The sequence below is a fragment of the Mustela putorius genome, unplaced genomic scaffold (genome assembly GCF_011764305.1).
Source record: "Mustela putorius furo isolate JIRA1106 unplaced genomic scaffold, ASM1176430v1.1 tig00000270_pilon_pilon_pilon, whole genome shotgun sequence".
NCBI classification, from domain to species: Eukaryota; Metazoa; Chordata; class Mammalia; order Carnivora; family Mustelidae; genus Mustela; species Mustela putorius.
The window spans coordinates 88,769-160,857 of NW_025421338.1; the positions used below are offsets into that span (position 1 = coordinate 88,769).

At 42.4% G+C, this 72,089-nt stretch overlaps 1 long non-coding RNA gene across 2 annotated transcripts; it reads left to right on the top strand.

Moving 5' to 3' along the window:
- Nucleotides 1–41,008: 41,008 nt before the first annotated feature.
- On the top strand, nucleotides 41,009–52,171 carry LOC123391630. Of its 2 annotated transcripts, XR_006606316.1 has the most exons (4): nucleotides 41,009–41,117; nucleotides 45,161–45,216; nucleotides 49,271–49,315; nucleotides 51,000–52,171. It is a non-coding gene; the product is annotated as an uncharacterized LOC123391630 (long non-coding RNA). The 2 variants fall into 2 exon arrangements; XR_006606315.1 differs by lacking the exon at nucleotides 51,000–52,171 and having other exon boundaries at nucleotides 49,271–49,724.
- The last annotated feature ends 19,918 nt before the right edge of the window (nucleotides 52,172–72,089 follow it).

Here is a 72,089-nt window from a genome sequence, read left to right on the forward strand (position 1 = left end):
AGTGCTGACGATCATTCCCAAGCATATGGCCTACTGATAGACATGTAAAGGGTCTCACAAAAGGTATTACTACTAGTAGTGAATAACCTTTCCCCCACAAAATAGCTGGCCCCTGAAGGTCCTAGAAACCTTGCTTCCAAAATTCCTTAGAGAGTGACACCATGCCTAAAACCCTTCCCCACCTTACAAATATATAATAGACCACTCCTGAGAACCCCAGGGCAGCATCTCTTCCTGCCCACAGGTCCTTTCCCCATACATTAATAAAACACCATTTTGAACCAGAGAGGCCTCAGGAATCCTTTCTTGGTACTGAGCTCCAGACCTCACCCCACCAAACCTCAACTATGTTCTAGAATTTCATCATTTGGCATCCAGCAGGGGCTGTGAGTCTTTACATTTGGACTCTGAGCTTTGGTGCAAAGTTGGTGAGTCCGTTCTCGCTTCTTCCTTTACTCTCACTTCAGGGCTTTTCAAGGAGTATGGTCTTACTGGAACACTTTCATGTCAGTTGCTCAGGCTTTAATCCTCTAGCCCGTGGCTACTCCACAGGGAAGAAAACATCAGATTTTTGGCTGGAAGTTAGTACACTGGCCGGAATGGTAATAAGACCCAGAAACTTGATGTCCTCTCTTTATTCCTGTTCTTACATAAAGTTGTCTTTCTTGGGCACGGGGAAGCCACCTCAGACACCAGGAAGGACAGTTGCCAATCTTAAGACTCCATGTGAGGTTTCTTCCTGATTGATCTAATGTGATCTCTTCCACATGCCTGGCCTCACCACTTCCTGCCATGGGACTGCCACTGGGAGATGGCCAAATGCAGCCCCCGATTGAATTAAAATGCAACCGGGGATCGTTTCCTAGGGAAGTGGGTGGTAAGGACCCCATGTGTTGGAATGTCACATAGACCCATGATGGGTTTCAATATTTACTCTTTCACGTCATGTGTCTTCTTCAAAACTACATAAAGCTATGAAAGCTGGGAAATTGGGTAATTTCCCCATGCCAAACATTTTTTGTTTCCCATGGGTTAAAAATGGCAGGGCAGTCACACAACTTTTAGAGTATAGTATGGCACAATATCCTAGTCCATTCACCGGGCACCCATCTGTAGCCTAGGATGCAATGGGTAAGAAGAGGGGTGCTGGCACCCCTCCAGGGCCTTTTATGGCAGGAATGCCTTCCTGAGAAGGTAGAATGGTGATCAATAGCGAGGTCTTGAGGGACACCTTCTTGAGGGTGGCTTTTGACATATGGGCAGCTCTGACATATCCTGTGTGGGACGCCACTCAGGCATCAGGGGGAGATTAGGTAATGGACCTTCTTTCCTTTTCTGGGAGCATGGCCTCAGTAGGCTTCTTCAGTCCCAAGGACTCTGCCATGGGATGCTTTTGAACCCACTGGAAATAATTTGGATTGCAAAACTTAGGAGAGGACTGAGCTCCTGTAACACTGCATGGCCTCTGTGGGATCTATCAGTTAGATCTCCTGTGCAGGAAAAGGGGTGACTGAACCTAGGGTACCTTCATTGTTCATGCCTAGGCCATCATTGCTCTACACCAGGACACCGACCTAAGGGCATTTTGCAGAATGTGTTTGCCTGAACGAACGAGCTAGTCAACTCCCTCCTGACATATTGGGTGATAATTAGGTCAATAAGCCTTCTAGTAAACCCAGGTTGCTAGGCCACCCCTTAGGAAAGGGGACTCTGACTTTCCCTCTCTCTGTTTCTCCTCATAGATGGAGCGGGGGGTGCTTCTCCTTTACTCATTTCTGTGTTAATGTCTATAACTGGAGGCAACTGGGGTTAGTCTAACTCGAGATGGAGACTTTGAGGAATATTCCCAGGCAGCTGCCCAAACTCCCTTTGTTTCAGGGAAATTCCCTTTCTTCTTTGGCCTGACATTGACTGGTTTAACCCCTCCTTCCTGGCGGGGGAAAACATGGCTTCTGCTCCTCTGTTGGAGCTGTCCTTTTAACCATTGCTGCTTCTCTAAGGTTTGCTCTTCCAGACTAAGGAAACTTTATTCTTAAGAGGTCTGTGACTTAGAGCAATGAAAAAATATTTATTTGTAAATAAAGCCTTCAACTTTTCTTTCTATCTGAACCCTCTAAAACTCAAAAGGTCTCAGTAAGTATTTTCCTCCATGGCAATCAGTCATTTGAATAAGTTCAATAAGAATCTGTTCTCCTTGTAACAGAACACCATGGGAAACATGGGATATTTTGCCAAGGCTTTGACTAGAATGCCCTATTTGAGAAAGACAAAAAGAACAACTCAGATATGACCAGACAGCTTTAAGGAACTAAGGTTGCCTTTTTGAAAACTGGAGCCATAAAGCCCCTTGAAACTGTTGGCCCAATACCTGGCTTACAGTGTTCCCAGCAGCCTCACCAGGTGAGTAAAGAATGTCACTTTCTGGCAGGTGCTGGAACCTTGGGATACCCTGGGGGACCTCAAGAAGAGGAATTCACCCAAATCCACAGGTATTGCAGGCATGTCTGATGGCACGTACATGGCTTGGCTTCTGGCCTGGAGAGGCTATAAAAAGTTCAACCTAGAAATTCCTTACAAGAAGTTCCAGTAAAGCAGATTCTAAAAGATCTATATGATCGCTCACTGTTCTTGCTGAGCTTATGTAAATAATTAGGCCACATTTTTGTTAAAACTGGACTTGTTTTTCAAATAAACTAGTCCTGATTTGCCTATCTCTGGAAATGAGGGTTATTTTTTAGAGAGAAATTTACGTTTTAATAACACACCTTTATGAAGGTTACATTCTAGAATGAATTGTCTTTAAATGTTTGTTTACCTAACTAGAGAATTTGAGGTGCACTTCAGAAAAGTTGCACAATAGCTCATTCAGAGGATCTTCTTGAATTTTTATTCTATGGGGATAATAACAAGAGCCCATGGCACTTGGTTAAACCATTGAAAAATAAAATTGATTCACAAACAATTGTATAACTTAACTATCACCTTGACCATTGTACTTCTCTATAGAGCATAACTGTTCAGATGTTACTGATCTTGCTTACTGTATTTGGCCAGATTTAAGATGCCCCTGTTTAAAATAAAAATGATAGTTGGTTTACTGATGCCATGAGTTTTCATGAAAAGAGTAAGAAAATCTAGGTGTGCCATAGTGCCGACTAGCACTTTGTAATTGCCAAAGACTTAAAAAGTTAAATATTTCGTGCATTCAGCCTGGCATCCAAAATCTTCTGGAAATGTAGAAAAAACTAATCATACCTTAAAATGTCATATTACTAAGCTTATTCTATAAACCCAGGAAAATTGAATTACTCTCCTACCAATAGGACTTCTCACGATGAGAACTGCTCCAAAACAAGCTGTAGGACTCAGCCCTTTTGACTTATTACATAATAATATTATATAATAATGATTATTATAATTATTATTATATAGTAATGAGTTATTATATATATGTACATAAAATATCTCTTTCCATAGATCTGTTATTAGATGAAGATTATAATGCCTTATTAAATACTCACTAGAGGCTGGTTTAACTTATAAGATACTCAATGAAGATACTAATCATGTACTCCCCAAACCTGATTTAATTATAGCTGAAAACCCACCCCATGTAAATAAATCTCAGAGACATGGTTTATTTAAAAAAAAAAAAATTGGAAGACACATACAACAGAAAGCCTACATCCAAAATGGAAAGGTCCGTATCGGGTCATACTATGTACTCCCACTGCAGGAAAGCTAGAAAGACACTCTTCATGGGTGCGTATATCTAGAGTAAAACCCTAACCTCCTTCACAGAAACCGAGTGAGCAAAGGAATGTGCCTTCTTACTCCTCTGAGCCCATAGAAGACCTCAAACTTCTCTTCAAACCAAAAGGAAGGTTGTAATTCTCTTTATCTTCCTTTCACCTATCTTAACTGACCGTTCCTTTCTACCGTGGGCACAGCAGTATACTGAACTACATAATCAGTTTGTTGGATATGTGGAATTTTGCCCATGTCAAGTACATCCAGGTTACTCTGGTGTGTTATGACTTTACAGGGCACTGATTGGCATTCTCTGCAGGATTTTATTTCAGATATAATATATGGAGACAGTATGTACCAGGATAACATAGAGTTCACCAGGACTCCATGACCAAACTTTTTCATACTCTCAAACTATTAAAGTCTTAACTGACCTTACAAGCCTACAAATTAATACCCAACAACTAGGGCCTAAGCCTAAGAATCAAAACCCTCCTCATTGCTATACCAAGGATGGCATATATCAAATTTGGGATACATATTTGTGGGTCCTACCCACCATTGGACAGCTCAGTCAAAAGGCAGTTTTATGCCAGGAACAAAGAAATCATACATATGATACATGGGCAAAATGCACACGACATCTAGGACGGCTATCATTAGAAATATGTTCTGAAATAATAGTACTCCAGGCTACTGACTGGTTTGCTACTGATTGGGTAAGGTGTCCTGGCATTAGATGGACAGCTCCAGATGGAACCCACTGGATATGTGGAACTAACATGTGGCCCTGGCTTCCTCCAGGGTGGATAGGTTGCTGCACCTTAGGATTTGCCTGGATTCATGGGCGTGATACTAAAATCATCACTACTCCAGCTAATCTCCCAGTTTAAAGCAAAGATGGACACGATCTGTTTTTAAGTGCTATGATCACTTCACATTCATTTTTGCTCCATCTGTGGGACAAGAGGATGTCATCTGGCATGTAGAAGCCCTTATATACTGCAAAGGCACTCAGTGATTCACTAAATAGCATCTCCTTACTTAATATTGAAGTCTCACAGATGCGCAAGGCAGTCCTACCAAATAAGATGGCCTTAGATGTCCTGACAGCAGCATAGGGTGACACATGTGCAATTATCAAAGCAGAATGTTGTGTGTACATCCCAGAATATCACAGAAATGTCACAGGACTAGTAAAAGATAATATTACCCAGATTGAGACTCTTCAGGATCTCTCTCTCTCTCTCTCTCTCTCTCTCTCTCTCTCAGTGATTGGTTAAGTTCCTGGTTTAAAGGAGGACTGTGGCCAACAATTAAATATCTCCTTTTTGGCGTTCTCAACCTTATGGCCTTGATAATCTTAATGTGTTGCCTTGTTCAGTGTTTCTCTGCTTGGTGCCGAGCTCCATTTCTGCAATGACTTCATGACGACAGATGATACCACACACAGAGACACTTCCTCACTGTCAGCGCTGGATTCAGCTGCCTCCCTCTTTTGTAACTTCCTTACACATTCCTCAACTGATCAATGTTGACCCGAGTAGGTAGGGACCACTCTACTCCCCTATTCAGCAGGAAGAAGTTACAGAAGATGAGACCTTCCATCTTCAACTACTGTAAAGATTTAAGGGTCAACATAGTTCAGGGGGGAATGATGTGGGAAACAGAGGCAGAAGAAAAATTATTAAATTTTATTACCTACTGACAAGCCCTTAGAACAGGCAGAGTGACCCTCCTCTAGGGACTCAACTACCCCCACCTTAAGGCTTTGCTAAGGGCAAAGGGCAATCCTAGCCTGCCTGACCTCTACCCCCAACCAGGATCCTATAAATCTACTTTAACAATTCCTTTGGAAACTTTATATCTAAACCTCCAAGATAGTGTTGACAAACATTCCCAAGCATATGGCCCACTGGTAGACATCAAAAGGGTCTCACATAAAGGTTTAATTACTGGTAATGAATAACCTTTTCCCCAAAACAATAGCTAGGCCCTCGAGGTCCTAGAAACTTGCTTCCAAAATTCCTTAGAGACTGACACCATCTAACTTATTCCCTCCCCAACTTATAAGTACATCATAGACCAATCCTGATAACCCCAGGGCCTCTCTTCTTGTCTACCAAGCCTGTAAATGTACAAAGAACGCCTCAGCATTCTTTATGAAGAACTCATTTCTGATTTTGGTGAATCTTAGCAGCATGAAATTCTGCAATTAGAGTGGTTTTTTTTCTTTATTGAACATTTGTGAGGATTGTGGAATGTGGCTGTCCAGACTAAGTGAAATTCGGTATAATGATGTTTCATAGATTTTTTGGTTTTTTTTCTCAGTACTTTAGGGTGTCGTAAAAGTTTCAGTATACAGTTTCTGTTTATTGCCATTACTTTGTGGATAAAAGCTTAAAAAATATCACATTGAAGGATATTATGTATGTGTAGACATATGCAGGTTGGGATTTTAAACGCTGGGTTGCAGTTAATTGAAGTTCACTGAAATTCATGGAACTGGATGATTTCTTGGTTCCGCCAGTTATGCTGTGATTTATGTCAGTTTTGGCAGTTTCTAATGCAATAATGAAATATCTTGATGCCAAATTACTTGTCTAAAGTTTATTGAAAATAATTTATTGGTAATGTCTCACTCCTCCACCCCCAGGATATGTCAGTAGCTATTTATACATTTCCAAATCTCTGAATAGGAAGGTTTTCTCTGTTAAAACTTGTTGGCAAGAGTATGTGTAGTTGGAGATGCCGGGTGGGTCAGTCGGTTAAGCGGATGCCTTTTGCTCAGGTCATGATCCCAGGGTGCTAGGATTAAGTCCCTCATCGGGCTACTTTTTAGGCAGGGAGCCTTCTTCTCTCTCTCCCTTTGCCTGCCACCCTGCCTGCTTATGCTCTCTCTCTCTCAAATAAATAAAATCTTTTTAAAAAAGTATGTACAGTGGAAATTTCCTTAGTTAAGTTATAATTAAGCTTTATATTTTGAAATCCTTCACTAATAATCCTTCATTTATGGACTTAAATATATTTGCCCTTCTCTTTCCCAGTCTAAGAATTTAAACTCATCATAGACTGACCAGATGACTAGATGCAGTAATCCTCCTATTTACAGATCTTTAAGATAAGAGTTTTCTGTCAAAACACCTGGTGTGGAAGGTGTATTCCCTACAGAATTGAGTACTACAGCCCGAGGGGTCGTCATAGTCTTTGCTGTTTAATTAAAAGAAAGACGCAGTGCTTCGCTTTTTCTTTATTGTTCGTTCTTTTTTTTTAATTTTGTTTTTGGAAAGTATATTACTGAAATAGTTAATACTGTGTGATGCCCCAAGGTAACGTTTGGTTCTGTTAAAACAGGTGTACATTTGCACTTTTTCATGCTTAGTGTTTATTGAATGGCCATTATTTTTTTTTAACGATTTTATTTATTTTTATTTGACAGACAGACAGACATCACAAGTAGGCAGATAGGCAGGCAGAGAGAGAAGAGTTAGCAGGCTCCCCGCAGAGCAGAGAGCTCCATGCGGGGCTCGATCCCAGGACCCTGGGATCACGACCTGAGCCAAAGGCAGAGGCTTTAACCACTGAGATACGCAGGCGCCCCTTGAATGGCCATTATTGAGGGAGTAATCGGAACAACAGATGGAGAAGGAGCTTCACTGGGTAACAGGAAGAAGAGTGGGACACCTTATCAAGTCTTATTCTGTAACGTACACTCACCCTAATACGAATGCTGATAAGGGCCACCACTTAACCTGCATTTAATAAATGGGCAGTATATTAAGCCTATTTCATGGATTGTCTCATTTAATCCTTTTAAGGGTGTGATACTTCACTCCATTTTGCAGATAACAAAATGAGCCTTAGAGTTTACATTTCCAGCTGGGTTTATATTGTACTATTGCACTTGACTCAGATCTTTTCCTATTTCATGTTCATATTGTTTTTAATAATTTTTTTTTCTGAAAACGGTATTGCCATCGCTACAGCCACCAGTCTGTACGCATCATTAGACACCCACTGTAGAGGTCAGATGCCAAATTCCATTGTTTTATTCTTCCTAAGGTCACTAACACCTTCATTTAAGTTCTCATTCTTTAATTTTTCAGTTCAGTTTGAACTTCATTAATTGCAAATCTCTACAGTACAGACCTACACCTGGACTCTTGGAGTAGCTTTGCTCAGCCATGTGTCCAGTGATCTCTCTGGGAAACATAGAGCTCACAAAGCTTGTCTGCCTAAAATTCTTGGTTGCTGCCTGATGGCTGCCTGATTGCCTGAGGAGGTATTGTCTTTTTTCCTTGAACGACCTGTGAGGCCTGGTCACGGTCTGGCTCTGTCCTACCTACCAGCTCATCTTTGCCACTTCTTACCATGCGCCTTCGGGTTAAACTTGTGTTCCTCAGCATGTTTTCTCATGTCCCTGTGTTTCCTGAAGACTTTCCACCTCTTAGTTTTACTGGTAAAAGCCACTTTTAGATGTAAGACCAAGCTCATGTAAACTCTTTTGGGAAACCTCTTGATTCCTTTTTTCTGTGGTCATTGAAGAAGTATGTGTATTTCATTTTATGGTGGAATTTCCTTCTTACATTTTTGTCTCAGATTTAAATTGGAAGCCCACATGGCCAAGGATAGTGCCTCTGACAACTGTTAAATCTTCAGAGGCAAGGTCCTAATGTGCTACAGCATTTGTACTCTTAGGTATAATTTCAAAGTGTAATCCATTCTCCCAATCTCTAGTTTTAAAATGTTTCCTTTTAAAAATAATGTCCTACAGCCACATGCAGAAAAATGAAATTGGACCATTTCCTTACACCACACACAAAAATAGACTCAAAATGGGTGAAGGACCTCAATGTACGAAAGGAATCCATCAAAATCCTTGAGGAGAACACGGGCAGCAACCTCTTCGACCTCTGCCGCAGCAACATCTTCCTAGGAACAACGCAAAAGGCAAGGGAAGCAAGGGAAAAAAAAAAATGAACTACTGGGATTTCATCAAGATCAAAAGCTTTTGCACAGCAAAGGAAACAGTTAACAAAATCAAAAGACAACTGACAGAATGGGAGAAGATATTTGCAAACGACATATCAGATAAAGGACTAGTGTCCAGAATCTATAAAGAACTTAGCAAACTCAACACCCAAAGAACAAATAATCCAATCAAGAAATGGGCAGAAGACATGAACAGACATTTCTGCAAAGAAGACATCCAGATGGCGAACAGACACATGAAAAAGTGCTCCATATCACTCGGCATCAGGGAAATACAAATCAAAACCACAATGAGATACCACCTCACACCAGTCAGAATGGCTAAAATCAACAAGTCAGGAAATGACAGATGCTGGCGAGGATGCGGAGAAAGGGGAACCCTCCTACACTGTTGGTGGGAATGCAAGCTGGTGCAGCCACTCTGGAAAACAGCATGGAGGTTCCTCAAAATGTTTGAAAATAGAACTGCCCTATGACCCAGCAATTGCACTATTGGGTATTTACCCTAAAGATACAAATGTAGCGATCCAAAGGGACACATGCACCCGAATGTTTATAGCAGCAATGTCCACAATAGCCAAACTATGGAAAGAACCTAGATGTCCATCAACAGATGAATGGATCAATAAGATGTGGTATATATACACAATGGAATACTATGCAGCCATCAAAAGAAATGAAATCTTGCCATTTGCAACAACATGGATGGAACTAGAGCGTATCATGCTTAGCGAAATAAGTCAAGCAGAGAAAGACAACTATCATATGATCTCCCTGATATGAGGAAGTGGTGATGCAACATGGAGGCTTAAGTGGGTAGAAGAAGAATAAATGAAACAAGATGGGATTGGGAGGGAGACAAACCATAAGTGACTCTTAATCTCACAAAACAAACTGAGGGTTGCCGGGGGGAGGGGGTTTGGGAGAAGGGGGTGGGATTATGGACATTGGGGAGGGTATGTGATTTGGTGAGTGCTGTGAAGTGTGTAAACCTGGTGATTCACAGACCTGTACCCCTGGGGATAAAAATATATGCTTATAAAAAATAAAAATTAAAAAAAAAAAAGAAAGCTAATATTCAACATAAAAAAAAAAAAAAAAAAAAAAAACTCCCAGAAAACAGGGCTGGGGTGTAGCTAACCTGGAGTAGAGCCAGGCTTCTTTCCTGTGGTTTGGGGTCATCCACCACAGTGGTTTTGCTCCTTAGGGCACATGGGTTTTACTGTAGTGTTTGTCTTTAATAAACCTTCTCCATGAAATACATGGAAAAACTAAAAAAAAAAAAAAAAAAAAAAAAAAAAAAAAAAAAGCCAGTGCACCCTTTTGCTCATCATTTTGTCCCCTATAGCATTTTGTCCCCTATAGCTAATGTAATTCCTGGTGTATATTTCTGGCTTAATAAACACATTTCACACAGGAAGCAATGAGTGAATCCATGAACATCTGAGTTGTATGTGTGTAACACAGTCAAAATTACACAGTAAAAGACTTTTATCAATGGTTTAAGCAAGTCTTGTTTTGTAAAAGCATTTTTTCTTTATTCAATTTTTTATCATCATCACAATAAACAAAATATAGAAAATATATTAGTGAATGAGGATGATATTCAGTGTTAATGGAATTGGACTGATCAGAGTGAAAAACTAACTTGGTATAGGGCTGAAATGGAAAACCTTGATCAATCATTGAAAGCAAAGATTTCCACCCAAGAAAGATTATCCTTCAGTTGCCAGCCAATAAGGTAGCCTTTAAATTTTTGTTTAATTTGTTATTTGTCCATAGTCCAGCATCAGGCACATGGTAAATGTTTAATAAGTATTAGTAGTTGTTATCAGAACAAGGAAGGACATATTCCCCTATAGTCTCAGCATACTGAATATTTAAACTTGTTTCAATTCACATTTTCTTTCAGTCACTCTGTGTGGGGGTGATATCATTGTAATCAGAGTATAATAAAAGAAGTTTTATAGTAAAAAAAAAAATAAATAAATAAATAAAATAAAAATAATGTCCTATATTGGTCAGTTTTTTTTTTGCAAATAGGGTATGTCTATTAAAAATTTTAAAAGGCACTGGGGGTGGGGGCACCTGGCTGGCTCAGTGGGTTGAACCGCTGCCTTCAGTTCAGGTCATGATCTCATGGTCCTGGGCTCGAGTCCCGCATCGGGCTCTCTGCTCAGCAGGGAGCCTGCTTCCCTCTCTTTCTCACTCTCTCTCTGCCTGCCTCTCTGCCTACTCTGTCAAATGAATGAATAAAATCTTAAAAAAAAAAACTTAAAAAAATAAAAGCACTTGGGGGGGCGCCTGGGTGGCTCAGTGGGTTGAGCCTCTGCCTTCAGCTCAAGTCATGATCTCAGGCTCCTGGGATCGAGTCCCCACAGCAGGCCCCTGCTCCGCGGGGAGCCTGCTTCCCCCACCCCCTGCCCCAGCCCTCTCTCTTTGCCTTTCTGCCTACTTGTGATCGTTGTCTATCAAATAAATAAATAAAATCTTTTAAAAAAAAGCACTTGGCAAATGACTTAGATACACGGCCAATATTCGTTTACTTCCTCTCTTTAGTTTTTAATTTTACTCTTTGTATAGCCCCTCTTTAAAATTTTTTTTTATTTAATTTCTTTTCAGTGTAAAAGATTTCATTGTTTATGCACCACACCCAGTGCTCCATGCAATACCTGCCCTCCATAATACCCACCACCAGCCTCCCCCAACCTCCCACCGACCCACCCCTTCAAAACCCTCAGATTGTTTTTCAGAGTCCATAGTCTCTCACAGTTCATCTCCCCCTCCAATTTCCCTCAACTCCCTTCTCCTCTCCATCTCCCCATGTCCTCCATGTTACTTGTTATGCTCCACAAATAAGTGAATCCATATGATAATTGACTCTCTCTGCTTGAATGATTTCACTCAGCATAATCTCTTCGTGTTCATGTTGATACAAAAGTTGGGTATTCATCCTTTCTGATCTAGGTATAATACTCCGTAGTATGTATGGACCACATCTTCCTTATCCATTCATCCGTTGAAGGGCATCTTGGTTCTTTCCACAGTTTGGCGACCATGGCCATTGCTGCTATTAACATTGGGGTAGAGATGGCTCTTCTTTTCACGACATCTGTGTCTTTGAAGTAAATACCCAGTAGTGCAATTGCAGGGCCACAGGGAAGCTCTATTTTTAATTTCTTGAGGATGCTCCACACTGTTCTCCAAATTGGTTGCACCAACTTGCATTCTGTCCAACAGTGTAAGAGGGTTCCCCTTTCTCCACATCCTCTCCAACTCATGTTGTTTCCTGACTTGCTAATTTTGGCCATTGTAACTGGTGTAAGGTAGTATCTCAGTGTGGTTTTAATTGGAATCTCCCTGATGATGACTTTTTTTTTCATGTGTCTGATAGCCATTTGTATGTCTTCATTGGAGAAGTGTCTTTTCATGTGTTCTCCCATTTTTTTTTTTGACATGATTACCTGTGTGTATTGAGTTTGAGAAGTTCTTTATAGATCCTGGATATCAGCCTTTTGTCTGTATAGTCATTTGCAAATATCTTCTCCCATTCCGTGGGTTGCCTTTGTTTTGTTGACTGTTTCCTTTCTTGTGCAGAAGCTTTTGATATTTGACATGGATTCCTTACATGCAGATATGATTGTGTTTCTTTTTTGTAAATATTTTAGTCTTTGCCTTTTTAAAGAGACCGTTTGGGTTTTTATGATTATTGACATGATTTGTTTTAAACCTGTCTTGCTATTTGTTCTCTGTTTTTCCCACCCATCCTCTTTCCCCTTTTCTTCTACTGTCTTTGGCTTAGTTGAATTGGTTTTTGTTTTTAAATCCAGTTTATATCATTTCTTCTTAGCTATAACTCTCTGGTTTTAGTTGTTCGTTTAGTATACCTCTTTAGTATGTATCTAAGGTTATCTTCCAGATTTTTTCCCTATCCAGGTGACCCCTGACCAGCTTGGGGATTAGGGATGCCAGCCCCATATAGAGTTGAAATCCCAATATAACTTATGAGTCCCCCAGAACTTACATACTTCCAGCCTACTGTTTACAGGAATACTTACCAATAACATAAGCAGTCAGTTAATGTATTATGTATGCTGTCTATATTTTACAGTGTATAATGTGGTGAATTAAGTTAGAGAAAAGAAAATACTAAGAAAATCATAAGGAAGAGAAATACAGTATTTTTCATACCATGTATTTTTTGAAAAATCCACTTGTAATTGAACCCACGTAATTCAAACCATGTTGTTCAAGGTTCATCTGTAGTTGAAGAGTACAGGTGTGTGGCCACTTTCCTGTAACTAGCCTTTCTGCGATAGTGTTGTTGTAATCCTCCGTAAAATAATTTTTATATAGTCACTTATCTTTTAAAGAGATTGCGAAATATAAAAGAAGAAATCTTTCCTATTTTTCCACATATGTACCAGTTCTGGTGCTCTCCATTCCTTTGTGTAGAGCCAGATTTCCATGGGGAATGTTTTCATTCTGCCTGAAGGACCTCCTGTAGCATTTTAAGGTTTTATTTATTTATTTGACACAGAGAGAGTTCACAAGTTGGCAGAGAGGCAGGCAGAGAGAGGGGGGGAGGCAGGCTCCCTGCTGAGCAGAGAGCCTGAAGCAGGACTCAATTCCAGGACCCTGAGATCATGCCCTGAGCTGAAGTCAGGGGTTAACCCTCTGAGCCACCCAGGTGCCCCTTCCTGTAACATTCTTATAGTTTGCATCTGCCAGTGATTCATTCTTCTGTTTATTTCTCAGTTTTTATTTTGCTTTTCTTCTGATAACAGCTTTTTGAGCTATAATGCATATATAGTATGGTTCATGTAGTTAAAGTGTGCGGTTCATTGGTCTTGAGTGTATTGGCAGAATTATGAACTGTGGCCTCATTTCATCACCCCCAAAAGGAATCCCCTGGTTTTTCCTTGTCACTGTTCAGGGTGCCCCCAGTCCCACTGCACACAGCCATCCCCAGTGCTAGGGAACCCCTGATAAACCCTCTCTCTAAAGATTCAGGGTTCTGGGTATTCCGTATAAATGGAATCAGATGACATGTGGTCTCTTGTGACTGGGTCCTTTCACTATCATCATGTTTCTAAGGCTCACCTTGGACACCTGCATGTTGTAGCATGTATCAGTACCTACACCTGTTAATATTCAGATGATATTCTGTTGTATAGGTAAACGACCTTTTGGCTATGAATGAATAATGCTGCCATGAACGTGAGTGTACATGTTTTTGTATGGATCCATGTTTTAATTTCTCTGGGATTTAGGCTTAGACTCGGAATCACTGGGACAAATGGTAACTCGTTAACCTTTTGAAGTATAGGCTGTTTTCCAATGTGGCTGCACCATTTCATATTGCCAACGGTGTATGAGGCTTCCAGATTCTGTCCTTGTTTTGAAAGACGTTTTCAGTGGGTATAGAATTCTGGGTTCAGTTTATTTCTTTCAGTACCTTAAAGGTGGTGTTCCATTGTTTTCTGGGTTTCATGATTTCAGATGAGTAATCTGCTGCCATCTCCCACCCCCCTTTTTCCTTGTCTACAAGGTGTGTCTTAGTTGCTTCTAAGATTTCTCTTTATCCCTGGCTTTTAGCAGTTTATGATGGTCCTTGGTGTTGTTTTTTCTACATGTTTCTTGTGCTTAGGGTTTGCTGAGCAGCACTGAGCTTTCTACTTAAAGCCTGTAGTCTGTTGGGAAATAAATAAGGAACATTTTTATAAAATGAACAAATGTTCAATCTACATTCCTAATGACTATAGTTGCAGCTGGAACAGAAGAGCTAGAATTCTTTGAATTGCCCTGGGTACTGTTTTTCCTCCATGGAAAAATTGCTTCAGAATGGACCTTAGAGATCATTTTATCCAGTCATTACATCCAGGAATCCAGTGAGCTTAAGTGACTGGCCCCAAGTCATGAAACAGGTTAGTAGTAATAGAACCTGGACTAGACTTCTTGACTAGTTTTGTCCTCTTCTGCGAAGTTGTATCACCTTTCTATCATTAGGAAGATGATAGAGGCATTCCTCTGTACTCTGCAGTATGAGTGCTATTATGCCTTAGATTTTATGGTTTCTTTACATTGAAGATTCAGAACTGGTAGACACGTGTGTATTTCATAATGAAATAAGAACTGTTTCTTCTCAATTCCAGCTCTCATTTTTTCTGTAGAAAGCACTTCCGTGAAATACTCCCCGTTTCAGTCTGAACTATCTTAGACTTCTAATACTTGGGTGTTGTCATAGGAAGCCCTGTGATTTGGTTTGCACAACAGGGATATTTGATACAAGGAGATTCAGGGTGTGAATTATTTTTCTCTTGATTTGTCTGTGGACCTAATGTCTCCCAGTGGGAGAGATGTATGTACGTGGATGGTGATTTGTAGTTGTTGCCATCACATGCATAAAACTCCCTAAGATTTCCTTTGTTTTTCGACTCCTTTCCTTTGATGATTCTTCTCGGATGATTTTCTTCATAGATGATTGTGGAGCTCCTGTAGTACTTTGGCAGAGGCAGAATGCTTTACATGCTTTTATCCTTTTTGAAGTTTATGAGATTAGCTCTACAAAACATGCATTGGAAATACTGGATTGTCTCATCATATGGAACATCTGGTTGTCTTGGAGTTGAAGTTTTTTTTTTTTTTTTTTTTTTAATTTTTTATTTTTATAAACATATATTTTTATCCCCAGGGGTACAGGTCTGTGAATCACCAGGTTTACACACTTCACAGCACTCACCAAATCACATACCCTCCCCAATGTCCATAATCCCACCCCCTTCTCCCAAACCCCCTCCCCCCGGCAACCCTCAGTTTGTTTTGTGAGATTAAGAGTCACTTATGGTTTGTCTCCCTCCCAATCCCATCTTGTTTCATTTATTCTTCTACCCACTTAAGCCTCCATGTTGCATCACCACTTCCTCATATCAGGGATATCATATGATAGTTGTCTTTCTCTGCTTGACTTATTTCGCTAAGCATGATACGCTCTAGTTCCATCCATGTTGTTGCAAATGGCAAGATTTCATTTCTTTTGATGGCTGCATAGTATTCCATTGTGTATATATACCACATCTTATTGATCCATTCATCTGTTGATGGACATCTAGGTTCTTTCCATAGTTTGGCTATTGTGGACATTGCTGCTATAAACATTCGGGTGCATGTGTCCCTTTGGATCACTACATTTGTATCTTTAGGGTAAATACCCAATAGTGCAATTGCTGGGTCATAGGGCAGTTCTATTTTCAACATTTTGAGGAACCTCCATGCTGTTTTCCAGAGTGGCTGCACCAGCTTGCATTCCCACCAACAGTGTAGGAGGGTTCCCCTTTCTCCGCATCCTCGCCAGCATCTGTCATTTCCTGACTTGTTGATTTTAGCCATTCTGACTGGTGTGAGGTGATATCTCATTGTGGTTTTGAAAGAGATATTAAGGAGTCAATCCCATTTACAATTGCATCCAAAACCATAAGATACCTAGGAATAAACCTAACCAAAGAGACACAGAATCTATACTCAGAAAACTATAAAGTACTCATGAAAGAAATTGAGGAAGACACAAAGAAATGGAAAAATGTTCCATGCTCCTGGATTGGAAGAATAAATATTGTGAAAATGTCTATGCTACCTAAAGCAATCTACACATTTAATGCAATTCCTATCAAAGTGCCATCCATCTTTTTCAAAGAAATGGAACAAATAATTCTAAAATTTATATGGAACCAGAAAAGACCTCGAATAGCCAAAGGGATATTGAAAAAGAAAGCCAACGTTGGTGGCATCACAATTCCGGACTTCAAGCTCTATTACAAAGCTGTCATCATCAAGACAGCATGGTACTGGCACAAAAACAGACACATAGATCAATGGAACAGAATGGAGTTGAAGTTTGATCAGTATGGTTATATGAGGCTTTCAGAAGTACATTTAGAAGTACATGATGAGAGTATTTGTTAGAGAAGTTTGAATGGAGTTTGGAAAACTGAAATGTTAAAATATTTTAAAGAATATACTTAAGAAAAGGATGTTTTTTTAAAGGTTAGATATACATATACAGAATAGTCAGATTAATCCTTCTTGGTGTACAGGTCTGTGAATGTTCATGAACTTATTAACCCTGTAATTACAAGCAGTAATAATATTTGCATCATCCCCAAGAGAACCATTTTGTTTTTCATCATCAACAGTGTAGAATTCCGTTTGTGCATCCTCAGTATTTGACATTGCTGGTTCTTTGTCCTTTTGTAATACCAATATAATAGATTTAATGGTCTATCTTTGTAGTCTTAATTTGCATTGCCTTAATGACTAATGATAAGTGTCTTTTAATGTGTGTGTGTTTTTTTTTAAGATTCAATTTATTTTACAGAGATCACAAGTAGCCAGAGAGGCAGGAAGAGACATAGAGGGGGAAACAGTCTCCCCATTGAGTGGAGATCCCTAGGTGGGGCTCAATCCCAGAACCCTAGGATCATGACCCGAGCCGAAGGCAGAGGCTTTAACCCACTGAGCCACCCAGACACCCCATCCTTTCATGTGTTTTTATGCAAGTCACCCATCTATCTCTGGGGAAATGCCTTCAGATATATTTTTTTGCCCATTGCATTTATTACTCAGCTTTCATACAGGTTTTCATATATTCCAAATAACAGTTTATTAGATACATATTTTGCATATTTTCTCTCCTAGTCATTGGTTTTTCATTTCCTTCGTGGTGTCTTTCAGTGGGAGAGGGAATTTGAGGAAGGTGGTCAAAAGTCACAAATGCCAAGTTAGAAATAAGTACTAAGGATGAAATGTACAGCATCATGACCATGAGTCTGTTGTATTATGTATAGGAAAGTTGTTAAAGGAGTACATTCTGAGAGTTCTTACCCAAGGAGAAACTTTTTTCCTTTTTATTGTATTTAGAGAAGATGATGGCTGTTCCAAACTTGTGGTAATCATTTTATGACATATGTAAATCAAATCTTCATGCTGTTCACCTTAAACTTTTATAGTGGTATGTGTCAATTATTTCTCAAACCTGGGGAAATGCCCTCTTTCAGAAAATGGAGATTTTTAATTTTTTGAAAGTCAATATATGTATTTTTTTCTTTTGCAGGTTATGCTTTTTATGTTTTGTTTTTTTGAAGATTTTGCTTATTTGACAGAGATCACAAGCAGGCTGGGAGGCAGGCAGAGAGAGGGGGGTGTGGGGAAGCAGGCTCCCTGCTAAGCAGAGAGCTCGATGTGGGGCTCCATCCCAGGACCCTGTGATGAGGACCTGAGCGGAGGGCAGAGGCTTTAGCTCACTGAGCCACCCAGGGGCCCCTGCTTTTTTTTGTTTTTTATCCAAGGAATCTTTGCTTAGACATGGTCCTAAAGGTTTTCTTTTATTTTTTCTCAGAATTTTATAATAACTTTAGTTTTACAATTAGGTATTTAATCCATTCTTATATATGGATAAGAATATGGATTGAGGTTCTTAATTTTTATTTGTGGACATCCCTCCTTTATCTGTACCAGTTATTGAAGACTCTCTTTTCTATAATGAGTTAAATTGGTATCTTTGTTCAAAATCAAATGATTTTATGTATGCGTGTATATGTATCTGAACTTTGTGTTTTTGCCAATACCACACCATCTTTAATTACTATTAGCAGTCATCATAAATCATGAAATCCAGTAACATCAGTCCCTCAGCTGGGTACTACTTTTTCAGAATTAAAAAAAATTACTTTTTTACTCATTTAGAGTCTATGAGGTCCTCTTTTCTCATCCTCATTTCTGTGAAATTTGGTGAGATTGTGACTGGATTGCATTGACTCTGTAGCTAGCAATGTCCAGTAGCAATAAGAATTCTTGTAATGAGGGGGATGTTTCCCATCTACACTGTCCAGTATGGCAGTGATGGATAACATGTAACTTGAGCACTTGAAAAGTGATTAGTGAAATTGAGGAAACGAATTCTAAATTTTATGTGATTTTAATTAAGTACAAATGTAAATAGCCATGTAACTAGCGACTGCTGTGTTGTGTATCATAATTACAGGTCATTTTGAGGAAAATTGATTTTAACATTAATAAGTTTTCTCACCTACAAGCATGGTATAGCTCTTACTCAGTTAAGTCTCTGATTCTCTCATCAGTGTTTCGTATATTGTAGCGTACAGATCTACTACATATATTTTTACATTTATCCCTGAATAGTTAATGTGTTTTTTATGCTATTAAGTTGTACTTTATGTTTTATTTCCAGTTGTTGGTAATATGTCAATAATATTGTATTTATTTTAGTATTTCCATGTTTCAGGTATGAAAGAACTTTGCACTCCTGGCATAAACTCAATTCTTTATTACGTTTTACACTTTTTATGTATTGCTGGATTCAATTTTCTAATTTCTTAAGGAGTTTTGGTTCTATATTCTTGAGAGAGCTGGATAGTTCTCTTGTGTTGTCTTTCTTTTTGGTGTTCTGATAATGCTGACTTCATAACACTGAGTTGAAAAGGGTGTTCTTTTGGGAAGGAAGAATTGGTGAAGAATTCTTTCTTAATTTTTTGGTAGAAATTCACCAATGAAGTTGTCTTGGTGGGGGTATTCTTTTGGTTTTGTTGTTTTAATTGCTGAAGTCTTTAAGTACAGATCAGTTATTTTAAATATATATAGGTCTTGTACTTCACCTATTCTTATGTAACCTTTGATAATTGGAGAAATTCTTTGAGACATCTCATCTAAGCTGTCACATACACAAATTGTAAGTTTCCCTTATCCTTTTAATATCTATAAGACTTGTAATGATGTCTTTTTCTTGATTCTTGGTAGAATTTGCCTCTTCTTTTTTCCTTTGACTTAATGTAGTTTTCCGTTTTTGAAACCTTTGGAAAGACAATCTTTTAAACTAATAGAAAAAGACGAAGTAATACTCATTCCCTAAATTTAAGAAATGTTAATAACTCTTTTTGTGCATTTGATTTGGATAGTTTTTTTTTAAATTAAGATTTTATTTATTTATTTGCCAGAGTGAGAGAGAGAGAGAGAGAGCGCGAGCACCAGCAGGCAGAGTGGCAGCAGAGGCAGAGGGAGAAGCAGGCTCCCCACCGAGCAAGGAGCCTGAAGTGGGACTCGATCCCAGGACACTGGGATCATGACTTGAGCCAAAGGCAGCCGCTTAACCAACTGAGCCACCCAGGCATCCCTGGTTTGTATCGTTTTGATTAAAATATTCAAACACTGGGACGCCTGGGTGGCTCAGTGGTTTGGGCAGCTGCCTTCGGCTCAGGTCATGATCCCAGTGTCCTGGGATCGAGGCCCACATCAGGCTCCTTGCTCAGCAGGGAGCCTGCTTCTCCGTCTGCCTCTGCCTGCCATTCTGTCTGCCTGTGCTTGCTCTCTCTCTCTCCCTCTGATAAATAAATAAAATCATTAAAAAAATAAAAATAAAATATTCAAACACTGAACAATTTGCAGGAATTGAAACAGTGAGCACATCTTCTTTTTCTCCCTCAGTGCCTTTCCGAACCACCGTTACTGAAGGAGATCTATTTCATTCCTTTGCATATTTCTGTATTTTTTGGTACATATTTGTATGAATTCATCATCTGCATAAACCTTTTTTCTAGTTGGAAAATCTGTCTAAATGGTGTACTTTACGTATCTTTTTGCATCTTGGGTTTTTTGTTTTTGTTGTTGTTTGACTTAGCTTTGTGTGACATACAACCATGTGGATACTGGATCTAGCATGCATAAACAGAATTCCAATTTTCTTGTAGAATACCAACAGTTTGGGGTTATCAGGTTTCAGGTCTAGAAAAGAGAGTGGAAAATGGGAGGGTGGTAAATGGTATTCGAATCTTTTACTGTACATTTACCTTATCCAGAAGTATAAACTTCTTTTCGTATGTTTGTTAGCTGTTTGAAATTCTTCTGTTTGTTAACTGTGTTGGAATGTTAAGAAAGTATAATCTTCTGGACATTGTTCCCAGAGTTATAATTTGAACTTTGGTGTTCCTTTCATTTAGTGCCTTTATACACTTTTCTTATGTTTTCTGTCCTTTGTCTTGTTATCTGTAATTTCAGGGGGCAAAAGGACCAGAGTATGTGCCCATCTTGATTTTCTTTCTTTTATAAGTTTCGGGTAATGTAAGGGTGTTACAGTTTTCAGATGGCTCCTTTACTGTTGCTTGTTACTTTGAAATGGGAAGGAAAGCTTCTCCACCTTTACTCTCTGCCTTTCTTTTTCTGGCAGCATCCATTGCATGTGAAGTCTTGCTGGGTGCCATCAGTAGGTCACCAGGTGGAAAGGGGATAGCTTTGCATGCTTTATGTGGCGTTAAGAGACAAATCGGGCTCCCAAAAGATTTCCACTAACCAGATATCCTATAAGATGCGAGTTGAAGGTATCAAGGTGCTAAGAACCTAGGTTGGTGATTTGAACTGACTTGGTAAACTTGGAAATAATAATAAAGCGTATGCCTTTGTGTGTGTCCTACAATCTCGAACGCATGGCTGCATTTGTACCATACCTTTCTGATTGAAGAGATTGTTCCAGGGTTTTTGCTTAAAAATTTAAATCCACTGGGGGGATAAAAAATATATGTTTATAAAAAATAAAAAATTTAAAAAAAAAGAAAAAAAATTTAAATCCACCTCTAGAGATTGTTTTTTGCAGCTCAATGTAGAAGATTTCAGTGCTGAATTTCTTTCTTATGTTTTTTCTCTGGTATTTAAGAATCAGTAGCTAATGGTTGTTTCAAATCACTTTTCTTTGGTCTGCTGTGTGTAGGGTTTATACCCCATAAAGAAGATTCATATATTGCAAGACTTCAAAAGTGATGCAGCCTCAGAATATGTGAGCTACCGGTATTCTGTAGAGGTAGCAGTGCAAATATGCTATGTGGAAGTTTTTTTAACTTTAAAAAATTTTATCTTGAAATACTTGTAGATTTATATGCAGTTATAAGAAATACTAGAGTCATCTCACATCTCCTATAACCTTTATCCTGTTTTTCCCGGTGATAATGTCTTGAATGACTGTAGGAAACAGTAACACATCCAGAAACTTGACACCGGCACAATCCAGACTTTATTTAAATTCCCAAGTTTTACTTAGACCTATCTGTGACATTGTCGAGTAGAGGAAATGAGAAAGAAAGAGAGTGTATGCATAATTAGTTGTAGGTAATATTACCATACATGTAGTTTGGAATGCCACCATCACAGTGAAGATACAGAGGAAGTCCGTCACAAGAATCCCTACAGCCCAGTCCTCTGCTCCCAGCCTCTTCGGCAACCACTCATCTGGCCTCTCTCCAGTGATGTTGTCATTTCAAGAAAGTTTTGTAGATGGAATCCTATATATGTTACCCATTAAGTGTGGACTTTTTTTCACTTAATCATAATTTATTTAAGGTGAATTCAAATTGTGTGTTTTACTAGTTATCCCTTTGTACTCTTCAGTTGGTATTCCATGCTGTGGACATACTGAGGCTATAATATCCACCCATTGTAGGGTATTTGAGTTGTTTTCAGTTTTGGGCTATGATCAGATAAAGCTGCTAGAAACACTTACGTAAAGGTTTTGGTGTGAAAAAGGTTTTTCTTTCTTTAAAATAAATGCCCAAGAATATACTTACTGAGCAATGTATTGACTGTGTTTTGGCTTTTTTTTTTTTTTTGACCATGTAGATGAGAATGAAATACCTGCTGTTAGACATTGCTAAACAATACACCTTAAATGGAAAACTGTCATCTTAAGTTCCTTTTAATTCTATTACAGTTTGTGTTTGAAAACACAATCTTTTGCCTTTGGTAACTGTGAGAATTTGTTGAAAACTAAATTAGCTTCTACTAAAATTTTTGGAGGGTTGGGTTTTCACTTATAACAGCATTTTTTAATATTATTATACACAATTCACCTGTCAAACAATTTAGTGGGTTTATACATGTGTCCATTAAACAGATATTTGTGGAGAGAGGGAGAGAGAATCCTGAAGCAGACTCCCCACTCACGATGAAGTCCAACGCCGGTCTGGATGCCAGGACCCTGAGATCGGGACCTGAGCTGAAACCAAGAGCTGACCGTGCATACCATTTGGTTTAAATGGTAAAGATGTTTCTTAATTCCCAAGAAACCCATTGAAGGGGAAAGGTCAAAATGGCTTGAGATTGCCTTAGAGATCCAGGCTCTCTCTGCTACTTCTTGTTTCCCTAAGGCTGGTTCCTCACAGTTGGCAGAAGACCCTCACTGGTAATTTGGGCTTCATCTCCTGGTTTAGAACACTAAAACTTTGGTTCCTTGTAGCATACTCCAGGGAGAGTTTAGGCTAACATAGCATTTTCCAGGTTGTGTAGATCAGAGTTCAGGCTACTGTACCATTTTCTAGGTTGTAGCTATTATGTTTTTTGGTTCCTGGTTTTCCCACTGCGACCTGCCTAAGGGATGTGAAGGAGTGGTACCTATTACAGAGCTGGGAAAAGGCTTAGGAAGTCATTCAAGTGAGTTTTAGGAAACAATCTTGGAGCTCTTTTCCCATAGACATAGAACTTGGGGTCGAGCAGAGTTGTCTGACTGGCTCTTGCCAGTGAGTTTGCTGAGAGAATAAATGGTGGCAGTTCTTCTAGGTGAGGTATGAGGTGAGATGCTCTGCTCCGTAGGGTCCTGGGAAGGGAGTTACGCACCTGAGCAAATAAAGAGAAGAAACGGCTGCTGGCTTGGGGTGGAATGGTGAGGGGCTGTGTACGTGAGCACCAAGACAGATGGCTGAGTCTGCTGAGGTTTGTAATGGTGCATGAAATGTGCCTCTGATGACCTTTGGAGGTAGCTGATTGTCCTCCTTGACCTGCTTCCTGCGAACTGGGCCCGAACCTATTGACCTCCCCTCACCTGCCTCGTTTCTTCCCCTCTAGGTCTGCAGTAAGCGTCAGCTACTGGCATGATCCTTCCATCCAGCATTTTATAAGACTGTCTAAGGAGAAGAAGGCCTCCAGAATTAACAAAGGCAAGTGACTCCCTCCCTCACAATGTCCCCTCATCAACCCAGAGGCCTGAGGTTTTAGGGGTTCATTCTTCAAAAGAGAGAGTTCCAGTGTTCACTCTCTCCGGTGGCATATGAAAGTGCTCGTTTCCCAACATCCTCACCAGCACAGGGAACTTTTCATTGTGGTTCATCTGTTATTCAAAAAATGTGATCTTACATATATTTATGTTACTGTATTCCTATTATTTGGGGGCTGAAATTAAGGATCATTTTATATGCTTAAGAACCATTTCTAGGGGGGAGGAGTCAAGATGGCGGAGAAATAGCAAGCTGAGACTGCTTCAGCTAGCTGGAGATCAGCTAGATAGCTTATCTAAAGATTGCAAACACCTGAAAATCCATCGGCAGATCGAAGAGAAGAAGAACAGCAATTCTGGAAACAGAAAAACAACCACTTTCTGAAAGGTAGGACCGGCGGAGAAGTGAATCCAAAGCGACGGGAAGATAGACCCCAGGGGGAGGGGCCGGCTCCCGGCAAGCGGCGGAGCAACCGCGCACAAAATCAGGACTTTTAAAAGTCTGTTCCGCTGAGGGACATCGCTCCAGAGGCTAAACCGGGGCGAAGCCCACGCGGGGTCAGCGTGGCCTCAGGTCCCGCAGGGTCACAGAAGGATCGGGGGTGTCTGAGTGTCGCAGAGCTTGCGGGTATTGGAACGGGAAAGCCGGCTACAGAGACAGAGCCGACAGTAAGCTCGCAGCTCCGGGTTACCTTGAACCGGTCGCAGGCTCGGTGAGCTCGGAGCGCGGCCAGAGGTCAGATAGACGGGAGTAACTGGGCGCTGTTCTCTGAGGGCACACTGAGGAGTGGGGCCCTGGGCTCTCGGCTCCTCCGGGCCGGAGACCAGGAGGCCGCCATTTGTATTCCCATCCTCTGGAACTCTACGGAAAGCGCTCAGGGAACAAAAGCTCCTGAAAGCAAACCCGAGCGGATTACTCACCCCGGCCCCGGGTAAGGGCGGTGTAATTCCGCCTGGGGCAAAGACACTTGAGAATCACTACAACAGGCCCCTCCCCCAGAAGATCAACAAGAAATCCAGTCGAGACCAAGTTCACCTACCAAGGAGTGCGGTTTCAATACCAAGGAGAGCAGCAGAATTCCAGAGGAGGAGAAAGCCAAGCACGGAACTCATGGCTTTTTTGCTGTGATTTTTTTTAGTCTTGCAGTTAATTTAATTTTTTCTTTTTCATTTTTTTTTTTTCTCGCCTTCGGGTAAAATTTTTTTTAACTGTTACCTTTTTCTTTTTTAACGATTTTTTACTAGTTTATCTAATATATATATATATATATATTTACATTTTTCTTGGGTGTTTTCTTTTTTTAAAAAAATTCTTTTCTTTTCTTTTTTTTTTTTTTTTTCTTTTTTCTTTCTTCCTTTTTGAACCTCTTTTTATCCCCTTTCTCCCCACTCACGATTTTGGATCTCTTCTAATTTGGTTAAAGCATATTTTCCTGGGGTTGTTGCCACCCTTTTAGTATTTTACTTGCCCCTTTATTTACTCTTATCTGGACAAAATGACAAGAAGTAAAAATACAACACAAAAAAAAAGAACAAGAGGCAGTACCGAAGGCTAGGGACCTAATCAATACAGACATCGGTAATATGTCAGATCTAGAGTTCAGAATGACAATTCTCAAGGTTCTAGCCGGACTCGAAAAAGGCATGGAAGATATTAGAGAAACCCTCTTGAGAGATATAAAAGCCCTTTCTGGAGAAATAAAAGAACTAAAATCTAACCAAGGTGAAATCAAAAAAGCTATTAATGAGGTGCAATCAAAAATGGAGGCTCTTAACTGCTAGGATAAATGAGGCAGAAGAAAGAATTAGTGATATAGAAGACCAAATGACAGAGAATAAAGAAGCTGAGCAAAAGAGGGACAAACAGCTACTGGACCACGAGGGGAGAATTCGAGAGATAAGTGACACCATAAGACGAAACAACATTAGAATAATTGGGATTCCAGAAGAAGAAGAAAGTGAGAGGGGAGCAGATGGTATACTGGAGAGAATTATTGGGGAGAATTTCCCCAATATGGCAAAGGGAACGAGCATCAAAATTCAGGAGGTTCAGAGAATGCCCCTCAAAATCAATAAGAATAGGCCCACACCCCGTCACCTAATAGTAAAATTTACAAGTCTCAGTGACAAAAGAAAATCCTGAAAGCAGCCCGGGAAAAGAAGTCTGTAACATACAATGGTAAAAATATTAGATTGGCAGCTGACTTATCCACAGAGACCTGGCAGGCCAGAAAGAGCTGGCATGATATTTTCAGAGCACTAAACGAGAAAAACATGCAGCCAAGAATACTATATCCAGCTAGGCTATCATTGAAAATAGAAGGAGAGATTAAAAGCTTCCAGGACAAACAACAACTGAAAGAATTTGCAAATACCAAACCAGCTCTACAGGAAATATTGAAAGGGGTCCTCTAAGCAAAGAGAGAGCCTACAAGTGGTAGATCAGAAAGGAACAGAGACCATATACAGTAACAGTCACCTTACAGGCAATACAATGGCACTAAATTCATATCTCTCAATAGTTACCCTGAATGTGAATGGGCTAAATGCCCCTGTCAAAAGACACAGGGTATCAGAATGGATAAAAAAACAAAACCCATCTATATGTTGCCTCCAAGAAACACATTTTAAGCCCGAAGACACCTCCAGATTTAAAGTGAGAGGGGGGGGTGGAAAAGAATTTACCATGCTAATGGACATCAGAAGAAAGCAGGAGTGGCAATCCTTATATCAGATCAATTAGATTTTTAAGCCAAAGACTATAATAAGAGATGAGGAAGGACACTATATCATACTCAAAGGGTCTGTCCAACAAGAAGATTTAACAATTTTAAATATCTATGCCCCCAATGTGGGAGCAGCCAACTATATAAACCAATTAATAACAAAATCAAAGAAACACATCAACAATAATACAATAATAGTAGGGGACTTTAACACTCCCCTCACTGAAATGGACAGGTCATCCAAGCAAAAGATCAGCAAGGAAATAAAGGCCTTAAACAACACACTGGACCAGATGGACATCACAGATATATTCAGAATATTTCATCCCAAAGCAACAGAATACACATTCTTCTCTAGTGCACATGGAACATTCTCCAGAATAGATCACATCCTCGGTCCTAAATCAGGACTCAACCAGTATCAAATGATTGGGATCATTCCCTGCATATTTTCAGACCACAATGCTCTAAAGCTAGAACTCAACCACAAAAGGAAGTTTGGAAAGAACCCAAATACATGGAGACTAAACAGTATCCTTCTAAAGAATGAATGGGTCAACCGGGAAATTAAAGAAGAATTGAAAAAAATCATGGAAACAAATGATAATGAAAATACAACGGTTCAAAATCTGTGGGACACAACAAAGGCAGTCCTGAGAGGAAAATATATAGCGGTACAAGCCTTTCTCAAGAAACAAGAAAGGTCTCAGGTACACAACCTAACCCTACACCTAAAGGAGCTGGAGAAAGAACAAGAAAGAAACCCTAAGCCCAGCAGGAGAAGAGAAATCATAAAGATCAGAGCAGAAATCAATGAAATAGAAACCAAAAAAACAATAGAACAAATCAACGAAACTAGGAGCTGGTTCTTTGAAAGAATTAATAAAATTGATAAACCCCTGGGCCAACTTATCAAAAAGAAAAGAGAAAGGACCCAAATAAATAAAATCATGAATGAAAGAGGAGAGATCACAACTAACACCAAAGAAATACAAACTATTATAAGAACATACTATGAGCAACTCTACGGCAATAAATTTGACAATCTGGAAGAAATGGATGCATTCCTAGAAACATATAAACTACCACAACTGAACCAGGAAGAAATAGAAAGCCTGAACAGACCCATAACCAGTAAGGAGATTGAAACAGTCATTAAAAATCTCCAAACAAACAAAAGCCCAGGGCCAGACGGCTTCCCGGGGGAATTCTACCAAACATTTAAAGAAGAGTTAATTCCTATTCTCCTGAAACTGTTCCAAAAAATAGAAATGGAAGGAAAACTTCCAAACTCATTTTATGAGGCCAGCATCACCTTGATCCCAAAACCAGACAAGGATCCCACCAAAAAAGAGAGCTATAGACCGATATCCTTGATGAACACAGATGTGAAAATACTCAACAAAATACTAGCCAATAGGATTCAACAGTACATTAAAAAGATTATTCACCACGACCAAGTGGGATTTATTCCAGGGCTGCAAGGTTGGTTCAACATCCGCAAATCAGTCAATGTGATACAACACATCAATAAAAGAAAGAACAAGAACCATATGATACTCTCAATAGATGCTGAAAAAGCATTTGACAAAGTACAACATCCCTTCCTGATCAAAACTCTTCAAAGTGTAGGGATAGAGGGCACATACCTCAATATCATCAAAGCCATCTATGAAAAACCCACCGCAAATATCATTCTCAATGGAGAAAAACTGAACGCTTTTCCGCTAAGGTCAGGAACATGGCAGGGATGTCCATTATCACCACTGCTATTCAACATCGTACTAGAGGTCCTAGCCTCAGCAATCAGACAACAAAAGGAAATTAAAGGCATCCAAATCGGCAAAGAAGAAGTCAAATTATCACTCTTCGCTGATGATATGATACTCTATGTGGAAAACCCAAAAGACTCCACTCCAAAACTGCTAGAACTTATACAGGAATTCAGTAAAGTGTCAGGATATAAAATCAATGCACAGAAATCAGTTGCATTTCTCTACACCAACAGCAAGACAGAAGAAAGAGATATTAAGGAGTCAATCCCATTTACAATTGCATCCAAAACCATAAGATACCTAGGAATAAACCTAACCAAAGAGGCACAGAATCTATACTCAGAAAACTATAAAGAACTCATGAAAGAAATTGAGGAAGACACAAAGAAATGGAAAAATGTTCCATGCTCCTGGATTGGAAGAATAAATATTGTGAAAATGTCTATGCTACCTAAAGCAATCTACACATTTAATGCAATTCCTATCAAAGTACCATCCATCTTTTTCAAAGAAATGGAACAAATAATTCTAAAATTTATATGGAACCAGAAAAGACCTCGAATAGCCAAAGGGATATTGAAAAAGAAAGCCAACGTTGGTGGCATCACAATTCCGGACTTCAAGCTCTATTACAAAGCTGTCATCATCAAGACAGCATGGTACTGGCACAAAAACAGACACATAGATCAATGGAACAGAATAGAGAGCCCAGAAATAGACCCTCAAATCTATGGTCAACTAATCTTCGACAAAGCAGGAAAGAATGTCCAATGGAAAAAAGACAGCCTTTTCAATAAATGGTGCTGGGAAAATTGGACAGCCACATGCAGAAAAATGAAATTGGACCATTTCCTTACACCACACACAAAAATAGACTCAAAATGGATGAAGGACCTCAATGTACGAAAGGAATCCATCAAAATCCTTGAGGAGAACACGGGCAGCAACCTCTTCGACCTCTGCCGCAGCAACATCTTCCTAGGAACAACGCAAAAGGCAAGGGAAGCAAGGGAAAAAATGAACTACTGGGATTTCATCAAGATCAAAAGCTTTTGCACAGCAAAGGAAACAGTTAACAAAATCAAAAGACAACTGACAGAATGGGAGAAGATATTTGCAAACGACATATCAGATAAAGGACTAGTGTCCAGAATCTATAAAGATCTTAGCAAACTCAACACCCAAAGAACAAATAATCCAATCAAGAAATGGGCAGAAGACCTGAACAGACATTTCTGCAAAGAAGACATCCAGACGGCGAACAGACACATGAAAAAGTGCTCCATATCCCTCGGCATCAGGGAAATACAAATCAAAACCACAATGAGATATCACCTCACACCAGTCAGAATGGCTAAAATCAACAAGTCAGGAAATGACAGATGCTGGCGAGGATGCGGAGAAAGGGGAACCCTCCTACACTGTTGGTGGGAATGCAAGCTGGTGCAGCCACTCTGGAAAACAGCATGGAGGTTCCTCAAAATGTTGAAAATAGAACTGCCCTATGACCCAGCAATTGCACTATTGGGTATTTACCCTAAAGATACAAATGTAGTGATCCAAAGGGACACATGCACCCGAATGTTTATAGCAGCAATGTCCACAATAGCCAAACTATGGAAAGAACCTAGATGTCCATCAACAGATGAATGGATCAATAAGATGTGGTATATATACACAATGGAATACTATGCAGCCATCAAAAGAAATGAAATCTTGCCATTTGCAACAACATGGATGGAACTAGAGCGTATCATGCTTAGCGAAATAAGTCAAGCAGAGAAAGACAACTATCATATGATCTCCCTGATATGAGGAAGTGGTGATGCAACATGGAGGCTTAAGTGGGTAGAAGAAGAATAAATGAAACAAGATGGGATTGGGAGGGAGACAAACCATAAGTGACTCTTAATCTCACAAAACAAACTGAGGGTTGCCGGGGGGAGGGGGCTTGGGAGAAGGGGGTGGGATTATGGACATTGGGGAGGGTATGTGATTTGGTGAGTGCTGTGAAGTGTGTAAACCTGGTGATTCACAGACCTGTACCCCTGGGGATAAAAATATATGTTTATAAAAAATAAAAAATTAAAAAAAAAAAAGAACCATTTCTAGTATCTTTTACAGTGAACTGTCCAAGTAAAGAATCACCTTTTTGGCCATATTAAAGTGATAATAACACTATTAGGCTCTGCACGTCCTTTCTATCAAGGAAGGCAATGAAAAGAGTTGAGATGGGAGGGTGACTCATTCTCGATCACATGGAGAAATTAGCCAAATGACCCCAAGTCCTTGGGCATGCAGGGAATCCTGGCCAAAAAGATAGAGCCTCTGGGTAGATTTTGTAAGAAATGCAAAGAAAGTTTAAAGTTACAATAAGGACAAGGACCTTCCTTGGAGCTGAGGGTGAACCCAGGCTGTAGGAAGATGGGACCAGGCATGCCTAAGAGGCCTGAAGCCTCCATTCGGGGCTCCTGAGGCAGCTTTCGTAACCAGAGGCATGGCCCCCCCTTGGAGCCCTGGGGACCTGGGTTCCCTGAGGCAGCGAGTCAGCAGCCTACCTGCCTTCCTACTCTGCATGGGCTGGCATGTCCAGAGTGCTTCCCAAGTAGGGTGTGGTGAGCATCATTTCAGTTTCTGTTTCAACATCCAGTCTGTTGTGGATGATACTGTATAACATACAACAAAAAAGATTTCCTGGAAATAAAATGCAAGATAACCTGTAAACTACAAGCTCAAATGATTTATTAGGAGAATCAATAGACACAGAACTCCTGTAACACATTGCAGTACATTTCTACATGCTGCTCAGGTTTTGTTAAGATAGTTACACTTTAAGCAACAGGGCTGTAGAACGCAGATTCTATCTTCCTTTCCCCCTTTTATTCGCCATCTCCTTTACCCATGCTCCTCACCCTGGAGCTGAATAAATCCATTTTGGGGGCAATGTTTGCTTGTGCCTTCCTCTCCTGCAGTCAGTCTGTGAGGTCAGTTTATAAGCATAGAGAGTTTTACCCCCACAGGTTGGAGATGAAGGGACCATGGTAAGAAATACGTCTTTATTTTATTTCATTTTGCTTGGACATTTAACTGCCGCATATTCTGACCGCAAAATATTATATTGTCTTGATCTCGCATGCTGATGTTTAGCTGAGTCCTCAGTAGTTTGCACCTGGGCACAAAAAGCATATTTCTAAGAGGAACATTAAGTTCTGATGTTTTGATGTAAAACACTTGTTTTTCCTGTGTACAATCATGGGACATTTTATGGTAATCTTTAAAGATTTAATTTATTTATTTATTGGAGAGGGAGAGCATGAGTGGGACAGCCAGAGGGAGAGGGGAAAAACAGGCTGTCATCAGAGCAGGGAGCACATCCTGACCTGAGCCAAAGGCAGATGCTTTACTGACTGAGCCACCCAGGTGGCCCAAGGGACATTTTTATTTTGAAGATCTTTATTTCCACCATTAAATCATTAAATAGATTGTAATTACTTTGGCTCCAGCAGGTTTAAGTTAAAAAGAACAGAATATGAAAGTCTTGATTTCTCCCATGAGTCCGCAGGAAAATCACTGACCCCAAAGAAGAGCAGCCGAATACTCATTGGCTCTTCTCCTAGGGCGGGCTCTGCAGGGATGCTTTCTGATCTCACTGAGAGATAACTTGTCTCTGTGTCTCTGTCTCAGGATATTTTGCTTCAGTCTATGGCGTCAGTCAGCTGATAAGGGCATTTCTGCAGAAGACAGAATGTCATTGTCAAATTCTAAATCTTGGGACTGGGATGGAGACCACATTCTGGAGATTAAAGGTAAGTGAACATTTGCCTTCTTCTTTCCCGAATTGTCTCATTTGTGAAGGTGACCGCCTGGATCAAAATGTGACTGCCTCTCTCCCACGCCTGTCCCCAGCTACTTGCGCCTGCTGCCACCTTCAGCCACGTACTTGATATCACCAGATCCCTGGTGAAGAATGGGTGCCTGGCTTATCATCCTTTGCTGTTATCAACAGGGCTCCTGATAAAAACCCTTATTGATGTGTCCTCTGCATGAGTGGAAGACCCTGCCAGTTGGACTGTGAGCGCTAGACCCCCGAGTCTGCTGTATTCACAATCACGAAGATTTTATTGTCAGCGTGACAGTGTCTTAAGTACAGTTTAGAGATGTGCAAGGCTGGTGATAGTGATATGTACAAAGGCCTTTCATAGCTGCTCCCTGATTTCATCCCTCACCTGCTCGGTTAACGATCAAGAACAGTTTTATCTTCTCTCACAGGATATGAGACGGGTCCAGTTAGTGGCAGAACCAGGACCGAATAGACTGCAGGTCCCCCAAGTCCAGGTTGCTTCCGTGTTTCTCTGTACAGAGCCTTGTGCTTGCTCAGGGAGGTCTTTGTGATCCATCAGTCAGTGGTACCTGTACCTCAGTGGCTATCGTGTGGCGGAAGGAGCTGGATCAGAATGCAGGGGCAGATCATGTGCAGTAGGAACAGATGCGACTGGAGAAATGCCTCCTCTCAGCCCCATGTCCTTTCAAATTGGCCCCGAGGTTTGTTTTCTCCTTCGTGTCATATAGATGGGTTGATCAGGAATACATCTGACATTTTCATTTCTGGTCCAGGTACACTGAGTCTTAGGTAACCCTTCCAAGGATAAGGTTATCTGCCAGTAGTAAGGACGGCAAATAGCACAGGGTAGAACAGATGTAGTGGAGGTGTTTTGGATCGGTCCAAAGGGTTTTTTAAAAAACTCAAGTCCCCTTGAAACAAAGGAATGCCTGTTCCAACCATCTTCATGTTCATTCCCTGCTAGAGGGTAAAACTACTTCACACTTGCCACTTGACAATGGCAAGGTCTCCAGTATCTTTCCTTAGCATAGGAAAGTTCTTTTGAAAACCTTCCCTCTCCTTACCTCCCCCACCTTTCAGAGGTGTATCAGTTCCCCCCACAACACTGATGCCACTCTTTCTGTGCACGGATCCTGTCCCCGTGCTTTAATAAAACCACTGTTTTGCACCAAAGAGGTCTCAAGAACTCTTTCTCGACATCGGCTCTGGACCTCACCCCACCAAACATCACCTACATTCCAAACCTCTATGACTGCTCCCCTGTCTACCTGCCGTTTGGCATTATTTCTATCTTTTCCTACAAATGACGGCAAAGGAGGCACTGCTAGGCTTTAGGGGACAGGCATCAACTCTGGAACAGGATCAGTGCACACTCAGATCATGAAGTGGAGTAGCAACCAAATTAAACACAAAACAAAGCCACTAAGCGAAAAGTTATGGGGGAGGGACCCGCAAACCCTCAATTGCAAGTTTAGAAAATGAGAGGGGAAGGAAAAGCATTTTGGTACACGCACACCAGAAGAACTGTCACGTGTGCTTTGGCCAAACCTCACTCCCCATTTGATCAAGTCACTGGGGGAAAAAACAAAAAAGCAATAGCTGTGGAAGACTCACACTTGGGTATCTCATCCAGAATAAGCAGTCAGTAGGTCCAGTACAGCCAGCAGCCCTAAGGACCTTGAAAGCTGTGCCCCAGATAACTGGGCATATGACCATCACCTCCAGGAGCTCTCAAAACCACCAGTGAGTGATTCCTATTCTAACAGCCAGATTGTCTACAAACCCTGGTGTCTGCTGTCATTTCATAGTGGATATTGATTCGCATCAGGCATTAAAGCAGAAACCAAAGAAACTTTGAGAGGATCTGCATCCATACCCAGAGGGAGAAAGGATTTTTTAAAAGCTCTTTAAAAAAATAAAAAGAAAAATAAACCTAAAAGTCGGCCCAAAGCGTTTCCAGAGTTCTATCCTTCCAGAGGCCTGGGTTTGGAGGCAGCAGCACCTCTACGGTCCCTCCATGGATAACTGGAACTCCGGAGGCAGATCCTATGGGCCCGGACCTCCAATTACTTCTTTCTTGCAACTAGGCACTTGGAGGCTGAGGATCTGCAGAGGTAGGGTGCCCCCAAAAGGCACAGAACACCTCCCCCAGAGCACAGCGTCCATGGGGCCCCAGGCACATCAGTGCCCAGAGTTTTCGCCCAGGGCAAACCCTGGTGTGGGGGGCAGGGGAAGGCTCAGGTGCAGTCCCCCCAGGGCGATGCTGGGCATGGCCAGGACAGACGGCGGTGGATACCCCCTGCAGGGGTCGTCTTGGAAAGGCCAATCCACCAAGTAGCTCTTCCCAGAGTCTGGCACTGGCCCAAGGTGGCCTCCAGTCTGTGGCTTGGCGCAGACCCAGACCAGGACCCCTTTTGCCTGGTGCGTGGTGGTGGCTGGGGATGGGAGCTTGCCACCAGGAGAGCCGCCAGCCCTCCCATTCTGGCTCCTGACCTCACCTGGCACAATCCCAGCCCGAATGGGTGTATTTACAGGCCAGGGTCTGGTTGGCCAGCTGCTTCACACAGCAGAATTGCTTCTTCATCATGGCGATGGGGTGGGCAGCGGGGCTCCCGCGGGGCAGCTGCCAGCGCGGTTCCTAACCCTATCCCCTGGACTAGCATCAGTCAGGACTGGCAAGGGGGGTGGAATCAGGCCTCTGCTGCTGCACACCTGCCACTCTGTGCAGGCGGAGGACCCGCGGAGCAGGCGTATCCACCATTCTGCCCTACCGCCTGCCTGGTCTAGGTGCACAGCTGCGGGAGGTGATAGAGGCGCAGCGTGGGCAGTGGCCAGTGAACCGCCAGAGCAAATCATGACCAAGCTGTCCCTGAAGAACTGATGGGGCAAGGAGGGACAGAGCACTCTGGAGCCACTGGAGGCTGGAAATACACAAAGTCTCCATGAGGGCCATCCTCTGTGCGGATATAGACCTCTGTGAAGTGCTCTGAGGATCCTCTCTCCTAGCTGGATGGATGTGTGTGACCCTGTAATTTACACCAGAATGAAAAATGTACCATTGGGTGGAAGGACCATACCACAGGACTTTGTGTATTGTGATCCCACTTAGGGGAAGTAGAGGGCCATGTGCATTTTCTGGGGGCAGGCACCTGGGTACAGTCAGGCGCGATCATGCACTAGGGGCACACCCTGGACAGGTACCAAGGAGGACAATGGGCCCAGGCCTGGGTGGGAAGTTGTGGGGATGAGCTGTGGGGACAGGGGCCCGGACCAGTGGCCAGAGGGCCTTGGCTGTTCGGAGCTACCTGACCAGCAGAGGCGTGTAGGAGTGAGCGGCAGGAGGTGGGGGGTGGGGGTGTGGAGGGGTAGGGAAGGGGCATGCAGCCATTGCCTGGAAAGGTCTGTATGCTTAGGCACAAGGAAGCTCTGGAGAGGGGGGTGGGGGAGGGGCATGCAGGCATTGCCTGGTAACTTCTGTATGCTTAGGTACAGCTGAGCTCACAGAAGGGGGCGGGGGAGGGGCATGCAGGGGTTGCCTGGTAACTTCTGTATTCATAGGTACACCTGAGCTCACAGAAAAGGGGGCGGGGGAGGGGCATGCAGGGGTTGCCTGGAAACCTCTGTAGTCTTTTGATTCTTAGCCTTGCGCAGCTTGGGGTTCTGGGACACTTGGCGGGGTAGTCCAACTGGGCTGGACGCTTTTGTACCGTGGACCAGGACAGTTGTATGACCGTCAGATGTTCTCCTGGGCTGGTAGGCTGGGCTCTGGCCTAGGCCATTCCCTAGGGGCCGTGGACAGCAGCCAAACCTCTTTGACCAGGGACATTGATATTAAGAGACATGTGCTGGGGAAAGGGACTTTCCCTGGGGATGCCAGGGATTTGGCTGATGTCATCTTAACCCAGACACAGATCAGTAGACTCCTCCATGAGATTGAAACATTGGAGGCTGAAGTGACTCATTGGAAGTTGTGCCAGTGTTCCACCCAGGGACCAAATACCATCAACACAGAAATACTGTGGAAACTGAAGAGCCACATCAGGGACCTACAGCAGCGGCGGAAGCGCGAGATGGACAAACATCAGCTGGAGGTGGCGGGGTTGCAAAACACCCACCGGCAGAAGCTAGCAGACCTCACTGAACGGCACCGCCAACAACTTAGAGACTATCAACGGATGGAGAATATTGGGAAACTCACTCAAGTTATCCAGCAAAAGGATTTGGAAATTCAGGATCTTTCTAGGAAAATCTCTGTGGCTTCTCACTGCCAGAATGGGCACGTGGAACAACTTCAGCGCCAATTGCAAGAGTGTACTTTGAAAAGCGAACAGGTCTTGGTGGTCCTAAATGAGAAGACGAGGGAGAATAGCAATCTGAAAAGGAACTAACACAGAATGACCAATCGACTTGCTGCCAAAAAAGAGGAACTCCAGATGAAGATACAAGAGGAAAATCAAAAACTGTCCACTAAAATAGAAAGCAGTGACATAGAGGTGTTTAGAGAAATGATTTGGAATTTGTCACATTTATTCGGGAAAAAGACCTGGAAGTGGATGCGTTAAGTCAAAAATTCCAGACTTTAATGACAATCCTGCAGACACCCAGCACTGGTAATACGGTTGGAGGAGTTTCTATTGATCAGTTCCAGCAGCTTCCACAGGAACGGGACACATTAAGACAGCGGAGGAGTGGAAAGAGCAGGTGCTGACCATGGTCCAAAATATGAAGCGTGAGTCATCCCAGCTTCAGAGAGATCTGCGACAACTCCAGGCATGGGCTTGCACCAACAGCGAGGTTTTGAAACTGCAGATGACCTCTCTTGACCAGATCCACACTTACCAAGGACATGAAATAAACTTACAAGAGCTAGAGAAGGAACTAGCACAACTTCATCTCCGCATCAGGGAGCTCTGCAATGCCAAGGACCTTCTTTTAGGGAACCTTGACGCGATTTTCCTCCGGCCCTCTAGCGACTCTGCAGAGGCAGCCGATTCTCTGAAGGCCGTGAAATCTGACTGAGTGAGTGAGTCTTCTCAGGTGCTCCGAGAGGAGGTAGAAGAGCTCAGAAAATCAGGGCAAGGAAAAGATAAAAAGATTGAAACCCTCCAGGAAGATCAGCAGAGACGGATTGCTTCAGGGGCTGCTATGGGGGAAGGAGAAGGCAAGCCACAGGAACACAGCGATTCTGATTCCCACATGGAGCAGCAGAAGGAGAAACAGGCTGTTCTACAAGATTTCCCTCAGGCTCAGGACCTCTGAATCCCATCAAAAAGTGAGGAACTGCTTTCTTTACAGGAGAAGCTCAGGGGTCAACTGAGTGAGAATGAGCTGCTGAGGCAGGCAGCCACCAGCCTGAAGGAGAGGATAGCAGATTTTGAAATGGATGTGTGTCGGCTGAAAGAGGAAAATGGAAAGATGGTGGAAACATGTAGAGAAAAGGACATGGAAAAACAGGCCTTGCAAGAGACAAATCGGCTGCTTTCAAAGATGCAGAGGAAGGAGGAATCCCAGCCTGCCGTGATGAAAGAGAAGGCACTTTCTATGGAGCAACTGCTGCGAGAGAAAGAACACAGCGAGAGCGGGGAATTGAACTGGCATATGGACGTCATTCAGTCAAAGCAGGAAAAGGCAGTTGTGGGTCAACAGGAGAGAGATGATGTCGTGTTGGCACAGAAACAGAAAGAAACGGAAACCTGTGCCCACCAGAAGGAGGGTCACCAGTTACATGAGAGAGAATTGCGCCTAACCCAGGAGCTGGAGAGAGGATGGCACCTCGCTGCAGAAGCCCAAGATTCTCGTTGCCCGGAATGTTTGGCTTCAGAAGACCAAGTGGCTCAGATAAGAGAGGAAGTGACCGTCCTGCAGGGAAAACTCGTTTTGTCTTCCGCTGCCATGGAAAAGAACAACCATAGAGCCAGTCTGCAGGTGGAGTTGCTGCGGGAGCAATTGCACACGGTCACCCAGCAGAAAGAGGAAGCTGCGCTCTGGCTTGCTGCCTCCCAGGAAGAGGGAAGGCACTATGATCGAAGGCTAGCGAACCTCAAGCTGGAACTCGCTGAATGGATGGAAAAGGCAGACACCCTAGAAGGAAAACTGAAGTCGTTATAGGGACGATGGCATCAAACAAATGCCAACTTGGAGGTGAAGGAGGACCAACTCCAGGAGTTCAAGAAACAGAATGAGGTCCAGCAGGAAATACTGGAGGACACACAGAAGAAACTCTTGACCTTAGTAAGTAAGGCTGAAGGAATGGTGGACAAAACCCTCCTAAGGAGACTCTTCGTGGGATCTTTCCAGGCAGCTGATGTGAAACGGCAAGAAGCGTTGAGGTTGATGGCAAGCACACTGTGGATCCAAGAAGACCAGCTGTGGCAGCTGCGTGGTCAAGATCCTGCGGGTGTACCCAGTGGGATGACTGGGGAGCCTGGATCCAGAAGCGCCCCCAATGCACCTGGGAAGCCAAATCACCAAGCTGTGGCCAATTCTTTTTCAGGACTTTTTGTCCAGTTTCTAAAAGCGGAATCTCATTCAGCTTCTCCATCACCAAACTCCTCTGCTCATGACATGAAACCCCCAGATTCAGGAGGAACATGACAACTGCCTAAGAAACAAGGCCCACCATGACTGAATGCTACCCTGGGATCCACACCCGGAAAAAAAGATGTCAAGCCACGAACCACAGCTGTGTCTCTTATTAACCCACCTGGACCAGAAATGGATAGGTCGGAGCACCTTCTTCTAAATGGTATCTCTGATTCTTTACCCAGATACATGCCCTATATACTGTCACCTGCCAAGAAGGTTGGAATGGCGGCCAAAACCTCTCAAAAAATAGATTATTGTCAAGCCAGAGACGAGACCATGCTTTGAAGATCCCAAGTCACTCTGTGTCTACCTTAACCCCAAATGCCCTTTTTCAAAGTGTAAACTATTTGCAGTTCTGCTTTCAGCTTAATAAACATAGTATTTTATGACTTAACAAAAAAAGGGGTCATTTAATAACTGCAGAAGTATTTGCCAAAGTGAAAACAGTGGTGACTTCTTTTTTTTTTTTTTTTTTTCAAGATTTTCTTTATTTTTTTTGACAGAGAAATTGGGGGCACACAAGCAGGGGGGAGAAGCAGAGGGAGAGAGAGAAGTAGGTTCTCCACTGAGCAGGGGAACCTGTGACCTGATCCTAGGACCCCGGGATCATGACCAATAATGTCTGTAATGCTTTAAGGTATATTTTTCGTATATCTTATCTTGGGAACACATCAACTCGTTTTAGTCTTCCAAATTTATCAAATAAATGAGTACACACTTCTTATATGGGAAACAATATAAGGAATCGCATGAAAGTACAAGATGAATATAAGGTTAAAAAAAAAAAAAAAAAAAGGCAAGTTTGCTTTTCCCAGGTAAGTCTCATTACTCTTACCTTATTTTTTTAGTTTCTATTTTTTCAAAATCATTTCGTTTTCTGTGGTCTGCAAAAGCACTCTATAGGTAACCTGAGTCCTCTTGGGCCTTATGTATATTCGTCTAGTTAGGAGTATTGTATTCTCTGACTTGTTTTATTTTTTTTCCCTCCAAATCACTCTGCATTGGAGACCATTTGAAATGGGAATGAATCCCATCTTATTCTTTAAAAGAAAATCCAGCTGCTTATGGTTCTACCCTACATTATGCAAATAGCTCCCCTTGATTAGCATTTAAGCAGTTTTTACCTGGAATGTCCATAGTCAAATCCCTTGTTCATTTCTTCAAAAGCCCCTTCAAATCTTCCTTTGCCCTTTGAGGCGAATTGTTCCATTGCCCCTTGGAAAGGATCCATTCAGATTTCTTTAAGGACCTCATTCCATTTTCCATTCTGCTCTCTCTTCAGCCTGCCAAATATGGTCATTCCTTCCCTGCTTTCCTGTTGTCAGTGCTCTGATTCACCCACTGCTGTCTCAGACTGGTGCAGTAGACTCCCTAACAATCTTGCTGGTTCCACTCTTAGCCTCCCTTGAATCCATTCTGAACTCTGCTGTCAGGAAGAACTGAGATGAACATGTGATGTTGCTTCCCTGCTGTAATTACTGGAGGGGTTTCCCCACTGCCTGGAGTTTGACCTTTAAGAGAGCATCCAAGCCCTTGCCTTTGCAGCCTTCCTTCCTCTTCATCGTTCACATAAAGGCTGCCCTTTAGCTCCAGGTGAATTCTTGCAAGCCCCAAATAGATTATTATCCAAATAACTTCAAGTCCATGAGCCTCCTCTTTGTGCTTTGAAAAAGGTACAAGTAAGAAAGATTTCATCCTCTTCTTCACCCGTTGGCGAAGGGAGGGATTCCAACCCTAAAGCTATGCAATGTCCGCATGCAACATAGCTGAGATCCACCGTGATTTGTTACCGACCTATCCTCATGGCCCAGGGAAGGAGGACACACACATCATGCAGGGCCATGGGGGACGTTGCACCTGGGAACAGAATGGACAAGGGCTGTGGGTGCAGACTATGTAGTACGAGGAGAGTGATGGTGAGCCCTACTTCCTGCAGGAGGGAATGACTGGCTTGCTGGATCATTCCACAGGCTGACAGGGAACTGGAACTTACTACTTGGGGAGGAACTGTACCTGGTACCTGTGCTTAGGAGGCCTTGTTGGCCAGAGGATCTGATCTGTGGGAGCAGAGTGGGAAGAGAACATGGAGTGAGGCCATTTGAGGCCATCTGAATCTTAATCAAACTCGGGCTTTCCATCACAGTGGACTCTGATATTTGGACATCCATTTCATCTGAGACCCTTAAGGCATAGGAAAGGTGCTTCTCCAGGACGTGAAGCTGTCATGGGAGCAGGAGGGAGACGTGGTCATCAAAACCAAAATGTAATATCTTCCATAGATGTTCATGCAGTTGATCCCAAGGAAATCCCTGGGTGGCCAAGGGGTAGAAGGAAAAGCTGAAGTCCTCCAGCACCATGGAATCTGGCAATGCACTGTGGACAGAAGCCTCCACCTCCACCTGCAGGTAGGATAAGCAGACTTTGGCTTCAGCCTGTAGCAAGTAGGCCTTGGTGACTCTATTAAGCTGGTGGGGGTGCCATGACCCAGAGAATAATTGACAGCTGGATAGGAAGCTCAGAGTCTGTGAGAGACTCTATTTCCAGGAGAGCCCAGTGCATGGCCAGCAACTGCTGCTTTCATGGTCTATAACCCAGGGCCAAGGAGGGCCGTTTCTTGCATTGGGATCCCATGGACAATTGACAGATAGCATGCGTGGTCCAGGGACTCCAGGAAGGAGAGAGGAGGCTGCTGAAGCCTTTTCTCCTGGGCAATAACAGGTGATTTTTTTAAAAAAGATTTTATTTATGTGGTTAAGGGAGAGCTCTGGCTGGAAGAGGGTGTGGAAGGGAGAGGGAGAAGCAGGCTCTCCCGACCAAGCAGGGAACCCCCCTGCCAGGCTTGATGTCAGGATCCTGAGATCAGGACCTGAAACTAAGGCAGATGCTTCACCAACTGAGCCACCCTGTCACCCTCAACAGGTCATTTTTACTTGCACATTTTTTTACTTGCCTTTTGGTGAGGGGAGACCCTCCTGCCTTCGTTGTGAGCTCATGGACAAGTAACAGCCTAAATGGGCTTCTGTAAAATTTACAAACAAGGAATATGTTGCCTCAGAACCCAAAAAGGACTGAAAGATGTTCGACTTATAAGTCCTCTTTTCTTTTTTAAAGATTTAATTTGTTAGTTGATAGAGCACGAGAGAGAGAGAAGAATAGAAGGGGCTGGCAGGGGCAGAGGGAGAGGGAGAAGCACGCTTCCCGCTGATCAGGGAGCCTGATGCAGGGCTTTGCAGGACCCTGAGATCAGGACCTGAGCTGAAGGCAGACACTTAACTGACAGAGCCAGCCAGGAACCCCTGCATTTGTAGGTCCTTAACAAGTTTGCCAAATAAATTTCCTCACAGTAGGATGGATGTTTTTTTTTTTTTTAAGATTTTATTTATTTATTTGTCACAGAGAGAGTAGCGAGAGCAAGCTCAGGCACACAGAGTGGCAGGCAGAGGCAGAGGGAGAAGCAGGCTCCCCGCCAAGCAAGGAGCCCAACGTGGGACTCGATCCCAGGACGCTGGGATCATGACCTGAGCCAAAGGCAGCCGCTCAACCAACTGAGCAACCCAGGTGTCCCACAGTAGGATGTCTTAAATGTGATGTCACACCTATGGTCCTGGAGAAAGATGGGTGTAGTAAGTTCCTACCCACAAAGGTTGCCTATGATAGCAGAGTGGTTTGGATGCCCTTTGTATAACAAGGTATATCATGTGTCCTTCAAGGTTGAGGCACACATGCCTGTGAGGATGTTGAAATAGGCACTGATCAGAACATCTTGGCCAAATCTATCATAGCGAAGTATTCACCATCTTTAAATTGGTTGGGCTCCCTCATTTTTTTTTTATTTTAAAAAAAAAATATTTATTTATTTTGACAGAGAGAGATCAGAAATAGGCAGAGAGGAAGGGGGGGAGTGGGGGGAAGCAGGCTCCCCACTGAGCAGAGAGCCCAATGTGGGCCCGATCCCAGGACCCTGAGACCATGACCGGAGTTGAAGGCAGAGGCTTTAACCCACTGAGCCACCCAGGTGCCCCATCACTCATGGTTTTTTAAATGACCTTATTTCTTTATTTTAAAGAGAGAGCAAGAGAGAGAGAGATAGCAAAGGAGCGGGGGTAGGGGGTGGTGGTGGGAAGGGAAGGGCAGAGGCAGAGAAAATTCCAAGTGGACTCCACCCCGAGCATGTAGTTGGACATGGGACCCAATCCTATGACTCTGAGATCATGACCTGAGCCAAAAGCTTAACCTACTGAGCCCCCCAGGTGTCTCAGATGTTTTAAGGGGACTGGGGTTTATTTTAACCAGGTATGGTAAGACAGGCAGATACACAAGTAACTCTCAGAATGGAAGAAGTGTTTTTGGACTCACAGATCCCATGAAAGGAGGTGCTGGGAGGCAATGGAGGGCCGCCCCGGGAAGCACCAGGCTTGGTCAGGAGAAAGAGGAAGTGAAGGGACAATAGGGGGAAGACCCTTTATCATGGATTCCGTGGGAAGGGGCAGGGGAATCCGGGTAAGCACGTTTAAGACTGCCTAGTTTGTGTCATCTCAGTGGGTTCTGGGACACAGTGGTGTCTGGAGTAGTCTGTCCTTACCCCTGGGGTGATCAGGGCAGGGCATAGTGGCCCAGAGTGTAAGAGTTTCTTACAAGAGATGGTTGGGGGTAAAGCCTCTGATTTGGTTGCTTTACCTGTGAAAGGTGTGCTGGCAGGCAAGCTGCTGACCATCTCTAGGAATTCAGTAAGCCTGCCAAGGACAGTCCCTCCAAAGTCACAAGGCCTGAGATGTCAAAGCATTAAATACAGAGGATAGAAAATATGGTTATTATATTTGCTATAAACAGGATTTGAGCCCTTGTAATAAGTCCATTAAGGTTAGGCAAGCAGTGCCTTCTAGCAACATTAAAGTTCACTCAGAACCTATGATGTAGAGGCACAAAAGCCAGTCGGCCTCCTTTTATTTTTGCCTATTAAATTATTTCAGTAAATTTTGGATTTCTTTTTCTTCAAAGATTTTATTTATTTATTGGAGAGAGAGAGAGCGCGTGCAAGTACGTGTGATAGAGCAGGCCTCAGGGGGAGTAGCAGGGAGAGGTAGAGGGAGAAGCAGAGTGACTCCTTGCCCAGCAGGGAGCTTGATATGCGGCTCTATCCCAGAATCCTGGAATCAAGACCCAAGCTAAAGTCATTGACTAACATGTGAGCCACCCAGGTGCCCCTGTAAATTTCGGATTGACAGTTGGGTCAAATTTTGAACCTATGTTGAATTAGTCAGGGCAGGTGGGGGGTGGGTTCTGCCTCCTGTATTCAGATTTCTCTCTTCCACTCCTCCTATGCTTGGGTCTGTTTCTTCCTGGAAGAAGAAACCCCTGTGGGGTGGGGGAATGTCTCATTACCCTGCTGCTCTTTCCCGGTTTTTTTTTTTTTTCCAGAGTGTCCCAAATCAGCATCATCAGCCTTGGAGCTTCCGTTGTGGCAATGGTTGTATGGTTTCAAGTCTCTCCTGGTGTAAGTCAAGTGGGAATTGATCCCCTAACTGTACCACAGGGGTCCCCTGTGTGTTTCCCCCATAATACTGAGGATCAGGATCCTGTGCCAAACAGATTAGGCAATGGGGTGGTCAGTGGAAAGGCACAAGACCCACAGCCTAGTCATTGATGAAGTAAAACCATATTCTGCTACAGCCCTACCTTCTCTCATTATAGACTGTTTCCCTTCCCCCCTTCTGCCTTTGGCTCAGGTCATGATCTCAGAGTCCTGGGATGGAGCCCCACATTGGGCTCTCCCCTCAGCAGGGAGCCAGCTTCCTCCTCTCTATCTGCCTGCCCCTCTGCCTACTTGTAATCTCTGTCTGTCAGGTAAATAAATAAAATCTTCAAAAAAATATTTTTTTAAAAAAAGAACAGAGCAGAACAAAGAACCCAGGAATAGTCCCCACAAATAAGCCCAACTGTGTTTTGAAAAGGGCACTAAAGCAACTGCAATGGGAGAAAGCTGGGTTTGTACTCTCTACAGCCTTCTAAAGCTTGTGGAAGTCAGAGAGGGCAAAACTCAGAAATAGCAGCAGCAGAGACGAATGATGGTGGTGTGACCCAGGCCCTACCAGGTGGGAATGGGGAAGGAGAGAGATTGGGTGACCTGGCTTGTGTGTGGGCGGGATCCAAAGAGGTTTCCAGTGATGCTTTCCAAAGGCCTTAGGGAGCTGGGAGACTGTCTAATCAGAATGTGGGCACAGGCGCCAATGAGGGGGAGGATTGTTAGGATAGCTGACAGGGGGTGGGTCAACAAGATGCCTCTGCTGAGTGCGGGGCGACCAGCTCCCATTTTCCAGCCTTCTGTGAGGCTTGCTTCTTGCCTGGCATCTCCGGATCCCGCTTCCTTGCCCCAGTGGGTGCAGAACCTCCAGATCATGGCCACTGGCCTGAGGACGCTCTTTTTCACCTCCTGTACTTCCTCTTCAAGGTCGACGCAGAGGATGACAGATTGAGCGGCAACTGGGAAGATGCTTCTGTGCAGAGGTACCTGTGGGGCATGATGTCAGGACCCTGTGTCCTTGGGGGGCTGGGGCCTTGCTGGGAGGCAACCTGTGTCTCAGGAATACACTGGATTGACAAAAGGTATCTGTCAGCTCCTGTGCCCCTCGTTTCCCATCTGTGAGGAGCCCAGAGCAGGGCTTCATTTATGGAGCTGCTAATTATCTCAAGTGTGTTGTGAGAAAGGGGGAGTGGGAATGTGGCCTGAACCAGGCACATGGACATTCGGCCTTCTTGGGGCTAAGGTCCTTGTAAAAACCCAACGTGAAGCGAGTAAGTTGTAGTTTTGATGAGGGAGAAGTTTCGGTTCTCACTCTTGAATAGTTACATTCCACTAGGGGTTGTCAGGATCTCCACTGTGCACCTGAGATAGGGCCAAATAGGGGGTGTGTGTGTGTGTGTGTGTGTGTGTGTGTGGGGGGGGAATGGCCTTTTGGATGGCCTTTTGGATGGGTGGTGGGCCTTCAGTGACTGGAAAGCATGATCAGTAGGACTGACAGGATGTGTGAGGGACTCACCAACTGGTTGGAAAAGACAGGAAGGAAATAATGATCCGTGAAATTCATCATTACTATTTTGCATTGAGTGCTGAAAATATAGCGTGCGTTAGAGTTTATCCTTTACTGAGTAGTGTTTAAGCTGAGACCAGAAGGCTAAGAAATAAAAGGCGGATGTGGAAAGGTGTTCAGTGAGAGCAGGGAAGGATGTGTACTGTTACAGGAACTGAGAGAATGTCCTTGAATCTCGGGCCACGTGGGAACTGTAGGGTGGGGAAAACCAAGGTTTGGGGTGAGGACTTGGACTTTTTGTAGGTTCTTGGAGACTAATCATAGTGATTTAAAACATGATGCCCAGGCCCAAGCTGATCCTAGCTCTGCCTCTTATGAGCCGTGTTACTCTACCATTGTAGGTCTCAGTTTCCTGAAGGAAGAAATGGGGGTGATAATAATCCAACTTCATAGATGATTGTAAAGATGAAATGATATTTAACATTAATAAAACACTCAGAGCCATGTCTGACATGTAATAGGTGTCGGTGGTTGATTCAAGAAATAAATAGGGGCACCTGGGGACTCAGTGGGTTATAGCTCTGCCTTTGTCTCAGGTCATGATCCCAGGGTCCTGGGATCCAGCTTCACATTGGGCTCTCTGCCAACAAGAGTTTGGATCCCAGGACCCTGAGATCAGGACCTGAGCTGAAACCAAGAGTCGGATGCTTTGCCAAACTGAGCCACCCAGGCACCCTTACAGGGCCTGTTGCCTTAGGAAAATAAATTGCAAGGGTAAAGAAAGAGGAGGGAGAAAGTGAGGCCTGTAATTAAGAGAGGCTTGAGAGACTTGTTAACCAATTGCATGGTATGGATCTTATCCTCACTCAGGATTTAACAAATACAGAGAGTCAAAATATTTATGACATAATCAGCTAAATTTCTTATTTTCCCCAAGATTTTACTTATTTAGCCAGAGATCACAAGTAGGCACGGGCAAGGTGGAGAGAGAGGAGGAAGCAGGTGCCCTGCTGTGCAGGGAGCCCGATGCGGGGCTCGATCCCAGGACCCTGGGATCATGACATGAGCCGAAGGCACAGGCTTTAACCCACTGAGCCACCCAGGCGCCCCAATCTGCTAAATTTGAACTGTGACTTGACATGTCATGATATTGCGAAATTATTTTGAAATGTTTAAAGAGTGAGTATAGTTTTGCGGGCATATATATGTGTGTGTCCATTTAGGGCAGTTTTGCTCCCTAGATGTTTTGCAAAGTCTAGGTCATATTCGGTGGTCATAAGCACAAGTGAGGATGAGGCTCTCTGCACCTCATGTATGGAGACCAGGGGTGCTGCTAAGCTTCGTAGTATACTCAGGACAGCGCCCTCAGCAAAGAGTGATGTGGCCCAAGATGTGGGTCATGCCAAGGTTGTGTAAGCCTGCTCTGGAGACAGGTGTTGACGTAGCCATGGGTTCAATGATAGGGATGAAGATAGTTGTTTCAAAATGTTATGGGGGCTGTTGGGATGGGCTGTGAGCTGAGAATTATTTAAGATAGTGATGGGAGTTCCTTATACCATTCTCTGTATTTGGGTGTGTGTATATGTATCTATCTGTATGTTATATCATGTGTGTGTGCAGTATGTGTGTATATTATATGCAATTGTATATTTCCATAACAAAAGCTCCCAAGCTTGCTAGGGATGATGTAGAGTCTGTATTCACGTGGCATCTGGTGCCAGCACGTGGGGAGGGTGGACAAGCTGAGACAGGATTTCGCAGGAGCGGCAGCAGTGGCGTCCTTAGCAGGCTTGGTCTGCAGTGGAATGTTGGTGGTGTCTGGCTGTCGAGCTTCCCTTTATCCCTGTTGTTTTTTTTCATTTATTTGTCTTGTTCTTTGGACTTCCTAATTGACTTCCAATAAATTCTTTTTCTGTTAAATTTAGTCAGAACCAGTTTCTGTGAAGCAAGAATTCTTACTTACACAAGAAAAGGGTGAAGCTGATGTATAGAGAAAAGGTGATCTGACAGACTGTGGGAGGAGAGAGAGGAATTAGGGGAAACAGATATATAAAAATATATGTCATTTATATATCTAACAACTAAAATTTACAGAGGATAGATAGATAGATAGATAGATAGATAGATAGATAGATGTAGATAGATTTATCTATATGCACATACATATGTATATAATATTTGAGAGAAAGAGAATCTCATGGTTTCTGTTTTTCTTGTTCTTAACTTCTATCCCTCTCAAGACCACAGTTTAATTCTTGTCCAGGGATATTATGAGATAGCCCCATTTTTTTAATATAAGAAACTCTCCTTTCTACTTCAATAAATGCAAGTGATCTTCTGTCACCTACAACCCACAGAAGCTCAGCATAGTTTAGATGGTGATGTGCTCACCTAACCACCTTGTTGCTATACTTGCTTTTGCTCACTGCTGTGCAGAGGTTCCACAAATGTCTGTTTCATGGGCACAGGATTGTCATTTGGCTCCAGACAAGGAATGAATGTGCTGTTCATGGCAGCAGAGGCACTCTGGTCTTCTTGGCCTTTCCAATAATCATTGTAAGTGGACACACTTATTGAGACTTCATTCTGTCAATTGTGCCTGTCTTTCATAAGTTTTGCCAGTAAGTAAGCCTCAGTCTCTCTGAACACCCCTGACTGTAGGGTCCTCAATCCTTGGGTTTGTGAGGCACAAGGAATGAATGAATCCAGCGGGGTCCCTTGAGAGACAGCCTGCCGGCCTCTCCTGGTGGGTCCTATACCGACAGACAAAGGCCATTGCAACTTCATTGAGGAAGGTGGCATATAATGTGAAAGAGTGTACAGGCAGGATAGCCTGGGTTTTCCGAGAACAGGCTTTGACTCAAATAGCCTTAGACTATCACCCTATTTCTACCCTGTGCTCCTGTGCTTCCTTAGACATTTTTTTGACCTCTCTATCCTCGGTTTTCTCGTCTGTAAAATGGGACTGTTTTATGGATTAAATGAAAAAAAATGTATACATATGTAAATTCACAGAGAAGATGGCCTATGGGGAACCATGTACAAATGGTATTTTTATTATTACTCAACTTTGTGGTTAATATTATCATAGGAAAGTTCTTCCGGTATAAAGAGCATGAAGCACGAGATGCTCCATTTGGCCCCTTCCAGGCCCTGTGGTTTCCATGATGCCATTTACTCATCAGCTTAGTGATCTCATGTGTGGGTGACCCCTTCTGGGCCAGCACATTAATTTTGCAGACTTGGTAGCTCCCAGGGGCCTGGTCTTGTGGGGAGGTTTTTTTGTGTTGGAGCTGTTGGTTCCTGGCTACCTGGACTCTATCACCTTCTACCTGTGTGACACTCGGGACCTAATCACCGTGTGACAGGAAAGCAATTCGGGCTGTTCCTTAGGGTTGTTGATGATGATTAGATGGAATGATACATATAAAATGCCTGGAACATGTCAAGAAATGTTTGACCTCATTCCATTTTCTTACTTTTTTTTACTAGCTCCCAGAACAACCCACTTCTACCCATTTCTGTTTCAGAGAGGTGAGGTGATTCTGCGAAGGCCATAGTGTTAGGCGAATAAGGTGAGGAAAAGACATTGCAGGTGTCATGAAGAGCATGAGTAAAAACTGGGGAGTAAGAACCCGCTGTGAAGCTGCAGGTAACCGGGCGTGGCTGGAGAGCCAGATGTGGGCGAGGGAAGGGTGAGGGATGAGTTTAGGAAGGACTATGGATGTTGTGCTGAAAGACAGTGGGTCCCTGAGGGACTTTTAAGTTGGAGTGACCTCGTTTAATTTGCATTGTCAGAGCATTCCAGAGGAGAGGTTGGAGGAGGAGCCAGTAGAGACAGTGACTCCAGAGGAGGACGATCTTCTCTGAGGGATCATGGCAACCAGTGCAGAGGGTTTGAAGCAGGAGTGAAAGGATCTGGGTCCTTAAGAAGGCACAGCCCACTAGGGAAGAAGAGGCCTGCATGGGAGGGAAAATGATGTAGTACAGTGCCCAGCATGGATGCCAAGAGCATGCAGCCTGGAACTGCCGGTCAGAAAGGCCTATGGTGCCGGGGTCCCATATTCACGGAGCAGTGCATTCAGATCAGATGGAATCAGAGCAATAGATTCTGCCAGTTCTGTTTTGGTCAGTAAAACTCAGGATTTAGCTTCTTAAAGTCCTGCTTTGTTAGGACTGCTCTCTCTTCTCAAGGGGTATATGTGTGTATTGGAATAAGGGACCAACGTCCTAGTTACAGAATCAGGAGAGAAACCTTATTTTTGTCTGTGTGAGATTCTACCTGCCTCCAGCCCTCAAATGAGAGTGCAGCAGTTTTTGTCATCAGGCAGATGTGATTCCAAGTTCACACCCTGCCACGTCACTGTATGACCTTGAGAAGAAAACCTCATTTCTGGGTCCTCGGTTTTCTTATATAGACAGTGGGAGTTATTATGCTGTCTTCTTCCTAGAGTTGCTGTAAAGATGATATACTGCATGTGTGTTTGTTATCTCAGAACATAGCGTGAAGTGCAAAATGGACATTAAGCATTGTTTCTTGCCTTGTCATTCGTGGCCTTGTGCCCAGGTCAGATAGTTTGGGTTCCCATCCTGACATCAAGTTGTGAGAGCCATTTTGTTTCTATACAGATTTCAGTGACTACAAGAGAGTCTGAATACATGACCAATCAGACTTGATTTGTCCTCAGTGGTAAAGAGCCTCTGATTTCCAGGAATGGTTCAAGGATCCCCCTGGGGGCATAGCCCACGTGGAGCTCACTCAGAAGCTTTCTGGGACTTGGTGATCCTTCTCACTGTGATAATGGCACAGCTGAATTTCCCAGAAGGGATCGTTAATCACAGCAGCCACTGATCCCACAAAGGACAGAGCTGAGCTCTTTGCCAGGCATCTAGGACAAATAGGATTCTGGCTTATGATTCTTGGTTTCAGTCCACCAAGGAGAGGAGGAGAAGCAGACTCCCCCTTTCCATGGAGTAGGTCATGGTTAGATATATACCATGGATTAGCTTTCAACTTCCCTTACCTCTAAACTCAGCCCTTGCTTCCTTCTACCCTGTCTACCCCCAAATCAGAACAAATGCTGACCTGCTGGGATATATGATGGGGCTGAGAAGGAGGAATGCCAAAAAGTAGAGAAAGGATATATCCTATATGTTCTTGCATATTCACTATAGGTCCACTCCAGGTTTTTGAACCTGTGATGAATAAGAAAAAGAAATAATAAATGGAACTTCATGAGTCTATGCTTTTCTTCACAGCATCCTTCTTTTCAAATAAAATCCAGAAGCCATAAGCAACCATGCCAAAGTATCTCTGTCACTCAAGTGTAGAGCCCGTCTCCTGCAGTGAAACATGCAGATCAAACGTGAATGCTTTTCTGTTGCTGTCTAAAGCTGCTTCCACCAGGATGGCACTGAAGAACTCATTGCTTTGAGGAAAGGACAAACATGGAAAAATTAGTCCTCAATTTCAGTTCACAAAAGTGAAACTGAAGATCTCTTGCACGCAGAATAGAACCAGGACGTATAGACTCTGCTGAAGAATTGATGATCTTGAGTATATCATTGACATTGGCCCCAGTTTTTTTTGTCTGTAAAATGGGGAGATGAAGTTAGATCAAGTGTCCCAGTAGGTATAGTCTTGGCTCTTGGCATTCTGGGTTGGATAATTCTCATTGTGGAAGCTGTTCTGTGCATCGCAGAATGTCTAGAAGTACCCCTGGCCTCGACTCAGTAGACGTCAATAGGATTTCCCTTACGTGACCAATGGTGTCTCTAGACGTTGCCAGATATCCTTTGGACATAAAATCACCCTGGTTGAGAACCACTGAATTATATATGTTAGATGATAAGCTATTTAAAATTTTCCAAGCTGGAGTGAGAGTCGGGGCTCTGCTATCTCCTGGTACCTAGCCCTGTGTGTGGCATGGTGGCAAGCATTCAGTACAAGCTGAACGAGTGAGATGAAAGAGACAGCTCCTTCCAGTTCTAGATCAGTTCTTTGGCAGCAAGAGAATCACTAGATGGTGATGATCTTATCACCCATGTGACTGCCTCTATTTGGGTACTGTTTAACGTTCCTGGATAGAAGTAGACTAAAAATACCACCCGGTGCTATGAAACAAATAGGTCTGTCTGGCAGTTTAGCAACAAATAGTGACTATAATTATCAAGGAGGGTCCACTCAATTTCGACAGCAATCTTAGATCGTGTCCCCTGAAAGTTAACTCTGAATTTTATGAATATGACAAAAAATTTAGTTGAGAAAAATGAGTCCAGATCTTGGAATATCATGATCTGAACCAAAGTCAGACACTTATCCTGGTGAGCCACCCAGGTGCCCTCAGTCTGTTTTTTAAAATGGGATTTTACTGGAATACTGCCATACTCAATCATTAACAGATTGTTTAGGGCTTCTTTGATAACACCAATGGCAAAGTGGAATCCTTGGGACAGAGAAATCTTTAGCAAGTAAAGTCCAAAGTATTGACCATGTGGTCCCCTTATAAAGAAGCTTACTGGCCCCTGTTGTAGATCACAAGTTTTCTCAGGGATGCCCTGTTGTACAGAAGGAAATGTGATTATATTTAATGAGCCTGTGTTAGGTTGTGCCATATTAAATTGTCATCTTTGTAGGTCAAAATGGTGAGATATTGGCACTTAGGTATATGGTCCACATAATGTAACTTTCCAAGCATAGATACTAGGAGTACAGTCTGTGCCCTTAAGGACACGCACATAGGTACACACATGCACACATGCTACTGCTGTCAGTGAATGTAGGAATCATTATACTAGAGGCACAAACTCAGTATTTCAGGAGCACAGAGTAGCGTGTGCACGGTTCTTACCAGTAAGGGTGAGGGAAAGGGACTAGAAGCTTGAGAGGCCTCCAGAGAAGTGGCTGTGTTTCTGGCTGCTGTGCATTTGAGCTGCACTTCATGGCACCTGTAGGATTTGTATCGGGTCAAAAGAAGCGTTTTCTACAGGGGGGGGGGTGGGATTGACATTGAGCTATAAGAAACATGCTGCATTCTTTCGTTCAAGCACAATTGCAGTTCATCCTGGAAAACAGTTGCTTAGAATTAGAAGACACCTGGATGATCATTCTTTAATATAAAATTTTTCTGTACCAATATCAGAAATGAAAAGAGAGTTATCACTACAGAGGCAACTGGGTGGCTCAGTGGGTTGAAGCCTCTGCCTTCGGCTCGGGTCATGATCCCAGGGTCCTGGGATTGAGCCCTGCATTGGACTCTCTGCTCAGCGGGGAGCCTGCTTTCTCCTCTCTCTCTCACCCTGCCTCTCTGCCTACTTGTGATCTCTGCCTGTCAAATAAATAAATAAAAAATTTTAAAAAAGTGTTATCACTACATATCTTACACTTAAAAAAGTTAGCGTTGCCTAGGTGGCTCAGTTGATTAAGTGTTTGCCTCAGCAGTTTTGGCTTAGGTCATGGTCTCAGGGTCATGGAATCGGGCCCCACGTTGGGCTCTGTGCTCAGGAAGGAACCTGCTCGAGATTCTCTCTCTCCCTCTACGCCTGTACCAATTTCTCATAATTTCTCTCTAACATACATAAATCAATCTTATTTAAAAAAAAAATAACAAGACAATACTATGAGCAGTTTAATGTCAACAGATTCAACAATGTAGACGAAATGGAAAGATGCCTTGAAAAATATACCTTAGTGGTGCCCGCGTGGCCCAGTGGGTTAATCCTCTGCCTTCAGCTTTGGTCATGATTTCAGGGTCCTGGGATTGTGCCCAGATTGGGCTCCCTGCTTCCCCCTCCGCTGCCTGCCTGTCGACTTGTGATGATCTCTCTCTCTCTCTGTATCAAATAAGAAAAATCTTTAAAAAATATATATAACACCACAAAACAAAACAAAATCTGAATGATTCAATATCTATTTTAATAATTGAAATAATTATTAACAACTTTACCAAAAATAAAGTCCTAGATCCAAGTAGTTTTACTGGCAAATCCTATCAAACATTTATAGAAAAAATAACACCAAAATTACAAAAACCCTTTCAGACAGTAAAGGAGCAAGTAACACTGGGTGTTATGAGGTTTTAAGCCTTTGCCAATGTGAAAAGTGAAATCACTTTAATCTTATTTGTCCTTTCATTACTAATAAGATTGGATATTTTCTTAAAGATTTTTGTTTGTTTTTCAGAGAGAGAGACAGTGAGAGCGGGAACACAAGCAGGGGCAGTGGGAAAGGGAGAATCAGGCTTCCCACTGAGCAAGGAGCCTGATATGGGGGGTGTGATCTAGCCATGACCTGAGCCAAACGGAGATGCTTAACAACTGAACCACCCAGGGGCTCCAAAGTGTTTCCTTTTTAAAAGGAAATGTATTTATTTGAGAGAGAGAGAGAGATACCACAAGTAGGCAGAGGGGCTGGCAGAGAGAGAGCAGGGGTAGCAGGCTCCCTGTTGAGCAAAGAGCCTGATGTGGGTCTCCATCCCAGGACTCTGAGATCATGACCCAAGCTGAAGGCAGAGGCTTAACCCACTGAGCCACCCATGTGCCCCAGATTGAAGTTTTTTTGTATATTTGCTGTCCTGTCCTTTTCCCATTTTAAAATCTTTGAGAGAGGGAGAGAGAACACAGGGAGAGAGAACCCGCGTTTGGAGGGGAAGGCAGAGGAAGAGAAAGAGTCAGAGAAGAGAGAATCTCAAGCAGGTTCCCCACTGCATGGGGAGCCTGGCACTGACATGGGGCTCAGTCTGACAACTTAAAGTTCATGGCCTGAGCCAAAATCCATCAAGAGTTGGACCCCTAACTGAGTGAGAATGAGCAGAGTGTGGTGTGCTCATTATGAAAGTAAAAGTGCTCAGTTCACAGTCCCTCTACCTCCACGCTATGGTCTAAAATACCTGCTTGTCATTAGAGCACTTTTGACCTAAGGTATCATTCAAAGACTGCAACTGTGGAGAGACGGATCATGAATTCAGTCACTCCTCATTTACTAGATTTTCAGTAGTGCACTAAGGCACAAGGAGACAAGGTAGAAAGGAGACAGGTCGTGAAAAACAGAATATAAAAACGATAAAACACAGTCCTGAAGGAGGCCCCATGCAGCCTGATAAGTGGAGTTAAAGAAGCAAAACAAGCCCTCTGGCAAAATATTTCATTACGGACCAAGGCCTGTACCATATTTATCTGGGGGATAATCTGTTCAGGGAACCAGAAATGTAATAAGACAAAGAAAAGTGCAGGATTATAATTCTTCTTGGAGAGACGGAGAGTGTGTGGCTGGAAGTAATTTGGGATATTGTCTAAGAAACCCATTAAGGACACATGAGTCAAAGGAGGAAGTTGCTAACCACCTACCTGAGCAAAGTAGATCAGACCAGCTGCAGGGCTTTGCTTCTGACTGAGAAGGGCATGTGAGTTTAGGGCCAGAAGTGCTTTGCTTGGCACTCTAGGGATGAGGCTGCACACTGTCGCCTCTATCTTTCTTTTTCATCCTTCCCCACGCAGCAAACAGCTTTTCCTCCAAACAGATGTTGAACAAGTGTCTAAAGGATGTTGGTTACATTTTCGTTATGAAGAATATCAGGGTCCATGAAGGGTTGCCCATCTCAGTCTCACCCTGGCTGCAGGAAGGTGGAGAGAAGAGAAGTGGAGAGATGCTGCACTTTTCCTGGTACTCACATGAATCCTCAAGCTCTCCACCTTGCTCCCTCCTCCATTCCTGACAAAACAAAGAGATAAAGAAGAAAAGGGTAAAAGTCAGAGGATGTATTTGGTTATAAAATACCAGAACTCCTTTCCCCTGCCTATAATGTAAGGGTGATAGAGCTCCAACATCTCCAATCCCCCATTCCAAAATTGGAGAAGCTCTGAAAAATAAAACTGCTTCTCATATCTCATTTGATGCAAAACCTGACCTATCAGGAAGAGAAACTCTCTGAGGTCTTTATCCTAGTCAGTAGACATATTAACATATTTCAATGCAGAAATATTTACTGGTATGATTTCAAGATGTAGCTCCATGGTTTTATGTACCATATCACCTTTATAAAAGCTGAGAAACAATGAAATCTAAAACACGTTAGCCCTATGGTTTTCAGGTGAGAAATAATATTGAAAGATATTTCAGAAGCGATAAGTGAGAGAATGTTCACAAAGCACCCAGAACGTGCCTGACACCCCCAAGAAACAGGAATTTCATTTCCTTCTGCCCATGTTTGGCTTGTTTGGAGAAGGAGCCCTTCTTCAGAAATTAGCTCCAGGCTGGATAACGGTGATCAGATATTACCAATGAGGTACAGAGTGAAAATATTTGCAACTTCTACAACAGAGATCTAATATCTCTAACATATCCAGAACTCTTAAAGAAGAAAAAGATCAAACTTGGTAGGAAAATAGGAAAACTACACGAATAGATAGTTTACAGGAAATGATAAGCAAATGTTCCTTAAACATTTTTAAAAAAAACCACAGAGGGTTACAAAAGGGAAGGGATGGGGTGAAAGGGTAATTGGGTGATCGGTCCTGAGGAGGGCAGTTGTGGAGATAAACACTGGGTGTTACATGCATCTAATGAATCTTTGAACACTACATCAGAAATTAATGATGTAGTATATGTTGGTTAATGGGACATAATAACAACAATGATGATAATAATAATAATAAATAAGCCACCCTTGGAAGACTTCTTGTTTTCTCCTCCCTTCAACCCAGGTCCCTGTTCCCTCTTCTGGGTGCTCTCTCCTTCCGTTTCAAACTCCTGTCCGAGAACCACGAGCTGAACAATGTAGAAAGCAAAGCAGGACCAAACTGCAACAACAATCAAATACACAACCAGAGTAGGAGGTTCCAGCCCTCTCTCAGCAACTCAGCGCAGTCTACAGAGCATCCATAAAATACCGATCTTGATGGCAAACCATCTGAATCCCACAGCTGTCTCCATACATCTGTCCACATCCACTGTGGAGGACACGTTGATTTTAGGCACAGAAACCATTAGAAAAATGTTCCCGATTTACTTTGGCCATAAGGGAAATTTCAATATGTTTCAGAGGCATGAAATCACACAGAGCATGTTTTGGTAACATAATGTGCAAGAAATCACTGATAAAAAACTAACCAGAAATTCCCATATGTTTAGACATAGAGAAGTACCTCTAACAATGAAATAGGAGTAAAGAAATAGAAAAGAAAAAGAGCTACATTGGAACCAAATGATATGAGCATGATACAATCATAATCAAATGTGTCTTTGGCTGAGAATATCTTGGAAATGTGGTGTGAGAACACTATATGGTCTCAAAATCATACCTCATAGACCGAACCCTATAAATCGTATTTTATGAAGGAGATCACAAACCCATCCTGACATAGGCCTCCTGTCATTTGCTACCAATATCCCACGTCCCTCCTCCGACCCTGCACAGTCCCCCAGATGGACTGGCACCATGTGGTATCCCCAAGAGGCTCCACCAAGCATTTCAGGCATTCCTCTGACTCAGGAAGTTGGAGGCAGTCCTGTAGACATGCTATGACCAGTAATATGTGTGAGGCAGTGAGACGTGCCATCTCGAACAGAACACCTGGGACTGATCAGGTTCTCCCTCTGTCCATCTCATATACCACCCGGCAGTTACCTATAGTGGGTGCTCTTTTTTTTTTTAATTTTTTATTTTTTATAAACATATATTTTTATCCCCAGGGGTACAGGTCTGTGAATCACCAGGTTTACACACTTCACAGCACTCACCAAAGCATATAACTTCCCCAATATCCATAATCCCACCCCCTTCTCACAAACCCCTCCCCCCAGCAACTCTCAGTTTGTTTTGTGAGATTAAGAGTCACTTCAGCCCTCATGTTGCATCACCACTTCCTCATATCAGGGAGATCATATGATAGTTGTCTTTCTCTGCTTGACTTATTTCGCTAAGCATGATACGCTCTAGTTCCATCCATGTTGTCGCAAATGGCAAGATTTCATTTCTTTTGATGGCTGCATAGTATTCCATTGTGTATATATACCACGTTTTCTTGATCCATTCATCTGTTGATAGACATCTAGGTTCATTCCATAGTTTGGCTATTGTGGACATTGCTGCTATAAACATTCGGGTGCACGTGCCCTTTTGGATCACTACGTTTGTATCTTTAGGGTAAATGCCCAATAGTGCAATTGCTGGGTCATAGGGCAGTTCTATTTTCAACATTTTGAGGAACCTCCATGCTGTTTTCCAGAGTGGCTGCACCAGCTTGCATTCCCACCAACAGTGTAGGAGGGTTCCCCTTTCTCCGCATCCTCGCCAGCATCTGTCATTTCCTGACTTGTTGATTTTAGCTATTCTGACTGGTGTGAGGTGGTATCTCATTGTGGTTTTGATTTGTATTTCCCTGATGCCGAGTGATATGGAGCACTTTTCATGTGTCTGTTTGGCCATCTGGATGTCTTCTTTGCAGAAATGTCTGTTCATGTCCTCTGCCCATTTCTTGATTGGATTATTTGTTCTTTGGGTGTTGAGTTTGCTAAGTTCTTTATAGATTCTGGACACTAGTCCTTTATCTGATATGTCGTTTGCAAATATCTTCTCCCATTCTGTCAGTTGTCTTTTGATTTTGTTAACTGTTTCCTTTGCTGTGCAAAAGCTTTTGATCTTGATGGAATCCTAATAGTTCATTTTTGCCCTTGCTTCCCTTGCCTTTGGCGTTGTTCCTAGGAAGATGTTGCTGCGGCTGAGGTCGAAGAGGTTGCTGCCTGTGTTCTCCTCAAGGATTTTGATGGATTCCTTTCGCACATTGAGGTCCTCCATCCATTTTGAGAGTCTATTTTTGTGTGTGGTGTAAGGAAATGGTCCAATTTCATTTTTCTGCATGTGGCTGTCCAATTTTCCCAGCACCATTTATTGAAGAGGCTGTCTTTTTTCCATTGGACATTCTTTCCTGCTTTGTCAAAGATGAGTTGACCATAGAGTTGAGGGTCTATTTCTGGGCTCTCTATTCTGTTCCATTGATCTATGTGTCTGTTTTTGTGCCTGTACCATGCTGCCTTGATGATGACAGCTTTGTAATAGAGCTTGAAGTCCGGAATTGTGATGCCACCAACGTTGGCTTTCTTTTTCAATATCCCTTGGGCTATTCGAGGTCTTTTCTGGTTCCATATAAATTTTAGAATTATTTGTTCCATTTCTTTGAAAAAGATGGATGGTACTTTGATAGGAATTGCATTAAATGTGTATATTGCTTTAGGTAGCATAGGCATTTTCACAATATTTATTCTTCCAATCCAGGAGCATGGAACATTTTTCCATTTCTTTGTGTGTTCCTCAATTTCTTTCATGAGTACTTTATAGTTTTCTGAGTATAGATTCTGTGTCTCTTTGGTTAGGTATATTCCTAGGTATCTTATGGTTTTGGGTGCAATTGTAAATGGGATTGACTCCTTAATTTCTCTTTCTTCTGTCTTGCGGTTGGTGTAGAGAAATGCAACTGATTTTGTGCATTGATTTTATATCCTGACACTTTACTGAATTCCTGTATAAGTTCTAGCAGTTTTGGAGTGGAGTCTTTTGGGTTTTCCACATATAGTATCATATCATCTGCGAAGAGTGATAATTTGACTTCTTCTTTGCCAATTTGGATGCCTTTAATTTCCTTTTGTTGTCTAATTGCTGAGGCTAGGACCTCTAGTACTATGTTGAATAGCAGTGGTGAAAATGGACATCCCTGCCGTGTTCCTGACCTTAGCCGAAAAGCTTTCAGTTTTTCTCCATTGAGAATGATATTTGCGGTGGGTTTTTTCATAGATGGCTTTGATGATATTGAGGTATGCGCCCTCTATCCCTACACTTTGAAGAGTTTTGATCAGGAAGGGATGCTGTACTTTGTCAAATGCTTTTTCAGCACCTATTGAGAGTATCATATGGTTCTTGTTCTTTCTTTTATTGATGTGTTGTATCACATTGACTGATTTGTGGATGTTGAACCAACCTTGCAGCCCTGGAATAAATCCCACTTGGTCGTGGTGAATAATCTTTTTAATGTACTGTCGAATCCTATTGGCTAGTATTTTGTTGAGTATTTTCACATCTGTGTTCATCAAGGATATTGGTCTATAGCTCTCTTTTTTGATGGGATACTTGTCTGGTTTTGGGATCAAGGTGATGCTGGCCTCATAAAATGAGTTTGGAAGTTTTCCTTCCATTTCTATTTTTTGGAACAGTTTCAGGAGAATAGGAATTAGTTCTTCTTTAAATGTTTGGTAGAATTCCCCCGGGAAGCTGTCTGGCCCTGGGCTTTTGTTTGTTTGGAGATTTTTAATGACTGTTTCAATCTCCTTACTGGTTATGGGTCTGTTCAGGCTTTCTATTTCTTCCTGGTTCAGTTGTGGTAGTTTATATGTTTCTAGGAATGCATCCATTTCTTCCAGATTGTCAAATTTATTGGCATAGAGTTACTCATAGTGTGTTCTTATAATAGTTTGTATTTCTTTGGTGTTAGTTGTGATCTCCCCTCTTTCATTCATGATTTTATTTATTTGGGACCTTTCTCTTTTCTTTTTGATAAGTCGGCCCAGGGGTTTATCAATTTTATTAATTCTTTCAAAGAACCAGCTCCTAGTTTCATTGATTTGTTCTATTGTTTTTTTTTTTTTTTTTTTTTGGTTTCTATTTCATTGATTTCTGCTCTGATCTTTATGATTTCTCTCCTCCTGCTGGGCTTCGGGTTTCTTTCTTGTTCTTTCTCCAGCTCCTTTAGGTGTAGGGTTAGGTTGTGTACCTGAGACCTTTCTTGTTTCTTGAGAAAGGCTTGTACCGCTATATATTTTCCTCTCAGATATACACAGATATACACAGATTTTGAACCGTTGTATTTTCATTATCATTTGTTTCAATGATTTTTTAAAATTCTTCTTTAATTTCCCGGTTGGCCCATTCATTCGTTAGAAGGATGCTGTTTAGTCTCATGTATTTGGGTTCTTTTCAAACTTCCTTTTGTGGTTGAGTTCTAGCTTTAGAGCATTGTGGTCTGAAAATATGCAGGGAATGATCCCAATCATTTGATACTGGTTGAGTCCTGATTTAGGACCGAGGATGTGATCTATTCTGGAGAATGTTCCATGTGCACTAGAGAAGAATGTGTATTCTGTTGCTTTGGGATGAAATGTTCTGAATATATCTGTGATGTCCATCTGGTCCAGTGTGTCGTTTAAGGCCTTTATTTCCTTGCTGATCTTTTGCTTGGATGATCTGTCCATTTCAGTGAGGGGAGTGTTAAAGTCCCCTACTATTATTGTATTATTGTTGATGTGTTTCTTTGATTTTGTTATTAATTGGTTTATATAGTTGGCTGCTCCCACGTTGGGGGCATAGATATTTAAAATTGTTAGATCTTCTTGTTGGACAGACCCTTTGAGTTGATATAGTGTCCTTCCTCATCTCTTATTATGGTCTTTGGCTTAAAATCTAATTGATCTGATTTAAGGATTGCCACTCCTGCTTTCTTCTGATGTCCATTAGCATGGTAAATTCTTTTCCACCCCCTCACTTTAAATCTGGAGGTGTCTTCGGGCTTAAAATGAGTTTATTGGAGGCAACATATAGATGGGTTTTGTTTTTTTATCCATTCTGATAGCCTGTGTCTTTTGACAGGGGCATTTAGCCCATTAACATTCAGGGTAACTATTGAGAAATATGAATTTAGTGCCATTGTATTGCCTGTAAGGTGACTGTTACTGTATATGGTCTCTGTTCCTTTCTGATCTACCACTTGTAGGCTCTCTCTTTGCTTAGAGGACCCCTTTCAATATTTCCTGTAGAGCTTGTTTGGTGTTTGCAAATTCTTTCAGTTTTTGTTTGTCCTGGAAGCTTTTAATCTCTCCTTCTATTTTCAATGACAGCCTAGCTGGATATAGTATTCTTGGCTGCATGTTTTTCTCATTTAGTGCTCTGAAAATATCATGCCAGCTCTTTCTGGCCTGCCAGGTCTCTGTGGATAAGTCAGCTGCCAATCTAATATTTTTACCATTGTATATTACAGACGTCTTTTCCCGGGCTGCTTTCAGGATTTTGTCTTTGTCACTGAGACTTGTAAATTTTACTATTAGGTGACGGGGTGTGGGCCTATTCTTATTGATTTTGAGGGGCGTTCTCTGAACCTCCTGAATTTCGATGCTCGTTCCCTTTGCCATATTGGGGAAATTCTCCCCAATAATTCTCTCCAGTATACCTTCTGCTGCTCCCCCTCTCTCTTTCTTCTTCTTCTGGAATCCCAATTATTCTAATGTTGTTTCGTCTTATGGTGTCACTTATCTCTCGAATTCTCCCCTCGTGGTCCAGTAGCTGTTTGTCTCTCTTTTGCTCAGCTTCTTTATTCTCTGTCATTTGGTCTTCTATATCACTAATTCTTTCTTCTGCCTCATTTATCCTAGCAGTGAGAGCCTCCATTTTTGATTGCACCTCATTAATAGCTTTTTTGATTTCAACTTGGTTAGATTTTAGTTCTTTTATTTCTCCAGAAATGGCTTTTATATCTCTCGAGAGGGTTTCTCTAGTATCTTCCATGCCTTTTTCGAGCCCGGCTAGAACCTTGAGAATTGTCATTCTGAACTCTAGATCTGACATATTACCAATGTCTGTATTGATTAGGTCCCTAGCCTCGGTACTGCCTCTTGTTCTTTTTTTTGTGTTGAATTTTTCCGTCTTGTCATTTTGTCCAGATAAGAGTATATGAAGGAGCAAGTAAAATACTAAAAGGGTGGCAACAACCCCAGGAAAATATGCTTTAACCAAATTAGAAGAGATCCCAAATCGTGAGGGGGGAGAAAGGGGATAAAAAGAGGTTGAAAAAGAAAGAAAGAAAAAAAAAAGAAAAGAAAAGAATTTAAAAAAGAAAACAAATAAGAAAAATATAAAAAAGAAAATATATATATATATATATTAGATAAACTAGTTAAAAATGTTAAAAAAGAAAAAGGTAAAAGTTAAAAAAAAATTAACCAGAAGGTGAGAAAAAAAACAAAAAATGAAAAGGAAAAAAATTAAATTAACTGCAAGACTAAAAAAAATCACAGGGAAAAAGCCATGAGTTCCGTGCTTTGCTTTCTCCTTTCTGGAATTCTGCTGCTCTCCTTGGTATTAAAACGCACTCCTTGGTAGGTGAACTTGGTCTTGGCTGGATTTCTTGTTGATCTTCTGGGGGAGGAGCCTGTTGTAGTGATTCTCAAGTGTCTTTGCCCCAGGCGGAATTGCACCGCCCTTAGCAGGGGCCGGGGTGAGTAATCCGCTCGGGTTTGCTTTCAGGAGCTTTTTTCCCTGAGCGCTTTCCATAGAGTTCCGGAGGACGGGAACACAAATGGCGGCCTCCTGGTTTCCGGCCTGGAGGAGCCGAGAGCCCAGGGCCCCCCCCTCAGTGCGCCCTCAGAGAACAGCGCCCAGTTACTCCCATCTCCCTGACCTCCAGCCATGCTCCGATCTCACCAAGCCTGCGACCAGTTCAAGATAACCCCGAGCTGCGAGCTTACTGTTGGCTCTGCCTCTGTAGCCGGCTTTCCCGTTCCAATACCCGCAAGCTCTGCGACACTCAGACACCCCCGATCCTTCTGTGACCCTGCGGAACCAGAGGCCACGCTGACCCCACGTGGGCTTCGCCCCGGTTTAGCCTCTAGAGCGATGTCCCTCAGTGGAACAGACTTTTAAAGTCCTGATTTTGTGCGCCGTTGCTCCGCCACTTGCCGGGAGCCGGCCCCTCCCCCCGGGGTCTATCTTCCCGTCGTTTTGGATTCACTTCTCCGCCGGTCCAACCTTTCAGAAAGTGGTTGTTTTTCTGTTTCCAAAATTGCTGTTCTTCTTCTCTTCCATCTGCCGATGGATTTTCAGGTGTTTGCAATCTTTAGATAAGCTATCTAGTTGATCTCCAGCCAGCTGAAGTAGTCTCAGCCTGCTACTTCTCCGCCATCTTGACTCCTCCCCCTAGTGGGTGCTCTTTTATCCTGGTCCCACGAAGACCGTGTAGACATGTGGCAGGTGCTAGAAACAGACTTCCCTAATAGAAGCCTCTAAATCACAGGGCTACAGGTTACTCACAGTAACATCTGGCCCTTCCTAACTGGCACGCATCCTCCAGTCTTCTCTCTGTGAGGCAGCACAGCCTTAAAGGCGAAGCATGAACTCTGTTGTCTGAGACACAGGGTTTGACCTCCACTTCTGCCCATGTCTTCACTCCAACCTCAGGCAATTTACTGTGAGTCTCTGAGCCTCCATTTCTACTCTAGAAGGTGGTTGGTTATACCATCTCAGGTTTGGAGGGATTAAGGAAATAATAATACATGTAAAGTTTGAGTCAGCAACTGGCACAGACAGCAAATGCTCAATAAATTTTTGCTGTATACCTTTATGTCTCAATTGTAAACATTCTGAAAGCTCAGAAATGTATTGTGACAAAGGAAGGACTTGTTCAATTTTGGCTTGTGCATCCTTTTGAACTATGTTTTTCAACAAACAGTGTAATATTTACATTCATTGACAGTATTTCTTCTTTTTAACAAGGTACTGTGCACTTTTAAAGTTCCAAATTGGGGCACCTGGGGGGCTCAGTGGGTTAAAGCCTCTGCCTTCGGCTCGGGTCATGATCCCAGGGTCCTGGGATCGAGCCCCATATCGGGCTCTCTGTTCAGCGGGGAGCCTGCTTCCCCCTCTCTCTCTGCCTGCCTCTCTTCCTACTTGTGTACTCTGTCAAATAAATAAGTAAAATGTTTAAAAAAAATAAAGTTCCAAATTATAGCTCTGCCTCGGCTTTTTAAATTATTTAATGTTAAATATTGCCAATAATTTAATCATTTTTCCATTGTGGGGCATTTTCATGGGCTGCACATGGCATCAAAAACAAATGAAGTAGATTAAAGTATATCATGTATTACAGGCTAGAATAAACACTTTGTTCACTTTTGTTTGTCATGTATCTATATATGTCTACATATATGTATATATGTATACAATTTAAGATATACTCCCAGAGACTCTAAGATGGTGGAGAAATAGGAGACCTTCATTTCATCTGGTCACAGGAATTCAGTTAGACATTTATCAAATCATTCTGAACGCCTGTGAACTCACCCAGAGATGTAAGAAAAGAGTAGCTGCAACTCTAGAAATATAAAACCGACCTCTTTCTACAAGGTAGGACCTGTGGAGAAGTGAATTCGTGTTGATATATGGGAAGATAAACTGCAGGGAGGTACCAGAAAATGATATAGTAGAGGACTGCAAAGTAAGGACTTTTAGAAGTTTGCTCTGATGAGGGCCATTCCTGCCTGAACGGTACCCAGGTGGTGAAGCAGGGCAGAATCCTAGGTGGGACAGTGTCATCACGATTTGCCCAAGGGCACAGAAATAACAGGGTTGCCGAGTGTGGCAGAGGTCCCAGGCATCAAAGCGGGGACTCTTGCTGGAATCATCAAGCCCCAGAGTGGAATCTCAGCTCCAGGCTGCCATAAGCCATGAGTTGTGGCACAATCAGTGCCCCAGGGACTCAGCAACAGCACACAGGCAAGATCCATTCTCCTCCCAGAAGGAGTGGCTTGGGTGTGCCCTGCAGGAGTCTGTAGGGTTTGGAGACTCAAACAGGGTCCCGCCCTGAGATACAAATGCTCAGTCACAGGCCGGGTGAGCACAGAGAGCAGACCAGGGAGCCAGGAATGATTCACTGCTTTTCCCTGAGGGTGCACTGAGGAATGGATCCTGGCCTGGACTTTGCAAGGCTTCCTTTTTCATTCTCATCCTCTAATGAGACACAGAGAACCTTCAGGGAACAAAAGCCAGAGGAAACCGGAGTAGATTACTTAGCTTGGCACCTAGGCAACAGCAGTGCAATCCTGCCCCGGGGCAAAAATGCCACAGAATCAAGGCAACAGGCTCCTTCCCCAGAGGATCAGCAAGAACACACAGCCAAGTTTACTGATCATTGAGAATGCCCAAACCCCAGTGCTAGGGGAATATAGCATATAGAATTCATGGAGTTTTTTCCCCACGATTTTGTCCTTGGGCTTTTTAAAAAAAAAAAATATTTTTTATTGTGTTGTTAGTCACCATCAAATATATCATTAGTTTTTGAAGCAGTGTTCCAAGATTCATTGTTTATGTACAACAGCCAGTGCTCCGTGCAATACATGCCCTCCTTAATACCTACCACCAGTCTCACCCATCCCCCCCTGATGTCCTCCCCTCTAAAACCCTCAGGTTGTGGGGCGCCTGGGTGGCTCAGTGGGTTAAGCTGCTGCCTTCGGCTCAGGTCATGATCTCAGGGTCCTGGGATCGAGTCCTGCATTGGGCTCTCTGCTCAGCAGGGACCCTGCTTCCCTCTCTCTCTCTGCCTGCCTCTCCATCTACTTGGGATTTCTCTCTGTCAAATAAATAAAATCTTAATATATATATATATATCCCTCGGGTTGTTTCTCAGTCTCTCATGGTTCATCTCCCGCTCTGATTTCCCCCAATTCACTTTTCCTTTCCTCTGCTGATGTCTTCCATGTTATTCCTTATGTTCCACAAGTAAGTGAAACCACATGATAGTTGACTTTCTCTGCTTGACTTAGTTCATTCAGCATAATCTCCTCCAGTCCCATCCACACTGATGCAAAAGTTGAGTATTCATCCTTTCTGATGGCTGAGTAATATTCCATTGTATATTATGGACCACATCTTCTTTATCCACTCACAGTTTTGTTTTTCAGTTTTAATTTTTTGTTCTCTTTCTTTTTGTCAACCAATTTATTTTATCCACACTTCTTTAATCTTAACTTTCACTTTTGTACTTAACTTTCTAAATATTTAAGTTCCTCTTTCTTTATAATTTTAAGGTGCAGTTTCTTCAAACACACCAAAATACACCTAGAATCTAGGGTATTATTCTCTTTGCTATAACTGCCTAATCATACTGTCTTTTCTTCCTCTTCCTCTTTCTCTTCCACTTCTTCTTTTTGTATGTTTAGTATTTTAGTTGTTTTTTGTTTTGTTTTGTTTTCTTCAAGTCTTTTTAAATTTTCATCTTCATGGATACATTCTATCCTTTCCATATATTTAATTTTATTTTTCTGTATATACCTGTGTACATATATATAAATATATATATATTCATACATTTATATATATGTATACATATATATGTTACAAGATTAAATATGTGGAAATCTGTAAATTTGTAAGATATAGAAGTATTTTTCATAATATATATTATATAATACTGTAAAGTGTATGTATTATTTAGTTATATATATATTTCATATGTATATTTTTGCAAGATTTTCCTTCTATACAATTTTGAGGTGGAGTTTTTTCTAACAAACCAAAAGATACACTCAGGATATGTAGTGTATTGCTCTGTTTTCCCTACATTTCCCATGATATTCTCTCTGTTCTGTTCACCTGGCTAACTTCCCTTTTTTCCCCTTTTTTTTTTTTTTTGTTTTTGGACTTTTAAGTTTCATTTATAGGTAATACAATGGCACTAACTTCCTATCTTTTCATAGTTACTCTGAATGTAAATGGAATAAATGGATAATCAGAAGGCATGGGGTATAGGATAGGATGAAAAGGCCAAGACCCATCCATAATGTTATCTAAAGAGAATCAGTTTAGACCAAAAGATACCCCCAGACAAAAAGTGAGGGGGCTTGGAAAAATATTTATCATGCTAATGGACATCAAAAGAAAACTGGGGTAGCAACCTTTATCAGACAAATTAGATTTTATGGGCACCTGGGTGGCTCAGTGGGTTAAAACCTCTGCCTTCGGCTCAGGTCATGATCTCAGGGTCCTGCGTTCGAGACCCACATCAGGCTATCTGCTCAGCAGGAAGCCTGCTCCCCCCCTCCCCCGCCTACTTGTGGTCTCTGTCAAATAAATAAATAAAATCTTCTTAGAAAATTAGATTTTAAACCAAAGACTGTCATAAGAGATGAAGAAGGCTACTATATCATACTTAAAGGCTTTATCAAACAAGAAGATCTAACAATTATAAATAGTTGTGTTGCTAACACAGGAGCAGCCAATTATATAAGCCAATTATAACAAAATTAAAGAAACACAGCAACAATAATACAATAGTAGTAGGAGACTTGAACACCCCACTTACAGGAATGGACCTATCATTTGAGCAGAAAATCAACCAGGAAACAAGTATTTTGAATGATAAAGGGAACTAAGTGGACTTCACATATATATTCAGAACATTCCATTCTAAAGCAAAAAAAAAAAAAGACATTTTTTTTGAGTACACATGGAACATTCTCCACAATAGATTACATACTGGCTCACAATCACATTTCAACCAGTACCAAAGACTGGTATTATTCCTCACATATCCTTAGACCCCAGTGCTTTGTGAATTTGTAACTTAATCATGAAAGGAAATTTGGAAAGAACTCATATGGAGGCTAAAGACCATCCTACTAAAGAATAAATGGGTCAACTAGGAAATTAAACAATAATAGAAAAAATCATGGAAACAAATGAAAATTTAAAAAGAAGATCCTAGCAAACAGGATCCTACAGCACATTAAAAAGATTATCTGCCAGGACCAGGTGGGATTCATCCCGGGGCTGCAAGGATGGTTCAACATTCGCAAATCAATCAATGTGATACAACAAATTAATATGAGAAGAGAGAAGAGCCACATGGTTCTCTCAATCGATGCAGAAAAAGCATTTGACAAAATCCAGCATTCGTTCCTGATTAAAACACTTCAAAGTATAGGAATAGAGGGAACATCTCTGAACTTCATCAAATCTATCTATGAAAGACCCACAGCAAATATCATCCTCAATGGGAAAAAGCTTGCAGACTTTCCGTTGAGATCAGGAACAAGACAAGTATGCCCACTCTCTCCACTCTTGTTCAACATAGTATTAGAAGTCCTAGCAAAAGCAATCCGACAACAAAGAGAAATAAAAGATATCCAAATTGGCAATGAAGAAGTCAAACTCTCTCTATTCGCAGATGACATGATTCTTTATATGGAAAACCCAAAAGACTCCACCCCCAAACTACTAGAACTCATAACAGCAATTCAGCAACGTGGCAGGATACAAAGTCAATGTGCAGAAATCAGTGGCTTTCTTATACACTAACAATGAAAATACAGAAAGGGGAATTAGAGAATCGATTCCATTTACTATAGCACCAAGAACCATAAGATACCTGGGAATAAACCTAACCGAAATTAACAAAACAGGAAGCAACATGTATTGGAGAGGATGTGGAGAAAGGGGAACCCTCTTCCACTGTTGGTGGGAATGCCAGTTGGCCTCTTTGGAGAACAGTGTGGATATTCCTCAAGACATTAAAAATAGAACTTCCCTATGACCCTGACATTGCACTCCTGGGCATTTACCCCAAAGATACAGATGTAGTGAAAAGAAGGGCCATCTGTACCCCAATGTTTATAGCAGCAATGGCCATGGTCGCCAAACTGTGGGAAGAACAAGATGCCCTTCAACGGGCGAATGGATAAGGAAGATGTGGTCCATATACACTATGGAGTATTATGCCTCCATCAGAAAGGACGAATACCCAACTTTTGTAGCAACATGGACAGGACTGGGAGAGATTATGCTGAGTGAAATAAGTCAAGCAGAGAGAGTCAATTATCATATGGTTTCACTTATTTGTGGAGCATAACAAAAAGCATGGGGGACATGGGGAGTTAGAGAGAAGTGGGTTGGGGTAAATTGGAAGGGGAGGTGAATCATGAGAGACTATGGACTCTGAAAAACAATCTGAGGGGTTTGAAGTGGCGGGGTTGGGAGGTCAGGGTACCAGGTGGTGGGTATTATAGAAGGCATGGATTGCATGCAGCACTGGGTGTGATGAAAAAATAATGATACTGTTATGCTGAAAATATAAATAAAAATTCTTTAAAAAAACCACTCAATGAACCATCTGACATTTGGCAACTGGATTTCATGCAATTTTTCCTCATCTCATGGATAAAGTAGGTGTTAGTTAATGTGCCTATGTCTTCTCACTAGACAAATGCTTTCCCTTGGAGAAAGGCCAATGACTCTTCTGCGGCTAAAATCTTGTTAGAAAAAAAATTACCCCTCCCAGGGAAGCCCTCTTGAAGTATACACAGTGACCAGAAAAAACACATTTTACCCTGCAAGTGTTTCACCAATTTGCGATGTTTTGCTAGTTTTAGAACAATTTCATTGTATGTTACTGTCCTCTATCTTCAAAGTTAAGCTCACAGAATGACCACACTACTGGGGGGACCATTGGCAAAATCTACGGAGACTTTCCAGCTCCCTGGGTCAAAGGGATTGCTGTCACTCCTAAATCTCAAGTCCACCCCTTTGTGGAAATCAGTCTCTCCCCCTGGGAGATAGTCACTGGATTTGATTTGAATTCGTTGTGCATTTGACCACTGCCTCTCTGGACCCACAGTTGGGAAAAGGGGATGTATTTCAATAAAGCAAAGATCGAGTTGCCTTTATTCAACCTAACCATGATGCAGTATAGCAGACTTTTTCTCAATGCACTCCGAGGGGACACTTACCCTGACCACCACACATTGCAACCTGATTCTGTTGGGAAAGATCCCACAAAGATTCTCTCCAACCTCCCCTGAGAGGCCCCTCTCCAATACTGCTAACCCAACCTTGCGCAGCCAAACCCCAAGGAAATGGATGGTTGGGTCCTCAGGACACCTTTAAAGAATTCGCCAAAGCCTGACTCGACCTGTACATTGTCTGGTCCCAAGAAGGTTGTTACTGCACCAACTGAAATACAAAACATCTGGGGAGACAGCCTTCTCCACATGTCCGGGCCAGGCCTGCATTTCTCTCCTCACTATTGCTCCTTCTCCATTTTCGGTGCAAAGAACATGCCATTTTCTGCATCTCCCAGTCTCTTGCAGAAGGAGGAAACTTCTTTGGATTATGACCTTTCCAGAAAACACTTATTTTGATCTTGTGAGCATTTCTAGACATTTAGAAGGTTGAGAATTCAAAAGTCGTTCCTTTACCTCTAGTACTAACTGAATCCTGATTCTAAGCCAAATGCATGGTTTCTGAATTTACAACATAACAGACCGCTTTTGATAACACATAGAGTTCTAAAGAGTTCTTTTGAAAAAAACAATACTGTTTGGGAATGTCCCGGAAGTATTCCTATTCTTGCACCAAGTTGTCTAAGGAACGCTTCACATTTTTCAGTGTATCCTATGTCCCCAAACACGCTCCCTGATTTCATCCGGTGCACTCTCCCACTATTTGACTATTTTGATCATAGCCACTCATGGAGGAGACTTTCAGGAGGCATACAGGACTCTGAGTTGGCCTTCATTGGGAGAAAGTCTTTTCTCCTTCAATCCAAACAAGTGCTAATAAATATTTTCAGTGGCTCCTTTAATACACAGGGTCCTGGTTTAGAACTAACATATGGTTTGGAATTGTCCCCATGCTTTGGTTCTGCCCTTGTTGTCTCTCAAATCCTGTGTAGAAACACTGTCCCCAGTGAGGTGATGCTGACTCTCTGATCTCAGTCTTGAGCAGATACAAACTTCACATGGGACGCTGGTGAAAGTTTCTGTCTTCTAACCCTCCCTGCTCCTCAGTGGTTACTTGAGTAGTTTACAGCTGTGATGCACATACCTTCCAACATGACACATACCAACCAGAAAAGGCTTTGCTGGCACTGAAACACAAAACCACTAAATACAAAGAACTTACTGTCAATTGAAATTCCTCCAAGGAAACTTTCCTAAAGTTTTAATTTATATTACAATCAACTCACACACTGTTCTATTCATTTCAGGTGTATAATCGTGATTCAGTACTTCCATGCAATTCCTGGCACTCGTCACAAGAATAAGCTGCAATCCCCATTACCTGTTGAACTCATCCCGCCCACACACCTCCTCTATGATAACCAACAGGTTGTTCTCTAGTTAAGAGTCTGTTTCTTAGTTTGCCTCTTTCTCCTTCTCTTTGCTCGTATGTTTGATACCATAATTTCCACAAATGAGTGAAATCGTATAGTACCTATCTTTCTCTGACTGACTTATTTCGTTTATCAATGCAAATCATGATCAGATGGGAAAAAGTCATAAGGAGAACGTCACAGCAGAGGGAAGAGGTTTTGGTAGGGGGTGTTCTGACACACTACCACTCCAAATAAATGGGGAACCAACAGGAGGACATGGACTTGATCTTGCACATGGGTGCCCCACTATTCCAGCTAGCAGAGCTCTAGTCTCATCTCTCTCCAGCCCCCTACATCCTCCAACAGGACTCCCCCATGAAAAGCCATAAAAACTTGAACTACGAGATGCCTCCAATGCACTTCTTGTTCTTCTTTCAAATTGCCCCCTTT